We start from the raw sequence: 68,586 nt of genomic DNA, 5'->3' as shown, positions 1-68,586 counted from the left end.
TATCATGCAGGGTTGGAAGAGACCCAGATGCTCCTTTCTTTTTTCTTTCTTTCTTTTTCTTTTTTTTTTTTTTTAAGATTTTATTTATTTATTTCACAGACAGAGCTGACAAGTAGGCAGAGAGGCAGGCAGAGAAAGAGGGAAAAGTAGGCTCCCTGCCGAGCAGAGAGCCTGATGCGGGGCTTGGGGCTCAATCCCAGGACCCTGGAATTATGACCTGAGCTGAAGGCAGAGGCTTTAACCCACTGAGCCACCCAGGCACCCCTCCTTTATTTTTTCTAATGTTCCCTATGATGCAACCACTTACCCCAGCTCTTCCAGCTTTGTGACTTGGGCCATGTTACCTACTTAGGTACTCTGAGCTGCAGTTTCCTCTTCTGTAGAAAGGGTATAGAATCTGTCTCACTGAGATATTATGACCATCACTCAAGCTAATTTATTTAAGAGTACATAGCATGATATCTGGTTCAATAAATATTAATTTAAGTAATTCATCTTATCCTCTCCTTTAACCCTTACTGCAGATGAAAACTAGAAGCTCAGAGGCAATAAATGAGATTCCTGAGGTCCCAGAGCTAGTAGCTAATGAGGTGGCATACAAATTAGAATTTGGGGACATTTAGCTATCTCAGTTAGTAGAGCATACAACTCAGGGTCATGAGTTTAAGCCCCATATTGCGTGTGGAGACTTCTTAAAATAAATACAGTAATTAATTTTTAAAAAATCAGAAATCAGGGGTTCAGTCAGTTAACTGTCTGCCGTGGGCTCAGGTCATGATCTCAGGGTCAAGCCCTGCATTGGGCTCCCTGCTCAGCAGGAAGTCTGCTTCTCCCTCTCTGTCTGCCCCACCCCTTGTTCTCTGTCTGTCTTTCTCTCAAATACATAAATAAAATCTTTAAAAAAAAAAAAAAAGAAGAAGAAGAGGAACCCAGACACCAGAATTTGGATTTCCAACTGTGTCATTGATAGGGCAATGGTTGGGCAGGAAAGGTAGGCTGAGGAGGAAAGTGATGAGATATGGGCCAGCTGTACCTTGTACACCAAGCAAGCCCCCGGGGCCCCAGGCACACAGGAACTGCCTGTTCACTCGTGTTTCCATTTAGGAGGCATTTGTTGAACAAGTCCTCTGTGATGGGCTCCATGATAGATGAGATATGGAGAGGACAAGAAACCACTCCTGCTCTCAAGTTCCTAAGTTTTGGAGAATGAACCAGTTGAAATAAGCAGAAGGGGATATTCCAAAAAGGGAACAGCATATGAAAAGGCTCAGAGAAGTGAATTATCCCGACACCTTCAGGGAACTGTGAACAAATATATCTTGGCTAGAAAGAGGGATGCAAAAATGAGCAGGACAAGACCTCCAGCCACCAGCTGGGTCACTGGAGGCTTTGTATCCTGTGCTAAGAAGTTTGATTTTTTTTACCCTGAAGAAAACAGAGAGTCTTTAAAGAGTTTTAATTGTGGAATGAACATTTTGGGAACAGTGTGGGAAGGGATTGGCAGCGGTAATGGATCAGCACATTGGGTCAGGGTTAGTCTGTGTGGCCAGCAGAATCCAGCAGAAGCAATGATCACTTCTGAGGCTAGATCAGAGAAGGAATGCACCCTCCTCCTTGCTCTCTCCTGGATAACTCACTCTGGAGGATGTGGGAGCACTGCTATGGGGAGGTCCAGGTGACAAAGGATTGAGGCCTCCTGCCTGCATCCAGCATGGACCTGAGGTCTCCAGACAATAGCCGTGAGACTGAGCAAGCCTGGAAGCAGACCTCCAGCCCCAGCCGAGCCTTCAGATGACTGTGGCCCAGGCTGACATTTTTGCTGCAACTTCACAAGATACTCAGAATAATATTTGTTTTTACAAGCCGCCAATAGACAACTCACACAGATATCTTGGGAAATTCGATGAAAATGACATTTCCATAGTTGGGTGTATGAGTCTGGAGCACAGGACGGGGAGGGGGAGTTAAAGAGAGGGAAAGTGGGCAATGGTTGAAATTGTGGTGTGAGGGGGCACCTGGGTGGCTCAGTGGGTTAAGCCTCTGCCTTTGGATCAGGTCATGATCTCGGGGTCCTGGGATCAAGCTCCGCATTGGGCTCTCTGCATAGAGAGGAGCCTGCTTTCCCCTCTCTCTGCCTGCCTCTCTGCCTACTTGTGATCTCTGTCTGTCAAATAAATAAATAAATAAATATCTTTTAAAAAAATTTTGATGTGGGAAACTATCCTTGGGGAGACGAGTAGAAGGGAAGGAGAAAGCAGAAAAGAATAGGATACTGGGACACACAGCATCTGAAGGAGAGATGGATAGAGGGGAGCTGATGGAGGAGGAACAGGAACAAGGAGGAGAACCACAAGAGAGCAGGACATGGGGCTTGATCCCATAATCCTAAGATCCTGAGATCATGATCTGGCCAGAAACTAGAAACCCAGTGGGGATGCTTAACTGATAGGACCACCCAGATGCCCTACCTGTTATGTTTTTAAAGGTAAAGATGCAGGGCACCTGGGTGGCTCAGTGGGTTAAATCCTCAGCCTTTGGCTCAGGTCATGATCCCAGGGTGCTGGGATCAAGCCCCACATAGGGCTCTCTGCTCAGCAGGGAGCCTGCTTCCCTTCCTCTCTCTCTGCCTGCCTCTCTGCCTACTTGTGATCTCTGTCTGTCAAATAAATAAATAAATATCTTAAAAAAAAAAAAAGGTAAAGATGTAGAAGGGGAAGGGGTGTGACTGATGTAGAGACTTCTGGAGGAGGGAAAAATGGTGTTCAGATCAGAGGTGGAGGCATTAGCCTTTAGCCAGAGAATGACTCTCCCTCTCTCAACAGAGGGAAAAGATTGGGCAGCAATGCAGAGAAATTGTGGGGGAGAGGTGAGGGAGAAAGGGGGAGGGAGGGAGCAAATTAAGGTAGTTCCTTCCTGATGACCTCCACTCTCTCTGGGAAGTAGAAAACTCAATTGGGAGAAGGGTTTGGGGTCTGAGGAAGGATAAGAGTTTGAGTAGCTATTTATGGGGAGAGGAGGACATGGCTACCAAGGGCCTTGAAGAAGGCTGTCTGATGGTGGCGGCCCAGCTGAGCTTGGGGACCGCTCATTTTCAGGGGCGCTGGCTGCATTAGTCAGGGTTCTCTGGAGAAACAGAGCAGACAGGATGTGTACAGAGAGAGAGATTTATTTTAAGGAATTGGCTCATGTGATTGTGGAGGCTTGGCAAATCCACAATCTGAAGGGGGAGGCAGGCAGGCTGGAGACCCAGGAAAGAGTTGCAGTTGGAGTCCAAAGGTAGTCTGCTGGCTGAATTCCTTCTTTTTAGGGGAAGGGAGAGGGAAGGTCAGTCTTTGTTCTATAGGGCCTTCAACTGATTGGATGAGGCTCACCATACCATGGGGTAATCTGCCTTACCCAAAGTTCACTGATAGAAATATTCACTTCATCCAAAAACCATCTTCACAGAGCCATCCAAAATGATGTTTGACAAAATATCCAAGCATCCTGGCCCATTCAAGTTGACAGATAATACTAACCATCACACTGACCTTGACATTTTGGGAGCTTTTCAAATTACACAACAGCTTGAGTGCAGAGATGATACAACTGTCAGGGCAGACTGACTCAGAGTTCAGGTTTCCAAGGCACAGGAGGTATGGGGTGCTGGGAAGAGTAAAAGGCTGGAGACCAAGATGCAGGCAAGTTATGAGAAGGGGCGAAGGATGGGACGGGAAGGAATGCTGAAGAGTGAGGTCAAGGTCGAATAAAGATTCGAGAAGAGAGGAGGAACAGGGGAGTGCGGCCGGGACGGGACAGAGAGTGGCAGCCGTCCAGGTGGCCTCTGGGGAAAGAAAGCCAAGGTCTTCACCGCAGCTGGATGGAGCACAAATGTGTGAGGCCAACAGGATCTGCAGACCCCTTGTCTCCAGGAGCCAGGCAGGGAACAAAAGCAGTAAAACAAGGTGAGTGAAGTTGGGGCCAACTGGAGAGAGTACAGGGGCAGAAGCTCCGGTTCAAGGGGAAGCGTTGCCTTGAGGAAAGGGGGTGCCTAAGGCGGTTGTGCCTCCTCTTTTTTTTTTTTCAAGAGAGGCCAGACATCTGAATTTGTATGTAACATGGTCTTATTTTCAAATTCTAAACAAACGTATATTATAAAATGCACTTTGTGAGCCAAATGATAAACTTCCTTGAGGCCAGCTTCACCCCTGGGGGGCCCCATATCGTGTCATCTGGAACCCGGTGTTAGAACAGGAGTCGGTGGAGGTGCCTGGTGGCTCAGTTGGTTGGGCATCTGCCTTTGGCTCAGGTCGTGATCGTGGAGTCCTGTGATGGAGTCCTACCTTATCCCTGCTCATTGGGGAGTCTGCTTCCCCCTTTGCTCCCTGCTCATGCTCTCTCTCACTATCTCTCTCAAATAAATTTTAAAAATCTTTAAAAAAAAGAACAGGAGTAGGTGTTTTGCTAAGAGAGCAAGGAGGGAGACTGAGGTTGAAGGGCTAGAGGCTGGAGGGCTGTTAAGTACCCAGGAGTTCAGTGTCACACTTGGCCAGAGCCCCAGCAAGAAGGGCTTGTGATGGAAGGGGAGGGAGAGAAGGAACAGACAACAGGCCCAGAGAAGGAACCGCCTGGCAAAGGCCTGGCCCCTCAGGTTTTCCAGAGATGGTAAGGAGCCTCTGACAGGGTTGAAGCAGGAAAGTGGCAAAATGCAGTTTGGTTGGAGAAAGATTATTGCAGGAGAAGGTGGAGACTTGATTGTGGGGTAATTAAGCCTTAGGCCTGAAGGAGAGCTAATCCATCCAAGAAATAATGGTGGCTGAATTAACATGAATTAATTTATTCAATAAATGTTTATTAAATGCCTTTGCACCAGTCACTGCGCTAAGTACTGAGCATTCAGAGGTGAACATGATTGCTCTCCTGGAAATTATGGTATAATGGGAAATACTGAAGTCCGCTCTACTACACTGCAGCGGGAGTTCCGTAGAAAAAGTAATGCTAACAGTTACTTACGGAGTGTTTACCACATGTCAGGCACTGCGCTAAGTCTTTCATTTATTTCCTTGCTTAATCCTCATGGCAACCTCTGGAAGGGGGGTGGGTGGTACTGTTACTATCCTCATTGTATTAATGAGGAAACTAAGGTCGGAGACATTGAATGACCTGCCAGAGAGGCTCCTCATGGAAGGGGCAACTTCCAAGGGCTTGGGCAGTCCTGAGGGCTTCCTGGAGGAAGCAGTAATTAAGTGAAGCTCTGAAAGTTGAGTAGGAGTTCCCAAGGTGAAGGTGGAGGGAGGGAAGTGGGGAGAGGAGAGGTTGTTCTAGGGTAAGGGAGCTGCAAAGTCTCAAAGGACTGAAGGTTTAGAGTAGAATTTGGGGAATCATTGGAGAAGCAGCCAGGACGAGATGAAAAGCTTTGTAAGCCCCTTTAGAGAATTTTAATTTTTTTAAAAAAGAATTTTAATTTTTATCCTAAGGATAAAAAGAAGCTGTTGAAGGGTTTTAAACTGGAGAGTTTCATGATTAAATTTGTATCGTAAAGGGGCGCCTGGGTGGCTCAATGGGTTAAAGCCTCTGCCTTGGGCTCAGGTCATGATCCTGGGGTCCTGGGATCAGCACATCACATAGACTCTCTGCTCAGTGGGGAGCCTGCTTCCCTTCCTCTCTCTCTGCGTGCCTCTCTGCTTACTTGTGATCTCTGTTTGTCAAATAAATAAATAAAATCTTAAAAAAAATTTTGTATCGTAAAAAGATGGTTTTTGCTGCAATGGAGAGATGGCGTTGGACAAATAGCTGGGAGATATTTCAGCTGTCTCTTGACACACTGCTGAGATAAGATTCTGGGCAAAAAATGACCAAAGACGGAATTTTGGGGTGATGGTTTGATTGGGAGGTTCTACGGGGCAGGGTGGGGAGCAGAGCGAAGGATGCCTCCCAGGCCCTGGCTTGGCTGATGGTGGCACTGCCACTAGTTGCGGGGTGGGGGGCAGGACTTGTGGGGAGGGGTTGGAGAGCTGTCACTTCTGAACTCACTGAAGTGCCTGAGGGACACCCAGGAGAGGTGTGTGGAAGGTGGTTGGATGTGTGGTTGGAGCTCAAGAAGCCTGTGGGCACCCGTGTGGCAGCTTCGGCCTGAGAGAGGAGCGCCAGTCAGTGAGAAGACAAGAGCAAGGACAGAGCCTGGGGGCCCGCCATCATGGCCAAAGGGAAAGAGGAGACAGCAAGAGAGCCTGAGAAGCTCCCCTCAAAGGAAGAAGAGCCAGGAGGGTGTGGTATCCCAGGTACCGAAGAAGAATGCTCCTAGGGGCCATGCTCCACAGCAAACTGGTTCACAGGAATGGGAGAGATTTGAAACGTGCTCCTTGGCTTGGGCAAGTAAGAGTCATGGAGGTTGCTTCCCTCTGGGAGTGAAGGTGTGTGAGTGGGGGTGGCTGGCCAGGCAACATGGTGTTGAAGGACTGACAGTCTGGGTCTGGGATTCCATGAAGGGCTAAGAGACCAACAGCCTAGGGAGGGCAGGGGGAGGGTAGGAAGAGTCTCCTTCCCCCACTCCCTCCACCCCCACAGTTCCTTACCACTGGGTGCCCTTCCCGGTACTCTGTGGGAACCTATGGTGGGCTCAGGGAAGGAGGGCAGGAGGGGCTTCCTGGGATATTGGTGGAGTGTGGAGAAGGGGTGAAGGGAAGCAGAAGTGAGCTGGTCTGGGGCAGCCTTCCCTTCAGGCCAGAGGAGGAAGGAGCTCTATCCCCTCCTCCCCCTCTGCAGGGGTGTGGGGCAGGGACCAGGAGCTCAAGCCCAGCATACAGGGGATCCAACAGAATCCTGCCCTGCAGGCCTCTTGGAGTCCAGCTACTGCTGACCCCTCTCCACTTCTGAAGGTCTGTGGCTGGAGCTCAAGCTAGTCCCCAGAGAGAACAGGGAGGTGTCTCAAGGTGGTTGCTAGGAGGAAAAGCAGGGCACAGGGGAAGGCCCCCCCCCCATCCTTAGGAATCCCACCCCACCCTCTGGCAGGGAGGGGTGGTCTTGGCACTGCTACCCAAGGTCGCAGCCCCCTGAACTCTGCCTTCTCCCATCTCCTTAGGCCCTGTTTGATATGCACATCAGATCCGTGCCCTTTACAAAACTGTTATTTGTACAGAAGCCCGAGGGAGGGGGAGGGAGACCGCGTCCCCCCCACAGCCACTCCCACTTGCAGGGACCTGCCCCCAGTCACACTAGCTCACCAGCTCAGAGGCTGCAAAGCCTGAGCGCTCCCCACTCGGCCTTGCTGGAAGTTTCTCCTCAGCTCTGCCGGAAACGCCTGCCTCAGAGCTTCCCCTCACCCCGACCAGCCTCTCCCCCTCAGCCGGTCCTCCCCACTCCCCTATCCCTGAGCTCAGCGCTCCCCTGCGCCTCCCACTTCGCCTAGAGCTCTGCAGGCGGCTGGGCTGTGGCACATTTGCCTCCAGTGTCCCCAGTCCTCTATCTCCAAGAGCAGAGCGAGAGCCTTGAACTGGTCTCCCAGGCCCTCCCATCCTGCCCACCCTGTTCCAAGAGTGCCGGACCGCTGGGCTGCGGGGCGTGGGAAGCGGGGCCGTGGAAGGTAGCAGGCCAGGGACAAGGAGGGCAGTAGATGGCTTTGAAGGCCAGCTCGGGCTGCTACTTTCCAGCTTGGGTTGGGACCCTGACCTCAGTTTCCTGGCTGCCCACAGAGGCAGTACCCCGCCTCGGGGGCTGTGGTGAGGCTGTAAGGGTCCAGGCCTGAGGTGCCCAGCACTGTGCCTGACACACAGTAGGTTCTTACCACAAGTCCCCTCCCCTCTCTTCACTGGGGTTGGGGAGGAGGCCTCTGAGGAAGAGGTTGGAGGACAGAAACTAGGCTGGACGAGAGAGCTGTGTGGGAGCGAGTAAGGCACGCTGGGGGTGGGGTACAGATCTGTTCTGTGTCAGCCCAGGGTGGAGAGGAGCGGAGAAAGTGCCAGAGCCCCAGCCCCTCCCAGGCTTCTGTTCTCTCTGCACTCCTAGGACTGGCCTTGGGGAGCCCTCTGGGAAAGGCTGTCCTCAAGACAAGGGGAGGGCTGTGGGGGGTGGGCCTGGTGTGGGGACACTGCCTCTGGGTCTTGAACGACCCCCTCCCCACTCCCCCAACTCATAATCCGATTTCTATTCCTACTCCCTCCTCTGGACCCGTCACCATGGCAACAGTTTTCTCAGTTGCACTTCATCAGTTTCTCGGCAAATCTTTTTTTTCTGCCCCCTCCTTCAGTCTCTCTTTTTCTCCTCCATCAGCCTGCATTTCCACATACTCATGGTGATCACTTTGCTCTTTATGGCAGCCCCCCACTTTTCTGTTCTTCTCTGGCTCTCCATTTGTCCCCAACCGCTTCTGTCCAGATCTCTCTTTCTACACCTCCCCTCCCAACTCTCCCTTTTCAAGCCCCTGACTATAGCAACAAGCCAGAGTCCATTGGCTAGACAGGCACTTGTGTCCCTCTGTTTTCAGGGCCCAGGAACAGAGAGTCCTGGAGGGACAGGGTTTGGGTCCCAGTGGGCGCTGGGCTGAGGCCTGTGATGTCAAGGTGAACCTAAGTTCATGTTCATCTGTCCTGCTCTGACCAAGCGGCCTGGAATGGTATGGAGGGAAAACCCTCTTGGACATTTTCTCTTCTAGTCCTAAGTCAAAATCAGGGTGGCTCTGGGGTGTCCTGGAGGGTACTATGCTTGGCTGGCTTCCCACCTCATCCTCAGAGACCAGACCCAAGGCCTATACAGCTACCCCCACCAGGGTGCTTCCCAACACCTGTCTCTCAGACTTCGGCTCCCCACATTTCTACTCAGATCTGTCCACCTGCTCATTGCTGGGATGTCCCACTGTCCCGCCTACTTCTACCACTCTAAACATGAGCCTTCTGCCCTAATCCATCCCCTCTCTGGGTGTTTCCCCGTTGCTGTCTCTTCTGTCATTCTCCACATCATCCAAGATGAATCAATTTCTCCTTCTGAAATATTGTCCACCTCTGCTTCTAGCCCTCTACCATTTTGTAGATGTTGCCCTGGACCAAGCATCCAGCAAGTTAATTTGGGCCTCACTCGAGGCTCACTTCACACTTGGGCTTTTTTCTCAGGTCTCTCATAAATGTAGTCTCCCCTCAGAAACTAAACCTGTCCTAAACATGACTTTCTTCTCTTCGCCTTCCTTCCTCTGCTTTCTTCTTCTTAATTTGTTGAAAGCCTATTAGATATGCAGTTTTTCGTAAATATCATCTCATTTAATTGCCACATTAATCTATAGAGTAGGTATTATCCTGTTCAACAGGAGAAGAAACTGATGTCCTAACTGGTTAAAGTAATTTTTTAAAAAAATATTTATTTATTTGACAGACAGAGATCACAAGCAAGCAGAGAGGGAGGAGGAAGCAGGCTCCTCGAGGAGCAGAGAGCCTGATGCAGGGCTCCATCCCAGGACCCTGAGATCATGACCTGAGCCAAAGGCAGAGGCTTTAGCCCATTGAGCCACCCAGGCACCCCTGGTTAAAGTAATTTGCTCAAAGTTCTGTAACTAGAAGGCAACAGAGCTAGGACTCAAAATTGGATCTGTAGAGTTCCAAAGTCAGTGCTTTGTTTTATTTTTTTGCTATATCAGCCTGCTTCTAGAAGACTCTTATACTCAAAAACCTTTTGAATTTTCTTATTCTTCCTTTAGGCTTTTGAGGCTCATGATGATATGACACCACCCCACCTATAAAACCAGGTGTCTTCTTGGCTCTCAATGTGTATCCACCAGGAGAACATTTGTGTGTTTTAGGGTTTTGCCTTCATCTCTCTCGTGTTAAATATTTTTATTATTATCTTACATGAAAATACAGTATCATGTTTCACACATATAAGCCTAGAGAGATAGCAAACACTTTGAAGAAGAAGAAAAGTATCCCCAAGTCATCTCTACCCATAGAATGTCAGGCCAACTTAACAAGAGGAGATGATCAGAGGTCTGTGTAAGACCTCAGCAATGTGGGTGCCTGGGTGGCTCAGTGGGTTAAGCTGCTGCCTTCGGCTCAGGTCATGATCTCAGGGTCCTGGGATCAAGTCGCGCATCGGGCTCTCTGCTCAGCAGGGAGCCTGCTTCCTCCTCTCTCTGCCTGCCTCTCTGCCTACTTGTGATCTCTCTCTGTCAAATAAATAAAATCTTTAAAAAAAAAAAAAAGACTTCAGCAATGTATAATGGACCAGACATGGTTCAGAAGCGGTTCAGGTGGGGGGTGGGGGAAGCAGCAATTCAGGTGAAACAGAATCACAGAATCGAGGGGTTTAGTAAGTTCAGTCCAAGTCATCAGCATAATATGGTTGCCAAGGGTAAATTCAATTTTAGGCCATATTAATAGAGATATACTATTTGGAATAAAGGAGAGGATTGATAGTCCTGCTTTACTCTGAGTTGGCAAGGTATCAGTCATCATGGTAGTGGCTGTTTAGTGAGCTGGGAACGTTGAGGCTGGAGGGGAGGAGTCAGGACTCATTAAAGCTCAAATTGTGAAGGGGAGGAAGAATTAGACTCACATCATGTGACACACTGCTTACCAGGGGCCGTGAAGGTAGGGCCTGATTGGGGATGGTGGGGAACCTGAACCAGGTAGTTGGGTCTTTGTTGAGGCCCCTTCCCACCAAGATCTGTGATTCCTCCTGCTTTTGTCCTTTTTGTACCCCTCACCAAACCTTCGTGCTCCCCTGGACCTGAGGTCAGTCTCCTCTTTCTCCACAGGGCTCCCTGAGGATGCCACCTCCACTGATTACATCAAGTCCACATCTTTTCATTATTTAGCATCTTTCATTGTGTTTAACTGTCACTACCTTATGAGCTCCTTGAGGGCAGTGAAACATGATACTGTATTTTCATATAAGATAGTAAGAAAAATTTTTAACAAGATGGAGATGAAGACAAAACCCTAAAACACACCAATGTTCTCCTGGTCAATACGCGGGATCCAAACTTGCTCATCACTGACTGTTCTCAGCCTCCCTCATCTCCCCTCCCCTCACCCCCAAGATAATTTTATCCCTCACCTGTTGTGGGAAATCTTGTCTCGGCCTGCTCAGTTCCAGAGCTTTTGTGATGCAGAACTGGGAGCCGAGCAGGTGAGAGACAGGAGGCAGGAGCCAGGCAGCTTTCTTGTGGGTTAGGGAGAATCTGGGTAATGGGTGAAAGAAAAGGAAAATAATGAAGCCTGACAGGCTAAGCCAGTCCGTATGATAAGGGGATGAAAGCGGGCTAAGGGAGGCAGAGGAGCTGCGTGGACTACAGAGGACAGAACCTGGTGGAGAGTGAGTCAGCTGCCGCACGCTGTAGCAGACAGAAGAGGGAAAGGGAATTTTAACAAGTGGAGCCGTAGGTTACGAATTGGATCATCAGGAGCTACGAGTAAACTTTGGGATTCCTTTTTGAAATGATTTTTGGTGGTGGCAAATTATTTGGGTGGCAGGATCCCAGACTATATTCGGGTTTCATATTCTGCCTCTTTCCCGGGTTCCAGCATAGTGCCAGGGCATGGGCACCCCCAAGACGCAGGACTCCAGTCCCAGCAGATGGAGTGGACCTGGTCCCAAGGCCATGAGATTCTGCCAAGAAGACTGGAATGTTAGGCTTTTTCTCTTACCTTCTCTTACCAAGAGGTTTGTCTTGGAAAGCCATCTCCTAATCTGGGGCTTCAAGAAGTGCCAAATGCCCAGCAGTTAGAAGCGGTTATAGGTTTCGAAAGACAGAGAACATGAGCCCCAGGCAAGTCCATCGGCTTGCTCAAAGTCACAGAGCAGGTCTGAGGTCTGAAGGTCTGAGGTCTGACTGGGACTAGGACTACGTTGGGCCCAGGGATTTGTCCACAATCCAGGGATGGCATTGTTCAACTGGGCCAGAGAGCCACCTGCTTATGAAGAGTGTCTTGATGAGAGAGAAAAGGGGGAGCCCCAGGAATCTGGGCAGCTGAGCCCCCCACCCTGTGTTCAGAGCCCTGATAAGACGGCCAAGCCTGCCTTCCCAGATCTCGTGGCCTTGCAGGAAAATGAGCCAGACACAGGAAGAAGTCCAATGGAAAGTTGGAAGCAAGCACTGCAGTGGTGTGGTGGGGAGGGTCTGGACTGGGAACCAGGAGGCCTGTGTACCACGGCCAGCCATCACCCACCAGCCACCATCCTACCACCACACTGGGCCTCAGTTTCCTCACCTGTTTGGTCTATTTTTTTAATTAATGAATTATTTTATTGGGGGGCAGGAGCAGAGGGAGAGGAAGAGAGCATCTTAAGCAGACTGCACTGAGCAGGGAGCTGACATGGGGCCCATCTCAGGACCCTGAGATCATGCCCTGAGCCTGAAAGCAGGAGGGGGAGGCTTAACCGACTGAGTCACCCAGGTGCCACGACCTGTGAATATTCTCTCAAGAACAAAAGCTCTCTAATGCCACTTATAAGAGCAAATTACTGCACTAACTAACGTATCGTGTTGAGTGCTTCATGCTCGCCCCTCCCAGCACAATCTCAGAAAGGCCCTTGCCCCTCAGTTAATGGCAGAAAATAAAATGTCCCCAGGACCCAGAACTGCCAGGCAAAGTGCACGGTGAAGGGTAGGTGACATGTGACTCTGGGTCCCAGCTTCCTGGTAGCCTCTCCAGGACTTCTAAAAGCCACCCTCCCTCTCCCCCTCCCCACGCCCACCCGAGCCCCTCTCTATCCACTAACCAAGCCTGCTTGTTTGTTATCTTCCCGATAAAGAGCCCAGAAGATAAACTCATCCAATCCTTTTGGTTTACATTTGAAAAAAATAAGGCCAGGAGGCAGGGTGTGACTAGGCCAGGGTCACACGTGACTAGGCCAAGGTCACATACTCTTGACTCTCAGGTCTGTCCTCTTTTTAGGTCTCGGGGAATTTCTTAGCAATGGATTATTGCTGTGGGTGGGGTGAGGGAGGTACCTGGCTGGCTCAGTCAGCACAACATGCGACTCTTGATTTCGGGGTTGTGGGTTTGAGCCCCATGTTGGGTGTAGAGATTACTTTAAAAAAATCTCTAAAAAATAAAAAAAAAAAAGGAATGGGTTGTTTGGGAAGACAGCCTTAGAGATCCCTCCCTCCTCCCTCGTAACATCTGGTGAGATTCCTTGCTGGGATCCTGGTCTATCTTTAGGCCTCCAGGGATATGTACTGTCTGCCCAGACAGAACCTTAGGCTCACCTTAGGCGGCCGTAAGTCTCAGCTCAGATGTTGCTCCCTGAGTTTGTAGGAGACTTTTCAGGCTCCCAACTGCAGGATAAGGGTCTTTCTCAAGTGCTCCCCAAGGCTTCATGATACTGAATTGAGATCACTTGTTCGCTTGTCTGTCCCCACCTAGACTGCAGGCTCTGAGGGCAAGGACCACATCTGTCTTGTTCACCGACATATACCTACTGTCTGGTCCAGTGCCCGGTGCATAGCAGGTCTTCAAAAATAGTTTTTGAATGAATAAGTAGATGGGGTTGGTCAGAGGAGGATTCCAGGAGGAAAAAAAGGCAAATATTGATGCAGGTGTCAAAGCCTTAAAGGAGGACAGAATTGTCCGTATTTGGGTGAACTGGCCACAGAAGAGGGAAGTCTTAGATGCTTAACGGGAAATGGGGAGAGGGTGGGAAGTAAGGCAACTGGAAGGAAAAACAAAGGAAGGAGGGAAGGAAGTCTGCAAGGGCACGGCCTTCAGTAACCTGGAAGGGCTTCTGGGTGGAGGGGAGGAAGGGTCTCAGCTCTGAGGGGGAGAAAAGGAAGTGGTTTCGATCACCTAAAATCCCTCAAGCGGGGTACTTTTATGAGGAGAAACCCAGAGGGCAGCTTGGCTGGAGGAGAGGGCAGCTGGAGTGCAGCAGGCTAGCTGGTGGAAGCTTTGAATGTAGGTTTGAATTTGATGCTGGGGTCTGGAAGGAATAGGCGTTCTGGGAAGGCTGGGGGCACAGAAAGAAACAGGTGAGGAGCAGCTTCCTTCGACTGACCCCCTCTGTTAGGTTGAGACCCTGGAAGGACAGAGTCATGTCTTCTGTTACCAGCCCCCCCTTCTAGGTCCCTGGGCACCTGAGACCCACAAGTAAGAGTCCCCTCAGGCAAAGATCTGGAAGTAGCTGAGGCAGCCTGCTGAGTGGGGGTGGCAGAGCAGGCGTTGTGGGAGCTCCCTCCTTCCATCAGTCTTCCCAGAGGAGTCTCTTTACCTCCGGAAGTGCTGTTCCTTCGGGAGGAGTACTCCAGCTGTCTCCCAAGTCCGCCACGCATTTCCACCTGAACAGAGCTGGAGCCGTTACCTGCTAAGCCAGTTCTAGCCACCAGGGGGCCTCCAAACAGGCAGCCCTTAGGTCAGTGTCCCTCCACTCCCCCAACCCACCCCCCTACACCTGAAGGCCAGGATGGGCGGTGCCTCACCTGGCTCTCACACGGAGTCGGGTAGCCCCGTTAACCCCTTCCTGCCCAGCGCCCAGCCTGGGTTACTTCCCTCATGCGGAGTCATTCAGAGTACTGGAACGCAAATCTGATGGTGGAGGGGGTGCTGCCCGAGAAAGGGGCTGGGGTGAAGGCGATATCAGCGTTTCCAGTTACTCAGGCGCTCGTCCTAGCCGGAGCTGGCGGAGGCTAGCATTCCCTGCCTCCGTTGGGGAGCTGTCTCCGCAGAAAGGCGAAGGCAAAAGAGGCAAGGGTTGTGGTCACCTGCGCTGGGCCTCACAGGGGATACAGAGAATGCTGGGGCAGCCGCAGGAGCCAGACTTCCGGGTTCGCCGCCGCCTTCCGTCTGTCAGGGACCTTTGTAATGACTAGTGTTGGTGGGGGAGGGTGGTCAGAGACTGGAGGGAGAGACACGGAGGACTGGGGTTGGGGGAGTAAGGACAATTAAGATTTGGCAGCAGAATGGGCCAGATCACGCAGCTCTCAGGTCCCGGTTTTGTGCGTATCCCCTCGAGTATCGGTCAGCCAGTCTTCCAGGGCTCTGATCAGCCCAAATCCCGAGACTGCATTCCGGGCCACAAGGTGTTAAACAGTGGTGGGAGTGGGGTCCGGAGTCCCTCCCTCTTTCCCTCCCTCCCAGCTTCACCACCCCGGAGTCCACCAGGCTGGCACACAAGGAGTTAAGTCTGCCCGCAATCTGCAAGACTGGAGCCGGGGAAGGGGAGGAGGGGGAGAGGAGGGGGGAGAGAGAAGAAGGGGGAAGCAGACTGCAGGGAGACAGCGCCAGGAACCCCCTCCCCAGGGACCTGGCCCCTGGGCCCCCAGCCCCAAAAGAGGCCCTGCCCTCCCCGGGGTCGCGCTCTCTTCCCCCGCCCAGCCTCCGCCCTCCAGCTTTGTGTCCCCAGGAGGGTGGGCTGCTGGATTTCCAGCCAAGCCTTGGCTGCCTGCTCAGTTTTTCCAAACCCTCCAGTCGGGGAAGGCGGGAGCCCTGTCAGGATAAGAGTCCCTCCCCCACTGCCCCTGCCGGCCCCCTCTCCCAGCCTCCTTTTTCCTGCCCCCGCACCTTCCCCAAACTTCTTTCCCTTTCCGATCCTGGCCCCTGCGCCCCGTATCCCCACCTCTATTGGCTCCCAAGTTCCAAGTTCAGGTTGGAGGGGCCAGGTGGGTCCCATATTCCTGGCGAGGCGCTGGTAGAACCAAACTCCGCAGGCCGACACTGAGACCTGCTGGGCGCCCGCCCGACTGCCAGCTGGCGCCCGCCCCATCCCAAGACGTGGCCCCAGGTCCACCGGGGAAGGTGGCTCAGGGGTCTCCCGCCCCGGGACGGAGGTGGTGCTGGGGGCGCCGGCAGAGCTGGACAGCGGACTCTGGGCTGCTGGTGCCAGGCCTTGGGGCACGCTTCGGGAGGGGGCAGAGTGTTCCGAGCGTTGGCACGGTTCTGTCCAGCAGGTCTATTACATAATAATCACCATCTATCAGGAAGCCTGGCAGCTGGAGTGAGTGGGGAAGCCAGGATGCCCGGATCCGCTCCTCCTCCAGGCCCAGGAAGGTGTCTCCACCAAGATGGGGGTGTGGGCGCAGCCCAGAAGTGAAACGATGTGGGGGTCGAGGGGCAAGTGAGGGGCCCTGGGCAGTCTGAAGGCGGCCCCGAAAACCCCGCCCCAGAACTCTGACTGACAGTGCTCTGAGCCAATGATTGAAGTCACTATAGGGCTCAACGTTAACCCTTTCTTGGGTCCTTAGTTGCTTTAGGGGATTAGAGTCCCTTCCCAGGAACTGTTTCTTCAGTCCTGAATCCCTCCCACCTGCGAGAGGTTAGGTGAGGAGTCCCAGCTGGAGGATCCTTGCGTCCTAATCGCCTCACGAAGTAATCTCAGATAATCGGCAGCCCTAGCGCCGCGCCCCTTACCCCCGCCTCCAGTCCCAAAGTTAATTGTGTTACATGATGCGGTTGTGTGTGTACACTCCGATTCCAAAGCCAGGCCCGCTTGGCACCGGCACACCCACACTGAGCCACGAACAGGCACCCTCACACACCTATACCCATGCCGGCATTTCTACCGTCAGTCGCTGGCACACCTGTGACACTCCTCGTGACACAGTGACACACAGATGCATGGAAACACCCGGTGATTCGTCGAGTCGGCCAGTAGAGGGAGCCGCTCGATTCCAGCAGTGGGCTGCCAGCCCCTCTTCTCCGCTCCTCGCTCACTCCAGGGTTCCACCCAGAACTCGTGGCTGCCTGGAGCTCAGCTCCGCATCCCAACCTGGACCCTACGCTGGGGGAATGAGTCACAGCCCCACCCAGGGGAGTGCGCCACACGGCTGCTCCACTGGACATGCAGCATGCACTTGAACTTACTGTGTACCGCATTTTACAGACCTTTTGAAACAGCCGTCACTCACTTCTGCAAACACTGTTTTCTGGACCTCCTGTGAACCGGGCATTGTGCCAAACAGATCGCAACATGCCCATGTGGTTTGTCATGTATGTAATGGGAAACTGATCCACATAAATTGGGAGGACCCTTCCTCCAACAAGCATTCTGTTTGGGAAATGGCCCCTTTCCCTTGCGGGTTATATTATATCCACTGGACCCTGGAAAGCGGAGAAGAAATTAAACCCTTCTTCCATGGGTCAGGAACCATCCTAGGCTCTAGGATCTTTCACACCAGAGCTCAGCTTTTCTGGGCTTCAGTTTTCCGTGGGAATACCTACCTCATGAGATTGTAATGATTCAACCCCTAACCCATCTTGGTGTTTGGTACAGCAGTTAGGAGGCATTTGAGGAAGTTTTGTTGAACAGATCAAAACATGATCTAGAGATAATGTGTATGAAGAAGCTTTGTAAACTGATGTTAGATACACGGGGGGGGGGGGGACTGTGATCTTTTTTTAGTGTTTGTCCCCCATCTCCACCTGTGCCTCCTCAGACTTTGCCCAGTGCCCAGCTGCTGGCACTCTCAACTCATCAAGTGAGTCCCCCGCTCCCCCAGCAAGTGAATGGAAGCACTACTATGAACAGAGTGCTTGAGTACTGTGGGGAATACAAAGGCATAGGAAGCAGAGTTTGGAACCTAAAGGATCTTTTGGGGCAATCAAATATATATATATATATATATATATATATATATATATATATATAAAACAAAACATCCATTTCTGTTGGTTGGCATAGATGTAATAGGTAGTCAGAAGGGAGGATGGTCTATAAGGGTTAGGGCTCTCTGGGGACCCAGGAGGGGCCTGGGAAAAGGCAGTGAAACTGAATACCAGGAACAAACAGGCTTGTTTGTTTTCTTCATTTCTGAAGCAGTCTTGTTAGTGGTTGGTATTAATTTTGGGTGGGAGCAGTAGGATATAAGGAAAGCATCCTGGGACAAGGAGTCCCAAATTCTTCTCCTGGGCTTACCACTTTCTAGCTGTATAACCCTGAGGAGGTCCTTAACTACTATAAGGCTCAGTTTCCCCATCATTATAATGGGGCCATAACCTCTTTCTCAAATGTCAGTGGTAAACACTGACATCACATTTGTGAAACGCTTTTAAAAAGTGCTTTACAATTTCTTATTCATTGCATCTACCCACTTATAGGGTCCTGTGTGTGTGTGTGTGTGTGTGTGTGTTTAGCACTTTGAGGTTAGGAGTTCTTTGGAGAAGACAAAGATTTTACTTCCACATTTCTTAGCATCCACTTTGTGCTAAGGACTGAGATGAAAAACATTCAGTCTATGCCCTCAAGGACCTCATGGTCTACTAGGAAAGACAAATGAATAAAGAGATGCTCGGTTTATAATGAATGTGGGTGGGTACAGTGAAAAGGGATCCAGCAGAGAGAGAGAGAGAGAGAGAGAGAGAGAGAGTGTGTGTGTGTGTGTGTGTGTTGGGGGTTGAGGGGAGTCCAGGGAACTCCCACCCCTTCCAATCAGTGTAGACTGGAGGGTAGGTTTGTGAAACCTCTCTCCAGCCTGGGATGTTGTTGGTGCGTCTCTTCCCCAGTCCTCAGGAATGGGGAGGAGAGACGGATAGAAGCCCCCTCCTCGCCCCCGGGCCAACCTGCCTCCCGCATCCCGGCCGGGCGCCTTACCGAGTCAGACCACTGGGAGGCTGGGGGAGCCGGGTTGGGCGAGGAGGCGAGAGAGATGGGGGAGCTCTTATTTTGACAGGGGCCTCTCCGGGCTCTGGTATGAAGGCAGAAGGAGGCAGCCAGAGAGCCCCGATGCTTATTCAGGCTGGGGAGAGGAGCCGAGTGGAGGGGCGAGCGAGGCTCCGGCAGCGCAGGGGAACCCGGGGAGGCGGCGGCGCGCGTCGGAGCCAGTGGCCGGACATGCCCCGGACCCGGGGCCGCTGCACCACTGCCGCCGCCCGGAGCCAGCCGGCCGGACGCCCGCACGCCTGGGTCCCCCGGCGCCGCGCCGCCCGGGGGCTGCGACCCGGACCCTCGGCGTCCGACCAACAATAAGCGCCCAGACAGCCCCCTCCCCGCCCCGCGCCCGCCGTCCCCGCGGGCCTCGGGGAAAGTGAAAGGAGGAGGCGAAGGAAGGGAGGAAGGAAGGAAGGAAGCAAGGAAGGAAGGAAGGAAGGGAGGAGGAACAGGAGCCGGAGCCGTGAGGTTTGGGGCCGAGACCCCAGCCCCGAGCCCCGGGCCGGGCGGGTGTGCACGCTCTCCCGCCGCTGTCCGGCGCCCACGACCATGCTCGGCGGTTGGGAGGCAGGAACCCAGGCGCCCAGCGACCCCCGGATACCCTCTCCCGGGCCGGGCTGGTATTGAGATCAAGGCGTCCAGGATCAAAAGATCACCGCCTGCCCGCCCCCCTCCGCACCTCCAACTGGCAAGCCGGAGGACCCCAATCCAGTCACCGACCCTGATCTGGTCATGGCGTCCAGCTCCGGCCTGGCGTGAGGACCCCCGACCCGCGCGAGGTGAGGGGTGGGCTGGGGCCGAGGGTGAAAGTCGTGCCAGGCGGGCAGAGGCGCGAGGAGGGAGATCCAGTTTGAACTGGGGAGGGGGAACACAGTCTGATTGTCTGTTGCCCTCTGGCACGCACCCCCAGGCTGTTTAAGGGCTGGGGGACTCCCCCAGGGTTAGTGGTGACTACTCTTGGGCCCCCAGTCAGGTTGGCAGCCCCAGAGCTCAGGGGGGAGGGCTTAGGGACAGCCAGGGGACCCTGCCACCCTAGCGCAGAGAACAAGGCCGGCCTTGGGCCAGCTGGAGCAGCAACCCTGCCCTGGGGGCTTCTGGGAGATGTAGTCCCCCCTCCCAGGCTCCCCAACCCCTTGGGTCTCAGCACCCCAGCACTCCTCCCCTGGCTGATGGGAGCCTCCAGAAGGAAGTGCATTAGGATTGGGGATTGCTGGGGTTACCCTCTGCCCCCAAGCAGTGCCTAGGAGCAATAGGGGCTGTGACTCCTGGAGTCTCCCCTGCCAAGGATTCTCAGCAGTGTGGGCTTGGCTGGGGGGTGGGGCAGTCACACAGTTCCTTGGAGGTGTCCCTGCACTGCTAAGGGGAGGCTCCCCCTGCCTTGGTGCTGGGAGCTCCTGGGGGAGGAATATGAGGAAGAGAAGTGAGACTTAAGGCTTTTTGCTTGTCTGGAGTATGCCCTATCCCTGGGCTGCTGGAATTTGGTTTCTGGAGACATTAAAGTCTATTCTCCCCTTCTCCCTCTGGCTTGCTGAGAAGGAGCGTTTCCCTCACAGTCTGGGAGTCTGGAGGGTGTCTCTCTGGAGCAGTGAAGCCAGGATCTGCTTCTGTCTGTCTGTCCAGCCTCCTTCCTTCCGGGTTTTTCTGACACCCCCTCCTCCCGCCTCCCTCAGTCTGTCTGCTGCTTGGGGTGTGTGTCTGTGTCTGGGGAGGGGTGGAGGGGGGCTCTGCTGCAGGGAGGAAGAGTGTTGCTTTGGGAGAGGTGAGCTGGGCATGTGACTGAGCCATGGGATAGGGGCTTGAGGCCCACTTGATCTTTGGCCTTGGTTTCCCGTTTTACCTAGGAAAGCCCTGTCTTCACACTGTATCTGCTGGAATTCTACAGATGTCTCTGGGCAGCTCTCTGAGCTTGACCTCCAGAGTGGGTGGCCTTCTACTCCTCTTGTTCTCCCCACTCCTCAGCCTCTCCGGAGAGCAGACACTTCTGCTGGGCCTGGCTTTTCTGCAGCTCCCAGCACGGGTCTTGCCTTCTCTGGGTCAGGACCACGATTTCATGGCCCCAGGGGAAAGCATGATCAGGCCCCGTCTTTCTGTGTCATCTGTGAGGCGACTGGTTTGAAGCCTCAGGATGCAGTGAGAATGGGTCAGGAAGGTGAGGGGTAAGGGAAGTCTGGTAGAAAGGGAAGGTGTTGCCTCCCCAAGGTGATCAGGCTCCTTGGCCTTGGAGAACCAGGCCTGGAAGGCCAGGGTCTAGCCACCTCTCTCTAGAGGCTCCCTGCTTACCTGTGTTGCTCCTGATTAGGGGTGGGGCCTGGGGGAAGGGTTGATGTTTGAGAAGGATGCTGGTTTGGGGGTAGAGTACCTATCATCTTCCATCCATGGCAACTCTTGTGTTTGGAATAGCAGGGGCCCCATGGCTGGAGACGGGTCCTGGAGGTCCATGTGCAGGTTCAAGATGAGTCTCTAATTACCGGGCTTGAGGGTCAAGGTGGGACGACATTACAGAGTCCTGGGGAAGGTTTGGTGGTCCACAGAAACCTGGGACTAGTGCAACAGTCGTAATGGGGGGCCTTGCGAACTTGCTTATTGACCCTGTGCAGGGCGCCTGTGCCTCTGTCTGCGTAGTTCCTGGCCCCCTGCTTCTGGGTACCTGGGTTAAACAGAAGCCCTGGGCTGGAGACTCTGCTTCCCTGAACAAGCAGGACAGTAGCCTTCTGGGCAGAGGCCTAGTGGGTGGCAGTGTGGACTCAGCTGGAATGCCTGGCACCTGCTTTAGATTAAAGAAGATGCCTGCAAAGGGGGGATGCCTGCCTGTGGGGGAGTGGCCGGGATGGAGCTCCGTGTAGCCCAGGAGTGGGCTGGAGGAAGAAGAGAACCAGGGTTGCAGGTAGCAGCAGCTCTGGCAGGAGTGGAAGGAGTCGGAACTCACCCAGCTCCGCAGCCCCTCCTCCAGGGAGTATAAGACCGGAGCTGGGGGCACCCCCACACTGCCTCTGGCGCCACAGGCTGAACTTCTGCCCCAGTGCCCAGGGGATGGGGCAGCTAAAGGGAGCCAGGGTGTCTTCCTGGGACTGGGAAAAGCCTGCAAAGAAGTGGGGGAACACTTTGGGGGGTTCTTGTTTACTCTTCCTGGGGCTCCTTGGTTGCTGGTGGTGAGGCACCCCAAAAGCCTGGGTACCCAGGGGTGTTGGGGAAATGGCATCCCTTCCTTGTGCCAGGAGCCCTGGGCACTGCCCGGGTGCTGACCTGGGGGGAGGGGGCAGAAGGGGATGGCAGCGTGGGAAAGCGGGCAGCCGTGGGAGCCAAGCGGGTGCAGGCTGGGTGCCGCGGGCAGGGAGCCTCTGCCAGGCCCGCTCTCCCTGGGGTGGGGCTGGCTGTTCCAGGGACTGGCTCAACCTGTTGAGCGCCTGGCTGCTGTAGCTTGGCATGTGTGCCCCTGCCTGCCAGCCCTGGCAGCTGCCCACCATAGCCACACTGGAGGGGCTGCCCCCAGGGATCTGGGGAAAGGCAGCTCAGAGTGGCCAAGGGGCCGGGATGGGTCTGGTAGAGGCTGTGTCCCCAGGTCCAGTCCTCTAACTATCAGAGCTGGGCTGGGGCCAGTTAGAGGGCTAGGTAGCCGGAAGCCAGGAGCTGGGGGGCTAGGCGGAGAAGGCCCCCACAGCGCTCTTGCTCTCGAGGTGCTGCTTGTCCTTTGGATGGGCGGCCCTAAAGGCAGCCTGGAGTTACAGCCTGGAATTTCCTCTGCTGGGTGCCAGGGCCAGGCCTCCAGAGCCCCACCCCCAGCCTGGCCTGACCTCCCCTCCCTGGGAGAGAACTGCCCACTTTCCCTAGAGGCTGGGGGAGGGGCAGTAAGGGCATTCTGCTGCCCTGGGAGGGGAGGGGTGACTTCCTGGGTGTGGGGGTATGTGGCATTGCCTCAGTCTCCCCAAAAGCCCCCCTCCCCATGAAGAAGAGGGAAGCCCCTGGTTCCCCAGGAGCTGTCTCCCACCTTGCTCTGAGTATGGGGAGTCCTGGGTCGCAAGGAGGATCTCTGAGCCCTGTGGGGCCCTTGCTGTCCCCCCACCCCCTCGGACCCCTTACCTTTGGGCCCACCTTTGGGCTCTACTAGCTGGTAAAGGGGAGCCTGGTTGTTACTCTGTAGAGGAGAAGGTGCTGACCACCGCCCATAAATGGGGGAAGCGGGCACAGGCAGCTTCCCTCTTCCTCTCACTCCTGAGGGGAACGGCAGCCTCCCCTGCCTTCTTACTTTTTCAGTCAGTGGCCAAAGCAGAGTCCTCTCCTTCTTTGCCTCCTTTCCACCCCAGGCCCTTCCTGCTGGTGCCTAGACCACCTGACCCTCCTAACCTTGGTGTCTCTTCCAGGCCCCCCTCCCTGGGGGGCTGGGATTCCCTCTGCCCCACCCCCTCTCCAAAGGGTTGGTGGCCCTTCGCAGGCCTGCCTTCCCCTCCCCCCTACTCTCCACCCCCCAGCCTCAACTGGGAATGGCCCTGAATCCAGCATTTCCAGCATTTCGAAACCAAGATTGTTTTGAAATCCCTGAGTACTTCTCCACCCCCCTCTGGCTCCCCTCCTCCCCACTAGTCCAGAATTTAGTCCTCTAATCTGACCTCACGCTGTGCATTGCCAGGGTCTGTGTGTGTATGTGAGTTCTAGCTCTCAGCCACGTGCATACTACTGTGTGTGTGTGTGTGTGTGTGTGTTTGTGTATCCCAGTGTGGGTATATCTTCTGTCTGTCAGCAGGTCTGTGTGACTGGCCTGTGTCTTTTGTGATTCTGGCTCTCCTCATTCCTTGGGAGTATGGCAGCCTCTGTGGGTCTCCAGGCATTCTTAGGGAGTTTGGGGTTATTTTTAGGAGGTAGAGATCTTGGACGTGTGTCTCAGTTGCACGTCCCAGGGAGTGTCTCTGAGGAGTGTGTGTACCTGGGGTTGTGTCTCTTCGATGAGTTTATGTGTGTGTATACGTGTGTGTGTGTTCTGCTTCTGTTCCTGCTTCTCTCCTCCTCCCTTTGAACATGTCTGGTGTGTGTAGTCACAGGTCTCCCCCCGCAGCAACCTGGGACATGGAGTACTCTGTCCCTTGACAGGGAGATTTCCTGGAGTGGGGCCAAGGCTTCTGGCAGGGCCAGGGTCCTTGGAGAGAAAGTGGTGGCATGGGGAGACTGGGATAAACTGCTCCCCTCCCCCCGACTGGGCTCTCTTCCTCTGCCCCTCACAAACACCCAGCACCTTTGGGGTCCCAACACCCTCTTCTTGACCTCATGATACAGTGGTGGGTGATCATAGGGAGGCCAGTCCCCAAAGGAGGGGCTTGGAGAGGGAGTTAAGCCTCCATCCCAGTCACTTGCTTCACTGGGGTTGAGGAAGGGGCCAGCCGCATCAGACCTGGGAGCTTGGTGGCTAATTTAAGATTCAGGGAAGTTGACTTCTTTAGCTAGGGGGAGACAGCAAAACAAGACAAGACATTCATATTTCCAGTCTTTACAGAAGACAGAGGAAGCTGGAATCCTAAGGGGCTGATATTCCACCCCAGAAATACAAGGCATTTGGGGTATTTGGGGTGGGGCCAGCTGCCATTGTAGCCTGGGAAGTCCTTCATGTTTAAGTTCATTCTGCAATTAGACAGTGTTCTACAGTGGGGGAGGAGGCCGGGGGGAGCTTTTTTTTTTTTTTTTTCCCAAAGCAAGGGTGGTTGATAACAGAGTTAGGTTAGCATGGGATTCGGGCCCCGGAACCCTTGATAATCTCCTATGACTCAGTATCCCATCCTGGGGTCTCAGGCTCTAATTGAATGCTTTCCTCTAGAAGCACTTGGGTCAGATCAGTGAGGAAGAAGAGGGCCCAGGCAGGGGCTGTTTGTAGGAGTCCAGGGCCTGTGCAGACAGCAGCAGGATGTAGGCAGAGGATAAGCTGTCCCTTCCCCCCACCCCCGTGGCCTCTGGTCCCAGGACACAGTGGGAGGAAGGGAGGCCTAGAGGCACAGGTTGGTACAGTGCTCAGTGACCCAGCAAGGGGAGGGCTTTGGCAAGGAATTTTCAGTTTGTTTCTCAATCTCTGTCTCTGAGACACGCACACACACGTCACTGCAGACACCTTCAGGAGATGAGCCTAGAAAAGTCACCTAGGGGGCGGCAGGGCAGGGCGCTACCAGATGGGGCTGTGTGGAACCAGCTTCATTCTGGCAGAAGAGGCCCCGCACCTGCCCTCTTGAACTGGAAGTTGGGCCCAGCTGGAGGTCTCCTACCCAGCTCCCCCTTCCTGGGCCTGGGAGCAACACAGGCTGGACAGGGTTAAGTCTGGTTGGCAGGGACACCCCCCTGCCCCCAGTGCAGAGAGAGAGAGAGAGAGAAAGAGGGAGGGGTGGTTCGCAGCTTGCTCTAGTTGGCGTCTCTCCCAGAATTCTTCGGAAAAGAACTCCCCTTTGACCCCCAGTACAAACTGAGCCCAGCCACCAGCTTCCCTCCCGCCTGCCTGTGGGAGCTTCACCCAGCCCCCCTCCTACAGAACTGCTAAGCCAGATCCTCTCACCCCAGGCCCTCCCAACCAGGCCGGTGGGGACTTTGCGTCTTCAGGGGACAAGGGGTATAGCCAAAGGGACCACACATGGACACGGGAGAGGCCCCATTTTTATCTCTGACATAGGATGACCCTGGGGCTGGCTGGCACTGAAAGCCAGGGTCCTCTGGTCTCCCCATCCCTTCCCCCAGGACCTCAGGCCAGGTCATGGGAGTCATTGGCCCCGCCTCTGTCGAAGGCATCTTCCAGTGCCTTCTCCTTTCCTGCTTCCAGGATAGGGAGGGGGAGCAGTGTGGTGCAGCAGCTGGGTCAGGCCTGGCTCCCAGCCAATCCACAGAAGTCCTGGAGTGGGGGGGGGGTGTGTGGTGGTGTCCGAGTAGCTCAGAGACTTCCTGGAGCTGCAGGCTGTGTGTGTGTGTGTGTGTGTGTGTGTACACGTTTCTGTGGTGTACATGTTGGGGGAGGGGCTGGGGTTATGGGAGGAGCAGGGCCCTAGATTGCTGGCTTGGGACTTCTAGCTGTGAGTGACCCTCTCTCCACAGGGAGCCCCCTTCCCAGACCACACCCTTGAGCCTGAGCCCGGCACACGTTACTCCTGAGGTGAGAGCTCCGTGTGCTTGTGCCCGCCCTCTGCAGCCTCCTTGCTGCTCTCCTGTCTGCTGGTCTCCTGCTTGGCTTTTTGTCTTGGGTGCCCTCCTCCTGGCTTTCTGCCCCCACTTCTCCTTTCATTCTCCTGCCCCCAGAGGAGGGGAGCTAGCAGCCTTACAACCTGGAACCTGGGGGGTGGGGCTGGGGCAGGGAGGGGTAAAGCCCCACCCCTGTGAAAGTCCCAGGTCTTCTCTGAGCTGGAATCTTTCCAGGCCCGGGAGGTGGGGAGCTCCTGCCCAATCACCCCTGGAGGGCAAGGTAGGGTTTCCTGGTCATCCCAAGTGCTTGCCCCGCTCTGTCCTGGCTTTGGCCTCCCCCTGCTGAGTCAAAGCCAGGGTGGCTATCAGCCACCGAAATGTGGTTTCTGCCCTGGCTTCCAGACACACACACACACACACACACACACACACACACACACACGCAGGCACGCTCGCTCTCTCCCTACTGCTAACCCCCCCCCCTTCCCTCCCTCCCCTCCTTCCTTACTTAGCAACAACTCCCTGAATTCACAACAAACACGCCTGTAGGCTCCTGGGCTGACTAGGGAAGGCTGCAGAAGGCGGAGAGGTCTGGGAGGAGGCGCGTCTCTCAGACTGTCCTCCGGAGGGAGGGGCTTCTGATCCCCCCACTCTCCTTCCTGGGGGCCCGCAGGAGGCCACGGCCTCTCAGAGACCAGGAGGAAGTCATCCTGTTTTCAACTTAGGCAATGAAAAAAGTGGGGAGCAGTGACAGGTGTGGCTGAGCAGGTGTGGGGGCAGGGCTTGGACTCTACCCTTCATTAGTGAGTCCCACTTGACTTTTGACCCCCACCTGGAGAGCGAGAGGGGTGGCAAACTCCTCTCCAGCCCACCGATCTCTCTCAGCAGGGGCTCGGTATTGTTGTCATGGTAACTTGCTTGGCTCCCTTCTGACTATTAGGGACCTGGATGGGTGAGGAGGACATAGCGGACTGGGGGTGGGTGGGACTGGGGGCCCCCCTGGAGAACTTTGCTCTCAGGGCACCTGTGCCGAGGGGGTGGGGAGGGGTGCCCTCTCTCTGATCTCTTCCCTGGGCAGGAACTTGTGGTCTCTAGCCAGGACCTGGGGCACATCAGGCGTGGAGGGAGTGTGTATGGAATGGTGAGGGGCGCCCATTCTCTCGTTAGAGCACTGATACAGGGTGAACTGGTCTCGCAAAATGCTTAAGAACCCAGTTGCGGGCGTGTCTGGGTTCAAATCCCTATTCTTCTCATTCTGGACTGTGTAACTTAGGCAAGTCACCTAACTTCCTTATGCCTTAAAGTGGGGGATCATAAAAGTACTTTGGTGTAGAGATGTTGTGAGGATTAAATTAGATCGTGTGTATGTGTAGCATTCAGGACAGACTGATGCGATGGCATAAAATGCTCAGTATGAGGTAGTGAGCCTCCTCTTTGCTCCTAGACATTGCTTTCTACAGGAACTCCTAACCCCACCCCCGGGGGGCTTTGGCCTGGAAGAAGGGTTGGCCATTGGCAGTGGAGGACTGGGGAGTGGGGGTGGGGGAGAACAACCTTCCCAGTACTTCGGACTCAGAGATTCTAAGACCCTTCCAGACTCACTTTCTCACTGCCTCAGTCTCCCCACTGTTGGAGCCAGCTCACATCTTGGGTGCAGGTTCACCAAATGGCCGTAGGCCCAGAGAGGGGCCTGGGGGACTTAGGACATGTCCCTCCCTATCTGCCCGTGCTTCTCAGGCTGAGCTCTCCCTCCCCCAGGCTGCTGGCTCAGATCAACTTAGCACCCCTCCCACCCTTCCATCCCTGCTGCTCTGTTCTTGCACCAGGCTGAACGCCACATTCTGTCCTTAAATGGCTTAACTGGCTGCCTCCTCTCCTTCCTGGCCTAAGGGGTCAGGGACCTTCCTTGGGGAGAACAGTGGCAGTGTGGAGCTGTGACATGCATGGCAGCTGTTAGGGCTGCCCCAGGGTCCCCCGGATTCCCTGTACCCTCTGCCTGGGCATTTTCCCCGAGTGTGGCAGAGCAGTGCCCAGGCCTGTGATATGTATAGAAGCCCAGATGGGCATGCCTGGCACCTGCCACTCACAGACAGGCAGGGAGGAGGCATCCTGAAGCTCAGAGGAGGGGTGGGGTCACATCAGTATCCACAGGGGCCAGAGGACTCTTTTCGTGGGCTGCGTGGTAAGTGTGGGCAGCGCTGGAAAGAGTTGTGCTTCAGCCCTGTGTGCCCTGGGGTAGGGTGAGTGCCAAGGAACACGGGGTGAGCAGGGCTTCTGAGGGGCGTGGCATGGAGCCGAGGCTTGGGAACCTCTGGAGGAGGACCCCAGGCGTGGACAGCAGAGTGGACAGACAACGTTTGGCTCTTCCGGGGAGTGAGTATCCAGATCTCAAGGGAAAGTGGATTGTAAGATGTGGCAGAAGTGCCTGCGATCCCAGGGCTCCTGGGTCTGAGACCTGGGCTTGGCAGCCAGGAACCTTCTCTGGCCTGGTACCGAGATAGGTGGGCTGGAGCCCCTGGCTCCACGCATCCTTCTGGAACCCTCAGCCCTTCTTCTGGAGCCAGAGAGGACACTTCCCTTCTATGGGCCTGAAAGTGAGGGCTCTGGGTTGGCCTGGGCCGTGCTGCACTGCTGGGCTGGCCATGCCGCCTATGCCCGGCCCCTGGGGCCTGTTCCTTGGGCAGGCTGGGGCTATTTTTGGGATCGGGCTGGGGCTCTAGGGCTGGTTTCAGATGTTCCAATGTGAACAGGAGAAAATGGGAACAGATGGCTGGAGGGTCCTGCTGGGAGCAGGTTATTTTTAGGGCCTTATTAACCCTTTGGGGGCTTGTGGAGCCACCCTGAGAGGGACAGCCCTCTCTAGTTGAGAAGAGGACAAGTCTTTTCCCTGGACCCCTGCTTTCCAGAACTTCCTGCACCAGTTGCTACTCTGGCCCTCTCAGACCCTTCGCTCTTTAAGGACGTGCATGCATGAGAAGAAAGCAGGCTCCAGCTTCCTCCACCCCAAGTCCTGCAGGAGATGACCAAGTAGGCAGGGAGAGGGCTGCCTGGCTGGGGGCAGCTGGGCCACTATTGACGGGAAATCCCCTCTGACTTGCCTCCTGAGGTTTTGAGGCACACACCTGAAGCTAAGAGAGTGGATAACTGCTTTCTGGGTTCACACTCTGGTTTTGAGTGTATGTCGGTGAAGTCAGTGATGCCCAGGGAAGAGCTAGCTCAGGGAGCTGGCCCCTTCCAGGAGAGCAGAAGAGCCACGTCTTTGTACCTGGTCCCCCTTATATGATGTCCGTGGGCCCCATTCCCTTGGATGCTCCAAGGGCAAATGCCTACCTTTATTTACCAAATGCCCACATATCTGGGGGCTACGAGAGGGTAAAGAAGGGGAGGGACATTGTGGTTTCTTGAGGCCTGAGTATGTCATAGGCATGCTGTGAGCTGGTTTCACTAAGAAAACCATCTTACCCTATACATGTACCCTCACTTTGAAGATGAGGATACAGGTCAGAGGGACAAGTCCTCTAGCTCAGACAGGGCGGGATGTGATTGGCACCTTGTCTCCCTGACCGTGAACCCGGCCCTCGTAGCCCTCATTGCACTCCAGGCCTGGCATCCCAACCCCAGGAGGTAAGGCTTCTGGGGACAGGATCTCTTCAGGGAGCAGGTTTCTGGAATGAGTGTGGGAAAGGAGGCCTGGGGGCAGGGGACCCTGCCTGTCCCTGGTCTCACAATCCCCTAAGCCCTTCTACCCTGAGGGTGCCAGGACTGACACCAGAAACCCCGTTTGGCCTTCCTGTCTTCCCTGCGGGAGGATCACAGGCATACATCCTGTCTCTCAGTCCCCACCCCCACCCCGTCCTGGCCCACAGGCTCCCGCTTCCTGCAGGGTCACGGCCATCTGGATGTCAACGTGGGCAGAGCTGGAGGGCCCTCAGGTGCTGCTGGGGCCAGGGGTTTGGGCCAGGCAGGCGGGGTGAGGGGGCAGGGAGGATGTGTCTGCCGCTGGCGGTACCTGGGTGAGCAAGCCGAGCGGCAGGCGCTGGGTGAGGTCCCGCCCCGTGGTGCGCTGCTGGCTGTGCCAGCAGTCTGCCCGCACTCTGGTCCTCCCACAATGGCCCCATTGTTCCCAGCCGCCAGGCAGTTTGGAGGAGGTTCCTAGGCCACCCCTACCCCCCCCCCCAACAGGGGCCAGATTAACCCCTTGGAGGACAGGCCAGGTGAGGGCCCATAGGGGGCTACCCTGCCCAGTCCTCCCTTCTGGGCCTCCGGGCTTTGGGAAGTCACCTTTCACCCACGTGTACCCAGCGACAGGACCACTGCAGACACCGGGGTCTCCCCCAGGGAGGGAGGAGCACCTAGACCCTCTCCCACCCCCACCATGGTGCAGGTGCCAGGGGCCAGGAAGTGCCAGTGGGGTGGCAGGCGGAGACCAGATATATTTGGGCCGGTGGGGCTAATTCCAGCCACCACTGCCTGCCCTACTGGCTCCTGAGCTCCTTTCCTTCCTGTGAAACCAGAGCTGGGTTGGGCCTAGCTCAGGATTTCGGTGGATTTAAAGAGGCAGCACCATCCCTGCCAGCCTGGCTTCCTCTCCCCCTCCCCAGGTAGGGTCTGGGGCAGAGAGAGGACTGAAGAGAACTTCTGGCTCTTGCCTTGCCCCGGGCTAACCCTGGGCCCTTACCCCAGTTGGGGGTACCAGGCTCTTGGCAGCTCCTCTCTCCCAGAGCTTTGGGCGGGTGGGGTGGGCGGGGGTGGGCTGTGGTTTCCTGTGTTGGCTGTTTGTGCCTGGCCCAGAGTGCCCGCCGCCTGCCTGGGCTTCCTGCCCTGTCTTGTTTCCTTGTGCCCCCCACCCTCCCTTCCCCCTCCGCCCTGAGGGAGGGAGCAGCCAGGGACTGGGCAGCAGCCTTTGGGGGCACCCCACTGCCAAGGCATGACTGCGTCCCAAGGCCTGGCCACCTTGGCATTGGCTGAGGGAGCCAAGAGAGGTGACTTCAAGCTTGTCTTAGGCAATGCCACTTGTCTTACAGACTCCAGAAGGGACAGTGGGCACCAGAATGGGCAGAACACCCCCTTCTCCCCAGAAGTACCTTGTTCAGAGACCCCGACTAGAGTAGTCTGGGACTAGGAGTTCCCACGGAACTGCAGGACTGGCGTTGCCTGGCAACACTCTGGGGCTGCAGGTGGGGCGAGGTGGTTTGTCAACCAGACAAAATGATTGATTTGCATGGTCTCCTTTGGCAAGAGGTGGGGTTGGGGGAAGTGGGGAGAGCTGCCAGGAGCCAGGGTGAGGGGAAGGCCTCTGAGGACCCACACAGAGGGTCCCAGAGCAATACCTTGGTCCTCAAGCAGATTTCCTTCTGGGCTGTGAATCCTTGACCTCCCCACTTGGGCTGAGTCACCACCTCAGGAAGAGGAAGTGACCTGGGTGGTAGAGGAGAGCTTCTAGGGACCAAGGAGTCCAGAAACCCAGGAGAAAAGGGACCCAGCCCTTGTCTTGGGAGCTGCATCTCCTTGAGCCCGGGGACAATAATTCCACCCCCGTGGCTCACGGAGGGCCTGAGCAGCCCATTTCTTCTCTAGAGGAGTCTGCCCACCATGCTGGGGAGCATGAGGCCTCCAAACCATTTTCTTGTTGCCTCTCTTGGGTGGTTTTGAGCTAGGCAATGAGGCCAGTGGGCCAGCTGGAGAACCAAGCAGGGGGTCCCAGTGCTGGGGCAGCTGAAAATAGTCAGGTTGCCACTGGTGTGTGAATGCCCATTATACCTGTGCTGGTTCTGTGTTGAGCACCCATTGAAGGCATCCGTGGAAGCCTTCCTGATCTCCCTCCCCGCACCGGGGTCAGGTCCACTGGCTCCCCCTAACGCCCTAGGGAAGGCCATGGGGAAGCAGCTGACCTCAGGCTCTTTGTCTCAACAGCCTCCTGGTTTGTGCCCCTGGCCCTTTGCTCCTGCTTGTGAGCACAAGTCACCACACTCCAGCGTCCCATGCCTTTCCTTTCCCTCATCCCAGGCGCTCCTGCTCCTGTGCTGGGAGGCTCCCTTCACTCCCAGCACCCACCAGGAGTTAGCCACCCCCCATCCCTAGGCCCTCCAGGTGTCTTGGGGGGAGCTGAGTGTGTACAGGAGGAATGGTCTTTGAGAGCCCCTGCAAACTCCTGAGGGGTAGGGGGGAGGTGTGAGATGGGAAAGTCCTGACTCATCTGTGCTTGACTCAGCTCGCCCTGCGGTGGGGTGGGAGCGAGGGGGTGGAGTTGGAGAGGGGAGGGCCACTCCAAGATCCTTCTGAGGACTGACTGGGGACACCGGAGAGAACTAATTTTCTAACAGCCCCTTCCCAAAATATTCCAAGTCCCAACATTTGAAGCTGTAAACACAGGAGGTAGTGCCGGCGGGCCCAGTGGCTAGAAGCCCACCTTTCTGGTGCCGGCTCAGATGAGGAGTCTTGACTTCAAGGGAGGGGGGAGGAGACACTGAAGTTGGGGTGGGGGAAGCCCCAGGAATGGGGTCTTGGAGCTGCCACATACTGGTCACAAGACCCAGGGGCACATGGATTCCTTTTGGCACACCTCAGTTTCTTTCTGGTGAAATGGGGATAATAATACCGTCTCTTTAGGTGATGGGTAGTTTTGAGGACTTTGGTGGTGAAGGTGCGAGCTTGAGTGAGGCGTCAGGCCACAGGCCCGTCCCTAAGCCCAGGTCCCTCTCCAGCCCGCCTCTTAACTGCTTCTGCTCTAACCTGTTGCAGGAGATGGGGGCTGGCCGAGGGAGGCTTCCCAGCCGGCCCTGGACTTTGGAACCGTCCCCTGAGGAGCCTCTCTTCCCGGAGGGAGACCTAGAAAAGGGAAGGCCAATACGCCTGGGGTTAATTTAGGGTTAGACTCCCACAGGGTTACGGGTGGGTGGGGGCCTCGCCTCCGCGTCCAGCCCAGCCTCCAGCAGCCCCGCTGGGAGCGGCGAGAGTGCGCACCGGTGTCACGCTGGGCGGATCACGAGGGCGAGGCTGGGCCCAAGTCTCCCCCCCTCCCCCACCCCGATCGGTGGGGCGGGGGAGCGCAGGGCAGGGGGCGGTCGGGTGAGGCTTCTGTGTTTGCGTGAGCCTGTTTGTTGGCGTATCTATGGCCTCGCGTGTATGTGTGTACGCGCGCGTGTGTTCCTTTGTCACTACCAGGCTCAACTTTCTCTGGTTCCCTTGGGGCCGGGTCTCAGTCTTTTCATCCGTTCCTTGAGTCGGCGCGCTCCCTCTCTGCCGTCGGGCAGCTTGGGCGGCTGCGGGTGCCCCAGGCTGATTCCGTGCTCCTGCTTGGGCCAGCGCCTCCCTCGCCCTCCAGCACACCTCCGCGGGTCGGCGTGGGCGCGCCTCTAGTTTCCTGGGCTCCGTGCGTGTCTTTGTCTCCCCGTCCACGTGTGAGCTGTGAGTGTGTGTGAGTCAGAGTTCGGGTGCTTGCGGGTCTCTGCGCCCCTGCCAGGCGGCGCCCAGGGCTAGGCCGAACCTCGGCCCGCAGCCGCCGCCGCCGCCCCGCCCAGCCCCTGGCCGCACTTGGCCGGGTGTCTGTCCGTGCGGCGCGTGCGGGGCCCGGCGAGGCATGCTGCAGTCCTGTCCGTCTCCCGCTCCCTCGCTCGCTCGCTCGCTCGCTGGCTCCCTCGCTCGCTCTGCCTCTCCGCTCGGGCTCTGCCGAAGGGGGCGGGGTGGGGTGCAGGGGCGGGGGGGGGGGAGGGGAGGCTCCTGCATTCTTGCGGTCGGGGAGGAATCTGAGCCAGCGTTACTGGTCTCCAGAAGAGCCCAGCTGCAGCCCCGGGGCCCCGCCAGGCCTCTCGCTGCCCGCCCGGGCCTGCTGGAATGGGCACGGGCTAGGCCTCGAGCTGGGGGCGGGGCGGGGCATTGCCCCTACCCAGGCCGCCTCGGCGCCGGGGGGCGCCCTGGGGGCGGGGCAAGAGGAGTTCCCCATCCGGGGTGAGGGGCGTGCCTGGGAGCGGGAGTCCCCCAAGGGGCCAGAGCAGACCTCACGGCCGCCCCACGCCGGCGCCTTTGCAACCTATCCTTTTAGTGACTTCTGCCTCTGCCGCCCGGGGAAAGGGGGGGCCCTGCTAGAGACTGCAAGCTCCCTGAGGGTCAGGTGCGGGAGGGATGGGGATACAATCGGCCTCTAGGATAGAGACCCCACCCAGTAGTCCTCCCTTTCCATTCCCACCTAACCCTGTCTAGTTACCTAGTCCCAGGGCTGTTGGGTCCTCCCTTCTCCCCTCCCCTCCTACACCCCCTCCCCAAGTCACAAGTTTTCTCTTTGGGGCTTGTTGCTGCAGTCCGTGCTCCAGTACCGAGTACCTGGCTGGGCCCTGGGCACGCACAGGGGCCGTAGCCCCACTGTGTGTGGGAGCCATGAGGATCCTGGCTAACAAGACAAGGTGTGTGGGTGTCGTGGAGGGCGGGAAGTGTGTGTGTGTGTGGAGTGCGGGGAAGGGAAGGGCCCAGTGATCATGGGGCTGAAATGTGCTGGCTTGGACAGTGAGCCCTATGGCCACTTGGCTTCTAAGGTCACCGGTGGGCTAAACGGGGGTCAGAGTGGGATGGCCTGCCCTGAGGCAGGAGCCCACAGCCTTCATGTCTGGGCCCAGGGGACAGAGGGCAGTGGCAATCAACTAGGCCTGCTGCTCTAGTCCCTTTCAGCCCTTGCCTCCTAAAAAACGCTTTGAGCAGACCCCGGCCCACCCCACTGTCGGGTCCAGTGGCGCCCTCTGGCCTCAGTCTAGCTGGGGGTGGAAGCTGGAGGGAGGGGCGGTGCCTGCCTCCCTCCCCTTCCCCAGGAGAAGCCGGCAGACAGGGCCAGGCGGCAGCAGCAGGACAGCAGAGCTGAAATAAATCTGAGCTGGTGTGGAATGAGGGGGGATAAATATCCTCTCCCGTGATGTGATCTTTCCAGCGGCTATTAATAGGTCTCCGGGGAGGGGGAGGCGGTGGGGGGAGCGGGCTGGAGCTTAAAGGGCCCGCAGCCTGGCTGCAGGAATCCTTGGCTTCCAGCTTCGCTCCAGTCTGCTCCGCACACCGCTCCCCTCCCCCTTTCCTCCTGCTCCTGCCTGCCTGCCAGCCCTGCTGGTGGACCCCCTTCAGGCTTTCCCCTCCTGCTCTGAGGAGCTGTCTGGGCCAGTGGGTACCACTCTGCAGTGTGCTTGTCCCCACATCCCCAGGGGACTGGGGCTGAGGCATGAGCAGTGACCCTCGGGTCCTGTGCCCCTCACCTGCGGGTGTGGAGCACATCAAAGTTAAGGATTAGGACCTTGGAAGGAGTCTGGAGAGTGCAAACCCTGAAAGAGATGTTCAGGTGTTGGTCAGGTGCTAGTTGGGGGGAGTTGCTGGGAGGCTTGCTGTCCGATGGATGTTGGGGGTGGGGGTGGATTCTGCCTCCCAAGGCCCTGATTTCTACTTGAATTGTGGGGTCTGAGAGGTGGAGAGGATTGCCCTATCTTCACTCCCCAAGGTGGAGAAAGGCATCAGCCCTTGTCTGAGGGACCACAGGAGGAGATAGGGAATAGCTGGTGGTCTTAACACGCTCCTTGGCCCCCACGTCCATTACCATTAGGTGAGGTGGGATGGGGACGGTTAAAATGCAGGCATGCTAGGCCCCTAGCAAGATTAACCTTTCGTGTTTCTCCCACCTTGTCCCAGGTTACCCCACCCCAGGAGGAGAGAAGCTCCAGGGAGCCCGCCGCTGTCCCCGCGCGGCCACTGCCCCCCAGCCCCAGCCAAGCCAATGCACCCAGAAAATAAGTTGACCAATCATGGCAAGACAGGGAATGGAGGGGCCCAATCCCAGCACCAGAATGTGAACCAAGGACCCACCTGCAACCTGGGCCCGAAGGGCGTGGGGGCGGGGAGCCATGGGGCCAAGGCCAACCAGATCTCACCCAGCAACTCAAGTCTGAAGAACCCCCAAGCAGGGGTGCCCCCTTTCAGCTCACTCAAGGGCAAGGTGAAGAGGGAGCGGAGTGTGTCTGTGGACTCTGGAGAGCAGCGAGAGGCTGGGACCCCATCCCTGGATTCAGAGGCCAAAGGTACCCCATTTCCTGATTCCTAAGACCCCAGTATGTTCCAGTCCAAGACCCACGCTTGCTGCCCCCTTTGCCTAATCCTTTTCCCTTGCTTCTCTCCAGCATTTATGCGGGGTCACCTTTCTCTTACCCCCGTTAGACCCACTGGCTTGGCCATTCTCTCAGGAGCAGGGGTGGCCAGGGTGGGGCCTTGTTATCTTCAGGTGCCACCCACGGAGGGGCCACACAGCTTGACGGTCAGCCTCATTCCTCTCTGGAGGGGGAGAGGGAGGTGCTCTGGGGTGAGGAGCAGACCCACACACCTCCTAAGGAACCTCCTGGTATCCCATCTGGTGGGAGTCTTTGAGCAGGCTCTGAGGCCTGCAAGGGTAGCAGTGGCTCTCCCCTCCCTCACCACCCCCCCAGCCCTAATTAGAACCAGTTGTGGTTGGGGATTATGCTGTGCTTGGTGCTGGGTGGGGGAAGGGAGACAGGCAGCGGGGCTGGAGAGAGAAATCAGAAACAAATGGTGTGGTGGGGGCCAAGGGCTGGCAAAGTGCCCACCATGGCCTGGGCAGTGCCCTCTTAGGGTGGGACATCTGGGAGAATGGGTCCATGGAGACCCTGGCTGTGGGAGGACGGGGCCTCTGGGCACTTGGTCTGACCCCTGCCCGCCTTGTCCTGCCTGGGCAGAGGTGGCACCCCGGAGTAAGCGGCGGTGTGTGCTGGAGCGGAAGCAGCCATACAGCGGGGACGAATGGTGCTCAGGACCCGACAGCGAGGAGGACGACAAGCCCATTGGGGCCACCCACAGTGAGTGCCCATTGCTGCCAGGATCTTGTGGCCCATGGTGCCCCAGGGACATGTCTGCCCTGAGGGAGCCTCCTTCTCCTCACCTTCAAAGGCCTGAATCTGAGAGAGAGCAAGGGTCAGGAACCCAGACTACTTCTTTCCCGTCTCACCTGTCACTCGGTTCCTCCCTGCGCTGTGACAGCTTAGCCCCTGCCTTCCAGGTGCTCAGTGAGCCCCTCTTCCTAGGGACCGAGGTGGGGTGGGGTGGCCCCTCCTGGCCCTACCACCTCCACCTCCTCCCATGAATTCTTGGCCTCTGCTGCCACCTACTGGTCAGTAGAGGGAGGATGGCGAGCGTCCTACATTGCTGGGAGCCAGACAGTTGGTTCAGAAGTCTGGCTGAGCCTGGGTGGGAGCTGACCTTGGCTCTGTCTCTGGCTCCCATCCCCAGCCTCTGATTGACGGCTGGCAAATGCCTAGCGTGCATCACCAGGATGAGGCGTGGGTGTGGGTGGATGCCCACCCTTCTCATTCTTTTATTGACCAGTGTGTATTTGGGCCTTGCTCAAATAATGGGGAGAACCAGACACTCTCCCACCCTTGGGAAGCCCGCACACATTTATTGGGTGATTTCCCTCAAAGCTGACATCTCTTTGAGGGGAGAAACAACTTAAGGCAGGTGAACTAGCCAGAGAATGTTAAATTGTGACCTGCTCGGTGGGCTGGGACCCTAGAAAGTAGGAAGGAAAAAATGTTCTGGCTCCTTTGCTACTTTGTTTAATCCTTCCAATAGCCCTGGGAAGTAGGTGTGGTTACGGTTAAGATGCCTGTTGCCTGGTCACAGGCCGAGCAGATGTTTTTGGAAGGAGTGGACCATGTCTGTGGAGGTGGGATGTACAGGCTGGAACTTTAAAGGTCCTCTGGTCCCAGGTGCCGCCCCAGGGGACTGGCCGTCCATGAGTCCCTCTGAACCCGTCAGGGACAGATGGGGGTGGTCACTGCCTCCTGGGACCCACAGCCCCCATCAGTTCGCTTTTATAACTTTAGACTGCCGGGATGTAGAAACGTTGGAAGAAACAGGGAAATACCCAGAAGGTGCTACCATCCCGTCCCCAGCACTAAGGCAACCACTGATACTATTTTATTTGTAGTTGCCAAGATGTTCTCAGAGAGTTCTTATCTTGGGGGCAGCCGATGTAGCCGCTAATAGCGCAGATGCTGCAGTCACACAACTTTGGTTGGTATCTTGGATCTCCCATTTATTATTTGTGTGAGTTTGGGAAAGGGTCCCAGTTTCCTCATCTATAGGAATGGATTTCTTCACAGGATTGGTGTGAGGAGTAAATGACTTGCTACCTGTGACACTTACAACACTGCTCGTTTTCATTATTATTACTGTACTAGAAAGTTCCTTATTGGAATAAAGCCTGCCTCCCTCCTGTAACTTGTACCTGGGAGTCCTAGCTCTGTGTACGGAATATTATGCACTTTCCTGTTCCCAGGACAGCCCTCACACACTGAGGCCAGCTCTCAGGCCCCTCAGCCCCCAAGCTTTTGGCTCTGTTATTCTGTGCAAAATTTGTTTATCTTGGCATGGGAGTGGGTCCACTGACTTACCTAGTCTCGTTAATGACCACACGTAGATCTTTTTGGGGCTTGGACTTCGGTCTACTTTGTGACCATGGGACAGACATCATTTGGTGCTCAGGGTGGTCAGTCTATGCCGGGAGGGCACCCACTATGCCAGTCTTTTCTAACTCTGTTTTCTAAGTGATTTTTGTTGTTTTTGTTGTTGTTGGCGACATATTTCTGAAGTTGCTGTAAAAATAGATTTCTTTGACGTGTCCCGCTGTGCAGAACAGGGAGTTAGTGTTCCCATTTTATAGATGAAGCAACAGAGGTTTAAAGGGATGAGCTGTCTTGTTCCTAAGGGCACAGAGTCCGTTAGTGGTGAGCTAGAATGCAAAACCAGTTATCATTTGACTCATCAATCTGTGCAGTCTCTTGGCCTTCTTGCCTCACCTGGTCAGAGCATTTGCAGGTGCACCCCCCCACACACACACACCCGTAGTCTGTGGGCTCAGAACAGGCCTTTGGAGTCCCAGCCCAGGTTCAGATCCCGGTTCGGCACTGATGGGCTATGTCATGTCGGGTGAGTTAATGTCATTCCTCCAGAGTTGTTTCCTCCTCTGGAAAGCAGAGTGTAGGACACCTGCCTTCCAGGGATGTTGTGGTCAGAGGGAATCACATCTGTAAGTGTCCTTTGGGATGCCACGGACAGGGGAGCCTGTTCCATTTCCCCTCCCCCTCATCTCCATATGGTCCCCATGATTTCTGTCCTGGTTGAAGACGTCTAGGGCAAGTAAGCGTGGACACCAGGCACATACCACTGGAGTGTGGCAACAGATCACCTAGCTGGCCTGAGCTGAAAAGCAGTGAGCCTGCCTGGGATGGGGTGGGGGGCAGCGCGAGTGGGCTCTCCTTTCTGAGTCGAGGCTGCTTACCCAGCTTCTCTTCTCTCTCCTGTAGACTGTAATGTAGCAGACCCAGCCATGACGGCCCCACAGCTGGGTCCCGGCCAAGCCACCCAACTTCCCCTCAGCGAGAGCAGCGCTCCAGGACCCCCACATGGGCCGCCGCCTGGCCTCCGGCCGGACGCCCCTGGGGGTGGGGGTGGGGGTGTCCCCGGCAAGCCTCCCTCACAGTACGTGTACGTCTTCACCACCCACCTGGCCAACACGTAAGTGCCTTGGGGCAGGCCCAGCCTGCTCTGTGCTCCCCTCAGCCTGCAGTCCTGAGTGTCGGCCTGCAGGGAGCCAGGGCTAGGCTGGGCTAGGTGGGGGAAGGGCAAGGCCCCCCCCCCCCCCCCCCGCCCATCTGCCTCCCTGACCGATTTGTGCCTGACCCTTCTGTGCAGGGCCGCCGAGGCCGTACTGCAGGGCCGGGCTGACTCCATCCTTGCCTACCACCAGCAGAATGTGCCTCGGGCCAAGCTGGACCAGGTGAGTGGGGCACCTCTGAGAACAGTGGGATTGGCTGGTGCCTCCCCTTGCCTGGCTCATGCTCCGTCTCTGTCCTCCCACAGGCCCCGAAAGTGCCACCTACCCCAGAGCCGCTACCGTTAAGCACGCCGTCTGCGGGCACCCCGCAGTCCCAGGCCCCTCCTCCGCTGCCACCGCCGCCCCCATCGGCCCCCAGCAGCGCTCCGCCCACTCTGCCTTCAGATGGGCCACCTGAAGACACCAGTCAGGACCTGACACCCAACTCAGTGGGAGCAGCCAGCACAGGCGGTGGCGCTGGGGGCACCCACCCTAACACCCCCACAGCCGCCACCACCAGCAACCCGCTGCCTCCGGGAGGAGACCCCGGTGGTGCCCCTGGCCCTGCCCTGCTCGCAGAGGCTGCCCCCACAGGAAATGGGCAACGGAGCCTGGTGGGCTCTGAGGGCCTGTCCAAGGAGCAGCTGGAGCACCGGGAGCGTTCCCTCCAGACACTGCGGGACATAGAGCGGCTGTTGCTCCGCAGCGGGGAGACGGAGCCCTTCCTCAAGGGACCCCCAGGAGGAGCCGGCGAGGGGGGACCACCAGCACAAGCCCCTCCTGCCCCCCAGCAGCCCCCCACGGCCCCTCCCAGTGGGCTGAAAAAGTATGAGGAGCCCTTGCAATCTATGATTTCACAGACGCAGAGCCTTGGGGGACCCCCGCTGGAGCATGAGGTGCCTGGGCACCCCCCAGGCGGGGACATGGGGCAGCAGATGAACATGATGATGCAGAGGCTGGGCCAGGACAGCCTGACACCAGAGCAGGTGGCCTGGCGCAAGCTGCAGGAAGAGTACTACGAGGAGAAGCGGCGGAAGGAAGAGCAGATAGGGCTGCATGGGGGCCGCCCCCTGCAAGACATGATGGGCATGGGGGGCATGATGGTGAGGGGGCCACCGCCTCCCTACCACAGCAAGCCTGGGGATCAGTGGCCCCCCGGCATGGGTGCACCGCTGCGGGGCCCCATGGATGTCCAAGATCCCATGCAGCTCCGGGGTGGACCTCCCTTTCCCGGCCCCCGTTTCCCAGGCAACCAGATGCAACGGGTGCCTGGTTTTGGAGGCATGCAGGGGATGCCCATGGAGGTGCCCATGAATGCTATGCAGAGGCCTGTGAGGCCAGGTATGGGCTGGACCGAAGATTTGCCCCCCATGGGGGGGCCAAGTAATTTTGCCCAGAATGCCGTGCCCTACCCTGGCGGGCAGGGTGAAGCGGAGCGATTCATGACCCCCCGGGTCCGGGAGGAGCTGCTGCGGCACCAGCTGCTGGAGAAGCGGTCGATGGGCATGCAGCGCCCCCTGGGCATGTCGGGCGGTGCCATGGGGCAGGGCATGGAGATGGAGCGGATGATGCAGGCACACCGGCAGATGGAGCCGGCCATGTTTCCTGGGCAGATGGCTGGTGGCGAGGGCCTGGCAGGCACCCCCATGGGCATGGAGTTCGGTGGAGGCCGGGGCCTCCTGAGTCCCCCCATGGGGCAGTCTGGACTGAGAGAGGTGGACCCTCCCATGGGGCCGGGCAACCTCAACATGAACATGAATGTGAACATGAACATGAACATGAACTTGAATGTCCAGATGACCCCACAGCAGCAGATGCTGATGTCACAGAAGATGCGGGGCCCTGGGGACATGATGGGGCCGCAGGGCCTCAGTCCTGAGGAGATGGCCCGGGTGCGGGCCCAGAACAGCAGCGGTGGCATGATGGGTGGCCCACAGAAGATGCTTATGCCCTCGCAGTTCCCCAACCAGGGCCAGCAGGGATTCTCTGGGGGCCAGGGGCCCTTCCAAGCCATGCCCCAGGACATGGGCAATACCCAAGACATGTTCAGTCCCGACCAGAGCTCAATGCCCATGGGTAACGTGGGCACCACCCGGCTCAGCCACATGCCCCTGCCCCCTGCATCCAATCCTCCCGGGTCCGTGCATTCGGCCCCCAACCGGGGGCTGGGCAGACGGCCTTCAGACCTCACCATCAGTATTAATCAGATGGGCTCGCCTGGCATGGGGCACCTGAAGTCGCCCACCCTGAGCCAGGTGCACTCGCCCCTGGTCACCTCGCCCTCCGCCAACCTCAAGTCACCCCAGACCCCCTCACAGATGGTGCCCTTGCCTTCGGCTAACCCGCCGGGACCTCTCAAGTCGCCACAGGTCCTCAGCTCCTCCCTCAGTGTCCGTTCGCCCACTGGCTCGCCCAGCAGGCTCAAGTCTCCTTCCGTGGCGGTGCCTTCTCCCGGTTGGGTCGCCTCACCCAAGACAGCCATGCCCAGCCCTGGGGTCCCCCAGAACAAGCAGCCGCCTCTCAACATGAACTCTTCCACCACCCTGGGCAGCATGGAACAGGGTGAGTCAGCTGAGCCAGGCCGTGGGGTGGGGGGTAGGGGAGTGGGGATGGGACTCTGGCACTGGGAACCTGGGAGGGGAGCGGTGTGTGCTTACTGGGGCAGGTGAGCGCGCAAAGGCGTCTGTGCCGGGCGCAGACGCGCGGACACTGCTCGAGGGACACACGTCAGCAACTGAGTGTGAACTTCCACAAGGAGTGCCATGGGGCTCTGCCAGGCATTTGGAGGGGTTCACTCTTGGGCTGTCTGCACTGTCGGGGGCCCCGAGGCTGCAGGAGCAATGGGGCAATGGTGGCAATGGTGGCAATGATGGGCAATGGTGATAATGGGTTGAGCAGAACACTGGAGTAGAGGTGTGCCTGGAGGAGTCAGGAGATTTGGGGGCTGGCCTCTTCCTAGCCTACCATGTATGTGAACCGCCAAACTCATCTTCCCCTCCCCGGTTACCCGCCGCTCTTTTTGTCTCCCTGCTTCTGTAGGTGCCCTCCCGCCTAGTGGCCCCCGGAGTAGCTCCTCAGCGCCTCCCGCCAATCCTCCCAGCAGCCTCATGAACCCCAGCCTGCCATTCACTTCCTCCCCAGACCCCACGCCTTCCCAGAACCCCCTGTCACTGATGATGTCCCAGATGTCCAAGTACGCCATGCCCAGCTCCACCCCGCTCTACCACAATGCCATCAAGACCATCGCCACCTCCGACGACGAGCTGCTGCCTGACCGACCCCTGCTCCCGCCTCCGCCACCTCCGCAGGGCTCTGGGCCAGGTGTGAGGCCAGAAGGGGGTGCGGGGAGAAGAGGACCTGGGGGTGGGCCCCGGGCGTGGGAAGAGCTGCCACGGCCAGCTGTTGCCCCTGTGGTTATGCTGGCTCTCCTGTGCTCCCAGCGGGCCCTGGGAGTGGGAGGGTGATGTCCCGGGTCAGGTTTCCTCTTGTCATGGAGTAAAACCAAGCCCAGGGCAGCCGAGTATTGTTTCCGACGTCTGGTGAGTGACATTGTCTGCAGCAGACTGGACCAGAACTCGGGTCTCTTGGCTTCTAAACTGCATGCCTGAAGTCTGTGTCCCTGTGGCCAGCACAGGCCCATGGTAGAGGCCCTCACCTCTGTTGGCATGAGCCTGGCTGGGGTGTGGAGGGGGTAAGAACTGAGTCCCGCAGCCTTCCCCAGCATGGCGCACACAGCTCCTGACCCCTTTTTCTCTCTCACCACAGGGATCAGCAATAACCAGCCCAACCAGATGCACCTGAACTCCGCTGCTGCCCAGAGTCCCATGGGCATGAACCTGCCAGGCCAGCAGCCCCTGTCCCATGAACCCCCGCCTACTATGTTGCCCTCCCCTACCCCTTTGGGGTCCAACATTCCACTGCACCCCAATGCGCAGGGGACAGGAGGGCCCCCTCAAAACTCGATGATGCTGCCTCCAGGGGGCCCAGACTCCCTGAATGCCCCCTGTGGCCCAGTGCCCAGCTCCTCCCAGATGATGCCCTTCCCCCCTCGGCTGCAGCAGCCCCATGGTGCCATGGCCCCCAGTGGAGGTGGGGGCGGGGGGCCCGGCCTGCAGCAGCACTACCCTTCCAGCATGCCTCTGCCCCCAGAGGACCTGCCTAGCCAGCCGCCGGGCCCCATACCCCCTCAGCAGCACCTGATGGGCAAAGGCATGGCTGGGCGCATGGGCGATGCCTACCCCCCGGGCGTGCTCCCTGGGGTGGCGTCAGTGCTGAGCGACCCCGAGCTGAGCGAGGTGATCCGGCCCACCCCGACGGGGATCCCTGAATTCGACTTATCGAGGATCATCCCCTCTGAGAAGCCAAGCAGCACCCTCCAATACTTTCCCAAGAGTGAGAACCAGCCCCCCAAGGCCCAGCCCCCCAATCTGCATCTCATGAACCTGCAGAACATGATGGCGGAGCAGACCCCCTCACGGCCCCCCAACCTCCCGGGCCAGCAAGGCGTCCAGCGGGGTCTCAACATGTCTATGTGCCACCCTGGACAGATGTCCTTGCTGGGCAGGACAGGTGTGCCCCCCCAGCAGGGCGTGGTGCCCCACGGCCTGCACCAGGGAGTCATGTCCCCGCCACAAGGTCTCATGACCCAGCAGAATTTCATGCTGATGAAGCAGCGGGGGGTGGGGGGGGAGGTCTACAGCCAGCCCCCCCACATGCTCTCCCCACAGGGCTCCCTCATGGGCCCCCCGCCCCAGCAGAACCTCATGGTGTCACACCCGCTGCGGCAGCGCAGTGTGTCTCTGGACAGTCAGATGGGCTACCTCCCAGCGCCGGGCAGCATGGCCAACCTGCCCTTCTAGCAGTCCCCTGGGGCGGGTGGCTGGAGCTGGGGCGGTCCCGCAAATATGATACCCTTAAAGAAGTTCCTTCCCCTCCAGTGTTGGGATGGCCTGGGTCAAGGGGTGGGGTGGATGGGGTGGGAGGGGCTTGTGTGGGGAGTGGCATTTGTGGAAACCAGACTTGCCGGCAGCTTGGGGGGAGGTGGCAGAGCGGGGTGGGGGGGTCTTGGGTTGGGGTTCCATTTCGGCCACTGGGACTGCCCCTTCCCCACCCCTCCCCAGTCGATGGAGCCTCTCTCTTCCCTCATTCTCTGCACCCCTCCCCTTCTTCAGCTGTGCTTTCAGAGTCCTACTATGGAATCCTTGGGGGAGCAGAGAATCCTGTGTGGGGGGGCAGCCAGAGTAGAGGAGAGGTCTCCCCCACTCTGTCTCCTTTCTGTGGCTCGTTTCCTAGGCTCTGCGTGCTCCTGGAGCTTCATTCTCCTCTTGGTTTCTCTGCTCCCACCGGTTTTTCCTTCTGTCTCTTCCTGCCTCGTTTCCTCTCCCTGCTGCTGTGGCTGAGCCCCTCTCCCACCCCTCCCTGCAGGCGGCTGGCCCGGTGGGCAGTGCCAGCCGCAGCTGTAAATAGAGCGCTGCGCTTTTGTGCTGGTTTGTGTGTGTGCTGTATTTCTGTGTTTTGATAGAAGTCACAAAAAAGAGAAAAGGTTAAAAGTAACCCTTCCCTCCCCTCCTTCAAATTGTTGCCCCTTTCCATTCCCCTGGACTTAGGACCACGCAGTCCAACACACTCTCCCACTGTTTGCGGGTCTCTGGGTCCATAAGGATACCATTGCGGCCCCTTCCTCAAATGGTGAAACGACAGATACCCCACACCTAAGCTGAGGTCAGACCACCTGGGCTTCCATCTGGAGAGCCCCTTCTGGGCTGAGATCCGCCCTCCACTTCCCACCCCTAGAGTGGCAGCCTGTCTGCTGCTGAATGAATTCAGGAGAACGTGTGCTCAGGCTGGCATGTTCGCCCGACACAAGAGACCCGGGGCCCTGGCTTCCCAGCTATGGATGTCTGGCGTCCCCTGCTGCTACATCTTAGTCAGAACTTGAAGTCCTTCGTCCCCAGTGTGGGATGAGGGAAAGGAGGAAGAGGTGGAGGCTGTGTGGCTCCTTGAGCAGAGCCAGGGAGGCACAGCAAGGCGGCCCAGATGGCTTTGCGCCTCCTGCAGCAGCCCCCAGCCCGGGGAACCCCTAGGCCCTGATTTTTCCGGGAGCTGCCACCCACTTCTCATCAAAGATGGAAAGAAGAGGGGTTGGCTGAATAAATCTGTGTCCCTCCAGTCTCCACCCTTTGAGGATTGATTAGACAAAGTGGTGGAGAAGCAGGGGGCGTCCTACCTGCCCACTCACTGGCAAGGTCCCTCTGCCTGGGGCTCCGGGCACTGTGCCCAGGCCCAGGCGCAGCCACTGCCTCCCCCCTGCTCCCCTGCTCTTTCCCAAAACTCCCCACCTGCCTCTGGTCAGAGCTGAAGCCATACAGACTCAGTGTTTTGCCCCCTTGGCCCCAGGAGTAAAACACTTCTCCTTTTCTCACTTCCTTTCCTGCCTTGTGAGGTGGCAGGGCAGTTCCCTGGCCTCCTTGCCCTGCTTCCAGGGCCAAGGGCCATTTCTAGACAAGGTGTCTTCTGCCATGGCCCCGTCCCTAGCCTTCCTGATCTGCAGGGTCTGGCCTTGCATTGGCAGCTGTGATACAAAGGGAATTTGCCCCACTTTTCCCAGTCTGGTGCTGTCCTTAGTCCACCGTCAGCCAGGTCAAGCGCTTCCTCTGGGGCTGGCTGGCTGCAGGCTCCTGCCTCCCCCAGCACCTCCCTGGGGCCCCGGGGTCAGGGCCCTGGCACCTGTGTTTGGGGGCCACCTGCCTTCCATCCTGCCAGGCGCTTTGCCCACCCTGCCTCAACCTGGGCCCTGGGCCTGCCAGCCGCGCCCCCCCACCCCCCACCGCCAACCCAAGACTCCCCAAACTGACTCTTAAGTGTTTCCTGCCCAGAGGAGAGGGGTCAGACCGCAAAGGGCCCAGTGTCCTCCCCATTCTCCTCTTGCCCCATCTCCGCCACCAGACTAGCTTTCCAAGGTGAATTCCACAGGCCAGCCTATGTCCCTCCATCCATGGCCATACCCCCAGCCATTTTGTACCATTATATAAATATATATATATAAATATAAATATATAAATACAATATGTGAAGACATCTTCTTGTTTTTATTTTGAAACAATTTTTAGGCTTGTTCCGGGGGTCTCTGTGCTGCCTGTACTGTATTGACCTGTTTTATAGGTGCCTTTTTATTAAAAAGAGAAAATTAAAAATCCAACCTCTTGCCTTCTTTGCTTCCGTGTCTGGCTACTCCCAACACCCAGCTTACTGTTGGATGCTGGGAGGAAAAAGGGGGCCCCTGGGGCTTTCCCAGTGTTCCATGGTGAAGAGAGAGTCTCTCCCTCCTCCCCTGGGTCACAGGTCTGATTTCCAAAATGGGGCCTCCCAACGGGGCTTGGTTGGCTGCCCTGGAGTGGGACTGGGCCTCCCCCAGATGTGCCCTCAGCAAGGGCAGGGGTCCCCGACATCCCACCCTAGCCAGAGCAGGGGCTTCGGAGGAGGGCGGGAGAGCCCTCCCGGAAGAAGAAGGCGGGCAGGCAGGCACGGAGCGGTTTCCTCTGGTTCCATCTGAGTAGTATCCTCTCAGGGGCAGGGTTCGGCTTCCTGGGGCTTGGGGACTTCCCTGCTTCTCACCCTGCCTGGCCCGAGGGGATGCCTTGTGGCTCTTGCGAGGCCCAGAGAGGTGGCAAACTCTGGGTCTGGCCCGCAGGTAGGGGGCTGGATGAGATGACCCCCAGAGACCCTTTTCAGTCTGTCATTCTTCTCCCGGGGTCTGCATTTCTGTTCCGACCCTCCGTGAAGTGCTCCCTCTGTGTGATGGGGACCCCTCTGCTGCCCCAGTTTCTCCTGGTTGTCTGGCCTGTGGAGAGCCGGGGCAGGAAGGAGCAGTCTGCCTCCTTCCTTCTCAGTGGCCAGACCTATCAGGGCTCCAGACCTGACTGCCCCTGGCCCATACTGGGGCCTCTCCACCCTGGGCAGAGAAGACAGCTGGCTTTGGTCTCTACTTGTCCGTCCTTGAGGCTGAGGAAGGAGAATCTTTTCTTTCAACGGCTTTTGTCTGCTGGCTTGGCCTCCGTTCTTCCCTAGGATGCCGGCTGATGTCTGAGGGTGCCTGGAGTCTGCCCTGAGTCTGCAGACCTCCCTGGCCCGGTGACATGGGGCTGGCCCGGGGCCACTTGGGTCAGAGCCGGGAGCAGCTTCCTGGATTGGGTCAGTCGGAGTTTCCTGCTCGGTGCAGATGCAGGGCTGGTGGCCGGGCAGGGTGTCTGTCTGTCAGGGTCCGAGAGGGTTAAGGCCACGTCCTTTTGCCAGCGGGCCTTCCCTCAGCCTCGCCCTCCATCGCTCCCCTGGTGCTCTGCCTCTAGCTTCTTTCGGCCCGGAGGGCTGAGAGGAGAGGCGGGTCGTTGTGGAGACCCCTGGTCCCTACGATGGCGGAGTGCGTTCTGGGAGGCGACTGACCTTCCCAATCGGCAGGGCGGGAGCAAAAGTTGTTTCCTGAGCTTCCAACAGTTAAGATGAAAGAAGGGGAGACCGACGGGCACAGGCTTCCTCAGCTCTGCCTAGCGACTGCTTCCGCTCCCTGGACGGCCTCGGGGCCTCGGGCGGAAGCGCGCGCAGGGACGTCCCGGAAGGAGGGCGTGGCTCTAGCTGCCCCGGATGAGGAGAGTGGGGGTCCCATCTCCTAGGGTCCCAGCTCCTGCTGGAAGGGGTTCCTGCAACACCGCACCCCCACGGAAGGCAGGCCCGAGGGGGGCCAGGACCTAGAAGGTGGTGAGGGAGGTGGCATTCTCGGACTCCGAGAGGCTGCTCTTGCGCCATGTGGGGAGCAACTGGCAAAGGGACGCGGGGCCGGCACAGCCCAGCTTGGTCAGAAGGCGCGACAGGTCGCTGCGGAACTTCACGCCCGCGAAAGTGTAGAGCATGGGATTGAGACAGCAGTGGGCCAGGCCCAGGAACTCGCTCATGGTGATGGCCACCGAGAGGTAGCTGTTGAGCTCACAGCTGTAGCCCACGGTCTTCAGCCTCGCCAGGGTGTCCAGGAAGATGACGATGTGGTAGGGTGACCAACAGAGAAAGAAGACGCTCGTCACCAGGATGGCCACCCTGACTGCCTTCTGCCTCTGAGGGCGCCGCTGGGCCTGGCACAGTCTGTGCACCACCCCGACGTAGCACCAGCCCATCACCAGCATGGGCAGCAGGAACCCTCCGACGTGGTAGAGGAAGCGGGAGGTGAACCAGGCGTTGGTTTCAGCCCTGTTCTCCTGGGAGAAGGTGCAGCGGGGCAGGGAGTCGTTGTGGTGGGGTTGGCTGACTTTGGCGAAGAGGATCTCCGGCAAGGCGAAGAAGCACCCCGCCCCCCAGATGGTGGCACAGGTGATGTGGATGGAGAGGAGGCGGCGGTGGCGGTAGGCGTGGACGGCGTGGACAATGGCTAGGTAGCGGTCCACGGCGATGCAGGCCAGGAGCAGGCTGCTGCAGTAGAAGTTGATCTTGTGCAGGGCGATCACAGTCTTGCAGAGGACAGTGCCCAGGCGCCAGCCCACAGAGCCCTCTACCACGGCGAAAGGCAGGATGAAGACCAGCAGGAGGTCGGCCACCGCCAGGTGGAACAGGAAGGTCTCCGTGGAACTGCGTGTGTGCCGGTGCCGCTCCAGAATCACCAGCACCAGGATGTTGCCCATCATACCCAGGAGGAAGATAAAGCCATAGGCCACCGGCATGAACACAGCCTTGAAGGAGGTCAGGAGGGGCCCCTCGACGGTGGAGCAGAGGTGATTTTCCACTGTGGGACTCTCAGTGCTGTCGCTGTAGTTGCCTAGTTCTCTGTACTGCAGGGGCGGGGAGACAGCAGGGCGGGAGTGAAGGACCCGTCTCTCTCCACCACGCAGGGACCCGGACTCCCTTGTGGATTTCTCCTGTCCCCCCACACCGCCCCCCTATGTTGCTTTTGTCCCTGTACTCCCAATATATCCCACCGACCAATTCCCAATCTCCCCTTGTGTGTCCATGAACCAATCACTTTGCCTTTTCCAACTTCAGTTTTCCCCTGTGAAAGGGACTAATGCCCTGCAAGTTCCTGACAAAGATGGAAGGAGATACATGCTGTATGTGGTGGGGAGACGCTTCCCTGAAGGGCACCTGTAAGTTACTTTGTATTTATGTGTCCTCAAATATGGAAGGCTGTGGGCTCCCAGGCTGGAATCTGGGGAATGGACCTGGTTGGGGCAAGGAGCCATCTGGTCCAGTTCTGAACAGAGCAGTGGGCACTGGAGCCTAAGATCCTACTGAGGGGGTAGCCGCTGGGGTAGGCTCCTGGCTTCCTCTTGGGATGTCTCCCTATTCCTGAATGTCTTCATTATCACCGAAATGGTAGTATTAGCCACCTGTTTTGTTTAATCTGCGCAACGAGCTCGGGTATGTGATATTCCTATCTTACCCATGTGTCTTGCTAAGGGTTCCGTGAGAGGTTGGGTGTGTTTGAACCCATGCTGATCCACCTCCAGATCCCATTCTTTGACCGCTACGCAGTTTTGTCTGGGGTTCCCTCAGGGCTACTTTCCGTCACCGGTCGCCTCTCTCCTCTGCTTCCCTTTGCCTCAGAAGCAAGTGAGGAAGGGGAGATGCTCTTCCAAGAGACGGTGCTATGCCCACTTTGTCTCCGGAAGCTCCTCCTCCCCAGCCTCCCCCTCCTCCCTCCTCCTCCGACCCGCCCCTGGCCACCAGTGCTCAGGTTGTTTACCCAGCTAACCGCAAAGGAAGACTGGTATCTGTTTTCATACCTTTCACTCACAGCTGTCCCTCTGCACCTGCTCCTCCTCACTTCCCAGCCCCATTCTCCCCCCTCCACCAGACCCCTCCCCATGGTTTCAAAACCAATTATAACCAACTTCTGTGGGTTGAAAAAGATACTTCTATAAATGATGAGCCCAGGGAGGGCGAGGATGGGAAAGAATACTCTGCACAGACCCTCTAGCTGGTCTCACGTTGCCCTTCTTCCAGAAGAGCAAAGGGCTTGCTTTCATTTGAAAACCATGGACTGGCAGAATGAGGTCTGCCTTCCCCTACAGGGGTCTTGAAATGTCTAGGAGATAGCCCCCTGACTTTTCAAAACTCATCTTCTCCTTTATTGCTTTAGGCACTGCATCCTCCGTGTTCCTCATCCTGCTGCCTGCCTGCCCCCAACACCCCAGTGCCCCCCTGTCTCCAAATCTTTGCTCCAACTCTGCCTTGTGCAGAGCACTCCTTTCTTGCCATGATTGCCTGGCGAATGCCTAGGCTTCCTTCAAGGTCCCGCTCAGTCCCACCTCCTTACCTCCCTCCTAGCTTGGGAGGAGATTCTCTTCTTACGGCCTGCGTCTACTTGTTTTATTATGGCACTGGGCATTGCCATGTGAGTTTCCTCACTAGATGGCGAGCTCCTGAAGCTGGCCCTCTGTGTCCCCCTGGCAAGGCCATGTGTTTCACACATGACAGACATGCAACAGATGTATGCTGAAAGGCTCTGAGGGCAGGTTCCCTGAGACAGCCAGGCGCCCTTCTGTTCTGACCCCTTAGGCAAGTCTGTCTCTGGGCCACCATGGAGACTCAGACACTCCTTTTCCCCTTCCTCGGTTCCTGCCTCCTCCCAATGCCCTTGACAGCCTGGAGCCTGTCGTGGGTTCTCTTGCCACATCGGGAGCTATGTCTGATACTGTCATTGACTACAACCATTTGGCTCATGTTGGAATTCAGCAGGAGGCAAATGGGGAAATAGTGAGATGAGTAGTCTCCATGCAGAGCAAAGCAGTTCAGACCCAGGGTGAAGAAATGCGGGGACCTGGGGCTGTCTGTGGAGCTGGACTCTATCTGCCTTTGGGAGGGCTTAGGTACAGTCTGCCTTTCAGGCCCGGAAAGACCTTTATGAGAGCCACTCAAGTCCTGACCCTCCAAACCATCCAGGCTGATTGGTTTATGCTCATTTAAAGTCAGGACAGTGGGCTATGTCCCCAGGACCCCTGACGCCCCATCTCCTGAGAACCCAGGTTTAGAAGACCATTGAGAGGAAACTATCTTTCCCTTCTTACCAAGAGCTATTTGTTTGGCAAAGTGCTCAGGCAGGGAGGTCATGGAAGGAACATGGGAGGAAACTGGTTTCAGGGGTGCTGGGAGTTGTTAGTACATCTCAGCAGGAGGTGTCAAACAGACATTTTGGGGGCTTGGGGGTGTAACATGTCAAAGCCACTTCCCATACCTAGGGCATCAGTCACCACCACCCCTTCCCAAACCCTGGAGGGAGGTAGTGAAGCAAGGTTGGCCTGGTCTGGTGGGAAGTGGAGGGATCATGAATCCTATATGGTGTGGGGAGTGGGGCACAAAAGGGACCCCTCTAAGACGCCTACCCAGAGGGAGCTCGGTGTAGACAATCTGGCCAAGTGCTTACTCATTTCTTGACATCAAAAGCCACAGGAGCACAAGGCCCTCACACACACACACACATGCTCTGACGGCATCCGGTTTAGACACAGCCACGTGCCCAGGTCAGGCCACGACAGCATGTGTCCTAGGCGGGTACCCAGCAGACAAAAGCGTGCTTAGAAGCCAGGGACTCATACCCCAAAGACGGCAACCCAACACGAGGAGAGGGATGTAGCTGAGTGCCGAGCCAGGAATCTAGGTGGAAAATTGCTGTGAGCGCTGGGGATAGGGCAGGAGATGGAGCTAGCACATTCCAGGTCCCAGTATTGGGGAGGAGAGAGGATGAATGGGGGGAGGTGGGGGGTACAGGGAGAGCAGTGCCTTAGGGCCCTGCACTGGCCAGGGAGAAAACCAGCGAACACTTGCTGACCAGATTCTGTTCGAACAGGTGGGACAGGGGCTGACAGGGGTATTCCTCGGGAGTCTGTCCTGGACTACCTTCTCTTTGAGCCTCTCTTCAGAGTCTGGAGAGGCCCAAAAATGACCAGATGGAATTGGTAAGGAACAACAGAGAGATCGAGACCCGCGTTTAAAAGTTCAACTGTCCTGGGGCGCCTGGGTGGCTTAGTGGGTTAAAGCCTCTGCCTTCAGCTTAGGTCATGGTCTTGGGGTCCTGGGATCGAGCCGGGCATCGGACTCTGCTTGGCGGGGAGCCTGCTTCCCTTCCTCTCTCTGCCTGCTTGTGGTCTGTCTGTCAAATAAATAAATAAAACCTTCAATTAAAAAAAAAAAAAGTTCAACCGTCCCGGGACAAGTTAGGGAAGACCTGGCTTACCGACAGTTGATGAGAAAAAGACCTGAGAATGTGTTGATTGCCAGCTTCAGATGAGTCACAGGGTGACGTGGCTCCCAGAAGGGCTACTGTCACCTTACCCGAGGTGAACAGAAACCTGTAGGTGGGCAGCTGACACCGCCCCGGTTTGTTTGGTCTGGACAAGGGTGACCAGTTTGCTGAGGGGTCTGGAAGTCCCCGCCCTGGAAGGAAGCGTTCAGGTCCCGGCACTCGGAGTCTAGGCAGAAGAAGAGCTGCCTTCTTTGAGGACTAGAAGAGCTGCCGTGGCCAAGAGGGCAGAATGGGCTTATCGTGGGAAGCTCTAGAGTGCAGACAGGGAGGAATGGGCAGAGGCTGGGGTCGGGGGTGTTCTGTCAAAGGAGAAAGAACCTTCTCCCAGGCAGAACTCTCCAACAGGGGTTTGGGCGGCGCCTGGGAGGACGAGGAATGTCTGAGCTCAGGAGCGTGGGGAGGGATTCTTGCCCTGGGCAGGAGACTGGGCCTTGCCCTCAAATGCCCCTCACACACAGCTTCCAGACGCTCGGGTCCTCCGGCTGTCATGCTCTGCGCGGAGCTGAGTGGGCTCTCAGCATGACCTTCGTCGAGCTCAGCACCTGCGTGGTAGCTTTGTTTCCCTAGCTCATCTCTCCTAGAGCCAGAGAATGCCCCAGCCTGACCTTGCCGCTTAGCCCCCAGGAGAAGGGAGGGCTGCCGAGTGTGGGGTTCATCTAGGTAGAGCCCCACCACAGCAGGGGCCTCAGTCATTCTGGCCATGGGAGGCATCTGCACACACATGCGGGTGGTTGTTCTGGCCATAGGGAGCACACGGAGGCTCTATCTCCTTTTAGGTCCCTGTATGGATATCCCCAACCAAGAGTCAGGAGCTGTGCATGGGCCAGCAGCGCAGCTCTCCTCTAGCCTTCAGTGACTTCAGGGGGGAGGGCATCTGGGGGATTGAGACTGGGGTCTGTGTCCTAACCCCAGTCTTCCTTTTGAGGGTCCACACTCCCAAAAGACCATCCAAGACTCTGGCTTATCACTTGTCACATCACCCCTTTGCTCCCTCTCCCCCTTCAGGAGCAAACTTGCCAGACCCCTCTTTCCTCTCTATCTATGGCCTGATTAGGAACATGGTACAGCTTTGATGTGGTTCTGGGGAAAGACTTTAAGCTCTTCCTACCTTTGCACTGAGTCTTCAGTGCAAAGGTTTAAGGGGGTCCTCTCCTGGCATCCCAAAGTCAGCTCACGCTTTGGGGACAGTCACACAGTCTGAGGCGGACATGTATCCTAGGTGTGTAGAGCAAACCCTTGAAGCCATCTCCTGGGTCCGCACCCCCTTGAAATATTTTGTCCTATCCTTCCTGAAAGACTTGATTCTCAGCGCCTAATTCATGGCCACTTTTTATGACATTCTGCCAGAGGAATGGGATCTGTGTCCTTAAGAAAAGCAAGAATTCCTGAGGGACACTGTGGTCTGAATGCCCAAGCCCAGATTCACCTCAACACTGACCTCTCCCCAGGCTGGCCCTGGGTCTCTCCCTCATCCCTCACCCCTCAGACAACCCCCCACCCCCATGTTGGGGCCTCCTCCCCTGGGATTCCTCTGGGACTTTTGACCTATTTTGAGGGAGTGCTCCTTCCCTCCCCCAGGCATAGCCCAGAAAGAGCGTGGTTTTGGTTTCTCTTCCTTACAACTTCTTGATTAAATGAGATGGTACATGTGGACAGCCTTTGTAGCCTATGATGCTCTGATCACAGTGAAATGATTTTGGAGGATCATCACTGAGGAGTTAGGGGGAGGCAGGCCCTGGGACTGGAACAGATTGGCCCTCCTCTCTAGCAGCTTCCTCTCCTGGCTTGTGTATGGGGTAGGGCTGGAGGTGCAGTTTCTGCCCAACCCCCATAGGTGTCCCAGTCCAGGCCCCCGTACTGTCAAGAGGAGGTCTGCACTCCGCGACCAAGGTTCCTGCAGACAGAGACTTCTCTTGGTCTACCTAGATCTGCCTTCCTAGCAGAGTGGGTCCCTGGTATGCCCACCCCAGGGACCTGGCTCCTTATTCCTTGTGCTCAGCCATCTAGATTTCTTGTTTGGGTCTTCCATTCATTGGAATAACAGCTTATCTTAGAAAAATGGACATTTTAACTGACTAGAGTTGATCTTAGAATTCAGGAGGTAGAAGGGAAGACAGGATGACCAACCCTTGGCAATGGCTAAGGGCCCTCAGTTTTTAACCTAACATTAGAGTATAGAACCCTGTCTTCTAGGAAAGTGAACCAATACTTGGTTTGGACGAGGACAGGAAAGGGAATTGGAAGTAAAGAGCACAGAAGCGAGACTAATTTCAGAGAGAAACGACAGGCAAGGACTTCTAATACATCACAGGCCGATAAATACATATTGAGAAGCTACTATGGGCAAGACCATTCTGCTGCTCTCTGCCATCCCGGGGCCTCTGTGCCATGAGACACTGTTAGGCGTTATCAAAACTGGTGGAGCTGCAGTGAGGGGGTGGGGTGGGGTGGAGGGAGAGGGTCTGTGCTCCTGAGGGGAAGCAGCCTGGAGAGGGATCGTGTCCAGGGAGTAAGGGAGGGCAGGATGAGGCCCCGGGAGCTGGTGGAAGAACTCCAGAGCCTGGATCGTCCCAGGACTCCTGGGCTCCTGACTAGACTCTGATCGAAGGAGGTTGGGCGTGCTTGGATGCCTGGCCCAAGACCACTCAGGTTGGTTGCGACACGCAGCAAGTAGCCAGGTCTGTCTCCCTGGGCTGTCAGTTTTCTTCCTTATATGGGACATGCCCCATTGTCCCCTGTCCCTGCCAGCACCTGTCCCTAGTAGGTCACGCAGTGGAGTGAGGCATGCAGTAAGGGGAAACTCTTGAGGTTTCTCAGAAGCCAGGACCGGCCAGGTCTGGGTTGGTTATGATGTTATCCAACTGGGTCAGGGTTCGTGGTCAGCTCGAAGCTGTGGGCAGAGGAAAACACCCACTAACCTAATCAGGTGAGGCCAGAGGCCAGGACGGGGAGCCAGGCTGGGAGCGAGGTGCCGTCAGGGCGGTGCAGTTTAAGTCTGGTCTAGGGTATTGCCCAGACTCTGTGATGACTCTCATGGTCAACTTCATGGGCATGTGATCCTACACTTAGAAGAGTTCCATGCTTGGTTTAGTTCTCTGCTGTTGCTATCTTGAAATTCTTAATAATTTTTGAATGAGGGGCCCTGTGTTTTCATTTTGCGTTGGGTCCCACAAGTGAGGCAGCAGGTCTGATTAGACTCATGGTTCTGGCTCTACTCTCATCTGGGGATTGGATCTGAGAGGCTGGACTTCTCCCCACTTTCTCCCCTTGTTCTACTTAGAGTTCTAAGCTCTGGGATCTGGGCAGGTGAGAGGCAGACTTTTCCAAGCAAGCCTGGGAACATGGTGGGTAGAGTTCTAGTGGAGACTCTAGCCAGTGGAACTAGAGGGTGTTGGAGAATATCTCAGGGTGAGTGTAGGGTCAGGGTATAGGAGAAAGGGTTTAGATCCTTTATGATCCAGCCCAGAGCACAGCTCAGAGAAGTCCTTTCTTCTGAAGTGCCATTGGCAATGGGGGAAAAAGGAGGAAGGGAGGAAAGAAGTTCCCAAAAGATCCTAATAAACAGCCCCCACCTGCCTGTACACCAGAGCCCCAGGGCCTCCGTTGAGCTGTTCCCTACACATATCCTTTGAGAACCCGGTCGACGGAACCACTCTGGTTCACAGGAGGGACTTGGGTGGGTGGCCGAGTGTGACATAGGGGACCGTTTTCTTAGCCCATCCAAGAATACCTCATCTCTAGAGATTCCAGTTTTTTTGAGGGGGCTTACAACATGCTCTTTAAAACATTTCTAGGATTAGCACAGGAGTTCTCCCACCAACTTGGCATCCCTGTGCCCCTGGACTCTGACCCATTGTGTGGTCCTCTCCCTTGCTGACCACCCGGTCTCACACTTCCTTGGTTCAGCACATCATTATTATCTAAAGCTTCCAGTGAATGGATTTTTTTTTCTTCTGTGGATAGATTGTAAGCTATTTAAGGATGAGGACCAAATCCTCAACTTCTCCATCCAACACAGAATGTAGTACCCTAATGATAGGATCACAGGGCAGGAGTTGAATAAATATACTGGAGCAATGCCAGGTTCCCGAGAGTAAGAAAACCTCCCAAGTACTTTCCCATCTGGGCCCTTATTCTACCCCCGAGAGATAAGGAGAGAATCTTCTTTTGAACAATGGAGAGGCAAAGTGACTTGTTCCAGGTCACACAGCATGTCAGGGAGGACACAGACACCAGAACCCATACTTCCAGTCCCCCGAAAGAATGTCTACTTCAAGCAACAGCTCTACGGATCAGCGTCTTCCAGGGAATGGGAAAATACAGTCGTAAAGGCAAGAACCATGGGGCCTGCCTCGATTCTGCCAACCTACAGTGGGAGGGGACTCCACAGCTAGCCCCACTTTCCCGGTCCCGGGCACAAAATATCTAGAATTCCAGAGAGGGCCTGGGCAACCAGCTGTCCTACTCACCACGTCCTCCAGGTTGTAGTTCATAAGGTCCATGTCCAGGGTTAGGGGGTAGTTCATGTTTGTAGCCGTATGTCAACCGGGCTGGTCACTGACTGATGCTGAGAGACTCTCTGGTGCCTATAGAGAGGTGGCAGCCGTCAGCTGCAAATTTAAACAAATGAGCAGCGCACTGTCTCCTCAGGCTGCGTAGGACCTGCTGTCTGCCTCACAGCTCATCACTTTTTTTTCCACTGGGTCTTTTCTGTTGTGTGTGTATGTGTGTTTTTTTTTTAAAAAAAGGGAAAATCCCCAGAACATCAGTGCTAGTCAAGCATTTCAGCCTCTTTCCTGGCAATGGTTGTCTCAATGGGACTTGTGACTGATACGAAGGCCGGCCCTGGCTTTTCGTCCCCATACCTCCCCATAAGGGAGTTGTACCTTGTAATGAAAACCACCTCACCAGTCTGTGGGGCAACAAGGGGAACTCCACATAGAAAGGGAACAGAAGGACAGCCTTCCAGGATCTCTTCTCCAAGCCACCTTCAAATCTTCACCTTTCTCGCCACTTGGGAGACCGATCATCCTGTTCCCCCCCAGACTGAAAGTCCCATATCCTGGGAAACCCCTCACTCCCAGGCAAATGGGGACACTTGGTCACCCTACTTGCTACCATCCTTTTGCCCAGGCAGGGGCAAAACCCCTTCCCTTTCCAGCTCAAGTTCAGGAGAGAAAGGTTAGAAATTTTCAAAGGGAACAACACTAAAACATTACTGGAAGTCAAAAATGAAATCACCCAAATTACCAGCAGAAAATGTAAGTAGTCATAGAGTCATCTTCTGACTCAAAAAGAATGATGTTCTAGCTGCATATGAACTTGGTTGGCACCTTATTATTAACCTCAGAGACTACCCAGCTGGAGTAGATTCTTACACAGGAGGACCCCGAGGTTAGGAATGGGAGAGGAAGAGCCTCGGGGCCCATAGCTAACCAGTGGCAGAGCTGGACCTTGAAGCCAACTTTCCTGACCGCATGTTCAGTGTTTTGTCTACACCAGCGGCTGCTCCCACGGGCTCATGCAACCCTCTCCTTTCTCTCAACTCTGTTCTGTCTGAGGACCCCTTCCTTTAAGAAGCCCCTTTATAGGCACTGATCAGTATCCTGTCCATGTCTCCTCTTTGTGCCTTTTCTTCCAGGAGAGGGCATTGCCTCTTTTGAGCCCCAATAATGTAAAAATAATGACAACAACCAGGGGCACTCACAAGGTACATGAGGCTTCTTGGCTCTTGTCATCATCTTTCCTTCCAGCCAAATTACCATTTGCTGGGATTCTCCCCTTTCAAATGTCTTCCTTCATCTTTTCCTCCATATTCATCCCCCCTCTTTCTTTCCTATACACCTTGCTTATAAGCACCACTGCACCCCAACAGATACAACTTTCTTGGGTTTCAACAATTTGAGGAGTTCTTGGCCTCTGTTTGTGCTGTCGGGACCCATCTTTCCCCTCTTCATTCACTTACTGGCTTCAACAATGGCTTTCGAGGAGGAAGAACCCCAGGACAAGGGGTAGGAGTTCTCTTCCATACTTCCAGCCCCGAAACGTTCAGGAGGAAGCTGCTCCGATGTTTCCCGTGTCCCATGCTTGCTAAGCCCTTTCTTCCAGCCCCATGCCGAAACACTCCTGCCCCTCCAAACCACTGATACATTCAACTTCATTTTTGCTGCTCTAAGTACATGGATTAGGAAGGAATATAGGAGCACCTGGGGGCTCAGTTGGTTAAGCAAACGACTCTTGATTTCAGCTTAAGTCATGATCTCAGGGATGTAAGATTGAGCCCTCTTCCACTGGGCTCTATGCTGGGCATGAATCATGCTTAAGATTCTCTCTCCCTCTGCCCATCCCTCCCCCAAGGAAGGAGTATAGTATACAGAATCACATAGGAATTAGAAGGGAATTTGGAAGATACACCAGTCCCTCCTCATTCCCCCTCCTTTGCCCCCAACAAATGCAAGATTCTTGTCATTACATCCTCATCAGAGGGCCAGCTGGAATTGGACAAACATCACCACGGGTAAGAAACTTGTTCCTTTCAAAAGATTGTGTTTAAGGCAGGATGATTTAATCATTAGAAACCTACTCCTCATGCTAGTCAAAGCGTGTCTCCCTGTAACTCATCCCAGAGGTCCTGGCACTGCCTTCTGTCCAGATTGTCTAATAAACATCTTCTGAAGACAGAGCCCACCTCCCCATTAGTCTTCCCCTCTTCGAAACTTACATTTTGGGTGCCTTCAGTCCTTCTTCAAAGGATGTGATTTCTGGGTCCCTTATCAGCCTCTGGGTGATTTCTGGTTAATGGTCCACATATTATCTGACTAGAACTTTCTATATCTTTCTATAAAGATAAGAATTTCCTGGGGCGCCCGGGTGGCTCAGTGGGTTAAAGCCTCTGCCTTCGGCTCAGGTCATGATCTCAGGGTCCTGGGATCGAGTCCCGCATCGGGCTCTCTGCTCGGCGGGGAGCCTGCTTCCCTTCCTCTCTCTCTCTCTGCCTGCTTCTCTGTCTACTTGTGATCTCTCTCTGTCAAATAAAAAAAAAAAAAAAGATAAGAATTTCCTTGTTCAAGACTCTATACATACATAACTATAATTAAAATGGCCTTACCTGGGGCTCCTGGGTGGCTCAGTGGGTTAAACCTCTGCCTTCGGCTCAGGTCATGATCTCGGGGTCCTGGGATCAAGCCCCACATTGGGCTCTCTGCTCAGTGGGGAGCCTGCTTCCCCCTCTCTCTGCCTGCCTCTCTGGCTACTTGTGATCTTGCTCTCTCTGTGTCAAATAAATTTAAAAAAATTTTTTTTTAAATAGTCTTACCTGTGGGCTCCCACTCCCCTCAACAACATGCCTCAGAAACTTCCTTCTGAAGGTTCGAAGGCATCATCTCAACCTACAAAGGGAACTTCTGCAGTCCTGGTTCAGTCAGCCCTGCTGTGCTGATGACTTAGATAAGTGTGTCATTCTTCAGTCTGTCCCGGCCCTGATGGGAAGTGTTGGTGGGACAATGCAAAACACAGAGCTCTGTTTCTTGTCATTAGAGACCTACTGCTCTCAAAGGCCAGGGAAGACTTCATGGGAGAAGCAGGACATGAGCTGGACATTGATGTACCTGGAGGGGAAGGTGCATGGTTAGCATGGTTAGTGGGAGATACTGAGGATTGCATGAAAAAATACAGGGAAAGAATTACCCAAGGTTCAGGGTGTGATGATGGTAGTGATGGTGATGATGGTGTCGTAGCAGGAGGAGGCAGGACGAGGTTGCAGTGTGCGCTGGACAAGATGGGAATTGCTTGCCCTTCTCTCACAGTTGCCCATTTCCCTTGATGCATTGTGGGCCCAGAAGAGGAGTCTGGGAGGAGGCTCAGAACGACCTATTCATTGTGGCAGCAGGCTAAGGCAGGAGTCTCTGGTGTGATGGTGTGGGGCAGGGAGATATCTATGAGCTTCTCAATGGCCGACCTGGGTTTTATGGAGCAGAGGAACCTGTGACTGCCTGGGTCCTTGAGTTCCTCATGCTTCTTGCACTGTGGACCCATTCAGACGTTCCTTCCCATCTCTCCAGATGCTGGGACATACTGTAGGTCCCCAGGGCCCACTTGTCCCAGCCACTGACCTCGATGGTTTGCCTTAAATGGATAAATACTGCCTGATCATGAATTCTGATGTCTTAGCAGGTTCAGAGAGTAACTGCCTCTGGTAGAAAAGATGATCCTGTGACTTTCAAACCCATAAAACCAGACTACCCCCCAACCCCAGCAGAGAGAGCAATCACTAGGCTACAATTCCTTGACTGTGAGGATGAGATAGCAGGAGTTCCACCTCTTTGTGATAATCACATGGTTTTGGGGGGTGGTGGGGAGAGCTTCCAGATCAGTGCAGCCCAAATTTTATTTCAACGTGCCACTTGTTTCTATTTCTACTGCGTGGTTTTCCAATCCCCACACCACAGGCAGCCTACCCGAGGCTGAATTGTTTTCCAGACTTCTCATCAAACTGCTGCTGGTGGTTCTGCCAGGAGTGGGCTTGTGTCTGCCTTCGGGAGTAACTGCTGCCCATCAATTAGCTCAGGTGAGTTTTCTCAGTAATTTTACTTCACAGTTCACGGATTAGATTAAATTTCTGTTTATTCCAGAGACCAGATATAATCGCTTGTCTCGGAGTTCATTTCCCACATCCCACAGAAAAATTAAGCTGTTCTGCAGAATGTTGGGTGAAGGGAATGGATCGGGGTTTTCCCTCTGTTCTTCCACTAACCTGAGACACTCTTTTCCCATCTGGGCAGAGATCTTGTGTCTGCTTTCTCTGAGTTTTTCCCAATTGTTCAGAGCAGAGCTCTGTAGGTCCCCACCTAGTGAGTGGGCCTGCGGGAGTGTTGGACATCTCTCTAGGCACCAAAGGAGAACAACAATGGCTTTTGGATAGTATTTACCAATGTACAAAGCTCTACAATTTTGGCATTTAATTTTACTTCGTATTTAACTTGATTTCACGTTTAATCCTATTTGAGCCTCAAAACACCTTGTGTGGGAGATATCGGTATCATCCCTGACTTTGTTTTGGGGCACAGGTTGGGGAATGAAGAAACAGGGGCTCAGTTCTTTGCTCAGGATTACAGGGAGAGTAATTGACAAGAGTGAGGGTCGGAAGGCAGGCCCGTGGCCAGCAAACCTGAGACTCTCTCCACCCAACCACACCACCTTCTCTCCGGGATTGTTTTTGCAAAGGACCAGCACTTAATCTGGTTATCCGAGGGGAAAACTGCCTCCGCCCTTCATGGTCCACTCAGCGGTTTACTCACTACATGCCATGAAGTGTGTGAAATCCACACACATTATTTCCTTCCTTCCTCTGAAGTCTTGTAAGTGTTAGGTATTTTTATCACATTATCACACATGTGGAAACTGAGCTTCAGGTGGTAGTAGGAAGTAGTTGTGAGTGTTAACAGCTCACTCAGGCACGGGGACCCAGAAGCACAATACAAATCAACACAGGAAGTGGGGTGGTGAAGGTTCTCAGTGCGGGGAACTAGCACCCACGTACAGCTCCTCTCTCATTAGGTAATAGGTGGGAGACCTACAGGGAGAGAATGGGCTGCAGGTGCTGGGAGGCACATCAAGGTCAGCTCAAGGTTACAGGGGCCCTGAGTGCCCTTGGGAACAGGTTCCCAGGGGTGGGCTGTGTGGCCAGGGTGCTCGATCAGGTGTTTACATACTGAGTGGGAGCTGAACCTCCAGCAGAGGGGGAATGTGAAGATCAAGGGTAACAGGATTCGGGCTCCATCCTGGGAACACGTTGTCTAACAGAGGAGGCTGGAACAGATACGTGCATGCAAGCTTGCACACTCATAGGCACACGCATCTTGAGAACGCTTTCAAAGCGACATATGTGAACGTACTGTATCAGCGAACCCGTGCGGGCTGAGTGCAGCAGTGTGGAAGGCACCAGAGTAAGGAGAAACCCGCGTTCCCTCACACACGCGTGCAGGGCACGAAGGTGCTGCAGGAACTGTGGAAGAATGCGGGATTTACACCAGGAGGCCCACATCAGAGACCTGGCGCTTGTTTTCCACCAAGACTGCTTTTAGGCAGGACACTGCCTAGCTCTTCAAAGACACCCCAAACTCAGAATGCTCATTAGCGTCCCTAGGAAAATGGTTCTCAGATGTGATGCCGCAGAATCAGCTGGAGGGCTTGTTAAACGCGGGTGGCTGGGTGTTCCCTCAGAGTTTCTGATTCCCGAGGTCTGGGGTGGGACCTGAGAATCCTCGGTTCTCACAAGTGGTCAGGTGATGCCAATGGTCCCGGCCTGGGAACACTCTTTGAGAAGCCCTCCCTAGGGTACTCAGGGTTGCTACACAGAGACGGCTCACCCCGACACGGTGGGTGTCGCAGGCTGGAGCTCCCGACCCAGCCCTGCACCACTCTCGGCCTCTCCCTGCAAAGGCTAATAGCTGAGGCCTCTCTAGCACAACCGGTAACACCCCGTGCAGCCGGCGCCGTGACACGCAGCCAGCTTCTCCCGCAGCACCCAGCCTCCCTGGGGCCACGCAGCACCGCTGAGATCTACAGCAGTCTGCTTCGGTCACTCTCACCCCTGGCGTCTCTCCGCTTGGTCTCCGCCTCGGCTGCAATCGGTGGTGCTTACGCTCTGCTAGGTCATCTCCAGCCTGCCCTGGCACCCAGTTACTTTGACGTGGCCCCGGAAAGAAATAGGTTTCACATCACAACCTCGTTGATGTGTGTGTACACACACACACACACACACACACACATTTCACAAGTAATACCACGCCCTGTTATGTGTGACATACTCATCTTGTGTACTCTTCGTTTACCTCTCTTTCTCACAATCTGTTTCTTTCTTTAATGGAGGTCACTCAACCCAATTGTTTTCGCGGATCCATAAATAAGTCAAAATCCCAGGTATGTAAATAACAAATAAAGCTTCTCCGAGGGGCGGTGCGGGTGGCTTAGCCGGCTCAGTGTCCAACTCTTGATTTCGGCTCAGGTCATGATCTTGGGGTTGTGGGATTGAGCCCAAGGTGGGGAGGGGGTGTGGTCAGCGCTCAGTGGGGAGTCTGCTTCTTTCCCTCTCCCTCTGCCCCACCCCTTCCAAAAAATAAAAAGTAAAAAACTTCTCTGAGCCTTAGTTTCCTAATCTGTACACTTGCAAGATGCCTACACTGCAGATCTTGTTGTTCTTTGTCTTAAATAATATTGTGTATGCAAAAGTTTTTTCCAGAGAGAAATCTTTCATGCTTATGAAGTGCTATTAGACACACACTTGCACACACACACGTGCTTTTAATTCTTTTTAAAGATTTTACTTATTTATTTATTGACAGAGAGAGAGCTCACAAGCAGGGGGAGTGGCAGGCAGAGGCAGAGGGAGAAGCAGGCTCCCTGCTCAGGATGCAGATCACCACCCCAGCCCAAGATGGATGAAGAAGGCAGGTGCTTAACCAGCTGAGCCGCCCTGGCGTCTCCACACACATGCTTTTTATTTCTATTTATTTATTTATTAAGATTTTGTTTATTTGACAGAGATCACAAGTAGGCAGAGAGGCAGGCAGAGAGAGAGGAGAAAGCAGGCCCCCCGCTGAGCAGAGAGCCAGACAAGGGGCTCGATCCCAGCACTCTGGGATCATGACCTGAACTGAAGGCAGAGGCTTTAACCCACTGAGCCACACACATACTTTTTAAAAGGGTCCTGGAAAGGAAAGACTTTAAGCAGAACTTTGAAGGAATTGAGAGGGAATGGCCTCAGGCCCAGCAGAGGCCGACACGTGATATAAAGCATTTATATATGCTGGGGAGAGGGTGGCGGGCACTTTGTCTGGACTGGAGCAGAGGAGAACGTGGGAAGAGGACGAGAGGCAAGGACAGCAAGGGCCGAGCAGCACAGAGAGCCCGTCTGGGTATTTGGATTGCAGACAGAGCTGCTGCAAAGCACAGCGTAGTCTTCAGAAGCAACAGAACTTCACAATGAAATGGATTTAAGGAGGTTTGTCATTTCAAACTTACAAAGAACATTCATCTGTCGCCTGTATGTCCCCGGGTTTAGCAGTGAACAAGACAGGCTAGCCGAGTGGATGTCTCTAGTGAGGGTGGGCTCCTCGGATAACTTAGCACATTATTCCTTAAGCCTCCACTGTATGCCAGGCACTGAACTAGGCGCTGGGAAAGCAACAAGAAGCAAAACCAAACAGGACTCCTGGCCTCTTGCAGTTTACAGCCTTGACAGGAGGCAGGTGTTAGATAAGCATACGTGCCTAGTAATAATGATAACTTGTAATTCTAAAAATCTGAAAGTGCTACGAAGAAAAAGAACAGGGTGCCCCGAGAGAGTATAATAACATGAACTCGGTCTTTACAAACTAATAACCACATTTACAATACTCCCAGATTAATTTATAGTTTATGAAGGCCTTTCTCATTCTTTGTCTCACGAGGACCTCGTCTCGAGCCCATAGAGAAAGCCGGCCAGGATTTCTTAACTTCTTTTATGTATAAGGAAACCAAGGCTTGGCAGGTGTCACAAGCAGCCCGTGTCTATCTAGTTGGAAAGGAAACGCAGCTGGTTCTGACTCTAGACCCCGTGCTCTGTCCTCTGCGGACAAGAGATAGGCTGGCCCCAGTGGCCCGCTTAGCCGGCTTGTTGTAGACGAGATGTCAAGTAAAATGGCAAAAAGTTCATCTCCTCCATGCCCATGTCCTCAGAGCCCCTTTGAGGGAAGAGCAGGGAGGGGGCTGAGTTGGACGCCTGGCACCAAATGACCGAGAGCGGGGCCCGCAGGATGGAACCGTCTTGACAGGCAAAGGCAGGAAATGGCTGAAGCAGGATGGTGACATGACATTTGTCAAAGGCATCCACACCCAACTCCGGCAGTGAAAGTGTACCAGGCCTTGGGCGGAGGTGATGGGCCAACGAAACTCACCACCGCATTCACCTCTGCGATTGGGGACATGGTGAGGCTGGCCCACCTGCCGTATCAGCACCTTGATCACGGAGCTCATCAGAGAGAGGTTTCCAAATGACTCGGCCCCGCTGCCCCAGGAAGGAAGCTTTCTGGGCTGCAGTGTGGGGGCTGCTGGGTGTGGGCCAGGCACTTGAAAGGGAATAAATGATGACACAGCAGTGGGGGACAGGGTTGCTGACACTGTGGGACCAGCTCTGGAGAGGAGGCCAGGAGAGACTGATAAGGGGCTGCCCCTTGTCCTTACCTGCCCAACGGGGACATTGGAAAATCACACCAGTGGCCCCTTGTAAGGCAGCCAACAGGTGCCAGACTCCAGAGCTTGGCATTTTAGGCCCCCGTGATCTGTCCCCGATGTATGGTTTTGGTTTTCCAGGTGGATAAATATTTATTGAATGTTCACTGAGTGTTTCCGATCTTACCTTCCTGCTACTGCCTTGCAGGTGCCCTTGCCTCCAGCCCCGGGGACCCCTCTACTCTTCCCTACTTCCCCTGACACCATTCCTGAACCTCAGCAGCTCTGTCCCCACATTGTGGCCATATCCAAGCCTGAACATTCTCAAGGCCCATCTTGGTGCCTCTTCCTCCTGAAGACGCCACTGAATCAAAGTAATTGTTTCGGCCCTTGACTGAATCTAGCACTTTCCCTGGATTGCTTACCTTTACCTTGCACTGTAGTTACTCATGTACTCTATTAGGCAGAGAGCTTTCCGGGACAATCGTCATACATAATTCATTCTTTCCCCGAGAGCTTTGTACCAGGAGGTGTTCGATAATTGTCTTTGACTGACTGACTGACTGAAGAAGGAATGAGGGTAGGGGTCCGTGGAGAAGTGGTGGGAAATCTGGGGCATCTGGCTCTCTGTCGTGGCTTTCTGTGCCTGTGGGGCTTCTCCTGGGCCTGCCCACAAGGTCGGGAGAAAGAACACAGGCTTGGACTCTCAACTTCCGTGCTCAGGAGGTGTGTGTCCTTGGGCAAGTCTCTGTCTTCTTCCTCAGCCATGAATCATGTAACACCTACCTCAAAAGATTATCATGAGAATCAGTACGTGATCAATACACGGGAATAGTCAATACCTAGTAGGTGTTCAGTAAAGTGTGTTTACCCGTTACCCAAGTGAGAGTAATGTTTTAGCCTTCAATTTTAGGTGGGAGTGGAGGTCAGGCGGGCATTTGCCTTACTGTCCGTAATAGAGACATCTGTGTACATGTAGGTTCCTTCTGCCTGGATTATAACCTCTCACGGCGTCAGGCCACAGGGTCGAGGCAGCGGTCCCCAGAGGTCTGGTGAGTCGGGGGAGGAACATGTGCACAGTCACTGAGTCAGTTGTCTCTGGAGTTTAAAATCCTACTTGCAAGGTGCTCTGCAAACTAAACGAACATAAGCTGTCGCTCTTCCTAATGTTCTACCTCCGACAGAAGAATTCTAGTCCTCTGAACGGGTGGGTGCTCCCCAGGCCCCCCAGCTGGGTGCTGTGGAGATGGCCCCAAGCAAGAGGTAAGAGATGGCTGCCCCAGAAACGAACTGGGGCTTTTTGCCCTCGCAGGGCTGAGGTAGGGTGGAGGAAGCCACAACCCGCTGAGCCCGACAGACCAGCCCAGTGTGTGGAAACTGGACCCTGGCCCAGGCCCGATGGCTGTGAACTCACTGTCCTGGAGATTGGTCTGGGGGTGCTGAGCCCTGGTCAGCTGAAAAAGAGGACTCTTAGGGTTGGGGGTTGGGTAAAGAGAGTGGCTGGGGAGGGTTCTGGGGATGGGGAAGAAGGAGCCCCCGACCCATGCATCTAATTTTGCTTTCAAGGTGAGCAGAGTGTGGAGTTGTCGGGCAGTTGGATATTGAGATGTAGAGTTCAGATGAGAGGAAGGAGCTCATTTGGCACAGTCCAGTGGTGTTTACAGCCCAGGGAGAGAAGAGACAGACAAGAGAAGGACTGCGGTCTAAGGCATACCAGGGTTTGAAGGTTAAGGACTTCTACTCATTCATTAATGCTTACAGCAACCTTCTGAGGAAATTACTTTTCATGTCTTCATCTTCCAAGTCATGAAACTGAGGCATAAAGAGGTTCACTTGCCAAAAGCCACGTTGCCAGTGAGCAGCAGAGCTGGGATTCGCACCCACAGTCTGGTTCCAAGTGTTATGCACTTTGCCTTTGGGTTCTAGGGGTGGGGAAACTGAGGCTTAGGTGAAGTAATTGGCTAACACTGGCAGCAGAGCTGGGACCAGAACTCTCTTGCTGACTCTTTGGGGGGGTCTCTGCTTTGTTAATCATGCTGCCCTGTGACCTGCACAACATTTGTATGGTGGGGAGAAAGCCTGCTCTGTCTCTCAAATTACAGCCCTTAGACAACTGCCTTTCCCACTCATACACGAGACTTTTCTGGCCCGTCGCTATGCTTGGAGAAATGAGATGCCAGGTCTAGCTGCCAAGTAAACTCCACCTCTGCCACCCCTCCTCTGCCCCCTCTCCTGGTCAGGAAGCCCACGACTAGACACGATTCCTGACTTCTGGAAGCTCAGGTCTTAAGGTAGCCTGGCGGAATGGTTCCATGTGGCCATCAGCAAGCTGGTACCCTTCCCAGCCTCACTTCCGTCTTCAGTGAAACGAGGAGTTTGGGTCAAGACAGTGGTTCCCAAAGCTGGCTGCGTCTCTGAATCACCCACCTGGGGATGGTTTGGATCCTGTCTCGGCCACAACAGACCCAGTGGCTCTAGCTCTTCTGGAGTGAGGCCCAGGCATGTGTATGGTGGTTCAGACACACACCTTGTTAAGAAACCCTAGATAAGATGGTCTTAAGGTCTCCTCTCGGGTCTCCTGCTCTGTGGTTCCAGAGCCTCCGTCGCTCTTGGGCCGTGTTCCTTTGATGTCTCTCTCAAGGCCTGGCACCTGGTGGACCTATGCATAGAAGGCAGGAGACCTGAGAGCTCATCGCCACCAGGCCCATAACTCAGCTCCAACAGAGAGGCTTCCTCTCTTTGGACCTCAATTTCCCCATCCGCCAGAACAATTTGTTGGGTGGGGGGA

The 68,586-nt window shown here is 55.6% G+C and overlaps 2 protein-coding genes across 7 annotated transcripts; one reads left to right on the top strand and one right to left on the bottom strand.

Annotated features, from left to right (window-relative positions):
* Positions 1-18,975: 18,975 nt before the first annotated feature.
* BCL9L (BCL9 like) lies at positions 18,976-44,258 on the top strand. Of its 6 annotated transcripts, none has more exons than XM_044257978.1 (10): positions 18,976-19,322; positions 32,422-32,548; positions 33,978-34,079; positions 35,338-35,723; positions 36,393-36,512; positions 39,021-39,231; positions 39,409-39,493; positions 39,577-41,872; positions 42,350-42,631; positions 43,076-44,258. In XM_044257978.1, exons 3-10 carry the CDS (start codon positions 34,054-34,056, stop codon positions 44,167-44,169), a joined length of 4,500 nt encoding a protein of 1,499 aa, XP_044113913.1. In that variant the 5' UTR covers positions 18,976-19,322; positions 32,422-32,548; positions 33,978-34,053; the 3' UTR covers positions 44,170-44,258. The 6 variants fall into 6 exon arrangements, with proteins under 6 accessions (XP_044113913.1, XP_044113911.1, XP_044113912.1 ...); XM_044257976.1 differs by lacking the exon at positions 32,422-32,548 and adding an exon at positions 25,597-25,654; XM_044257977.1 differs by lacking the exon at positions 32,422-32,548.
* Positions 44,259-47,946: 3,688 nt separating this feature from the next.
* On the bottom strand, positions 47,947-59,344 carry CXCR5 (C-X-C motif chemokine receptor 5). The gene is made up of 3 exons (XM_044257983.1): positions 59,311-59,344; positions 57,059-57,175; positions 47,947-49,119 (listed from the first exon to the last, which is right to left on the bottom strand). The coding sequence occupies exons 2-3, from the start codon at positions 57,113-57,115 to the stop codon at positions 48,052-48,054; spliced, it is 1,125 nt and encodes a 374-aa protein (XP_044113918.1). The 5' UTR covers positions 57,116-57,175; positions 59,311-59,344; the 3' UTR covers positions 47,947-48,051.
* Positions 59,345-68,586: the final 9,242 nt, after the last annotated feature.

The sequence above is a fragment of the Neovison vison genome, chromosome 7 (assembly GCF_020171115.1).
Source record: "Neovison vison isolate M4711 chromosome 7, ASM_NN_V1, whole genome shotgun sequence".
Taxonomy (NCBI): Eukaryota; Metazoa; Chordata; class Mammalia; order Carnivora; family Mustelidae; genus Neogale; species Neogale vison.
Note: the sequence above shows the minus strand (reverse complement) of the source record. Positions and strands in the feature narration are given on the sequence as shown.

What these genes read in the sequence shown, in the direction of transcription:
- BCL9L (XM_044257977.1), top strand. Translation starts at nt 34,054, where the DNA reads ATGAGGATCCTGGCTAACAAGACAAG. An exon ending in ACCACCCACCTGGCCAACAC is followed by an intron (nt 39,232 to 39,408) that starts GTAAGTGCCTTG and finishes CCTTCTGTGCAG; the next exon opens with GGCCGCCGAGGCCGTACTGC. An exon ending in CCTGGGCAGCATGGAACAGG is followed by an intron (nt 41,873 to 42,349) that starts GTGAGTCAGCTG and finishes CTGCTTCTGTAG; the next exon opens with GTGCCCTCCCGCCTAGTGGC.
- CXCR5 (XM_044257983.1), bottom strand. Translation starts at nt 57,115, where the DNA reads ATGAACTACCCCCTAACCCTGGACATGGACCTTATGAACTACAACCTG. An exon ending in ACTACAACCTGGAGGACGTG is followed by an intron (nt 49,120 to 57,058) that starts GTGAGTAGGACA and finishes CCGCCCCTGCAG; the next exon opens with TACAGAGAACTAGGCAACTA.